The sequence below is a fragment of the Euphorbia lathyris genome, chromosome 6 (assembly GCF_963576675.1).
Source record: "Euphorbia lathyris chromosome 6, ddEupLath1.1, whole genome shotgun sequence".
Lineage (NCBI taxonomy): Eukaryota > Viridiplantae > Streptophyta > Magnoliopsida > Malpighiales > Euphorbiaceae > Euphorbia > Euphorbia lathyris.
In genome coordinates, this window is record NC_088915.1 from 77,301,926 (window position 1) to 77,374,014 (window position 72,089).

General features: G+C 36.4%; 2 protein-coding genes across 2 annotated transcripts; one reads left to right on the forward strand and one right to left on the reverse strand.

Moving 5' to 3' along the window:
• The first annotated feature begins 9,102 nt into the window (after positions 1–9,102).
• On the forward strand, positions 9,103–11,883 carry LOC136232583 (sugar carrier protein C-like). Its single transcript, XM_066021812.1, has 4 exons — positions 9,103–9,362; positions 9,458–9,780; positions 10,488–11,117; positions 11,257–11,883. The coding sequence occupies exons 1-4, from the start codon at positions 9,233–9,235 to the stop codon at positions 11,740–11,742; spliced, it is 1,569 nt and encodes a 522-aa protein (XP_065877884.1). The 5' UTR covers positions 9,103–9,232; the 3' UTR covers positions 11,743–11,883.
• Positions 11,884–41,581: 29,698 nt separating this feature from the next.
• On the reverse strand, positions 41,582–45,138 carry LOC136232511 (vesicle-associated protein 4-2). Its single transcript, XM_066021713.1, has 7 exons — positions 44,664–45,138; positions 43,296–43,366; positions 43,027–43,108; positions 42,800–42,918; positions 42,389–42,466; positions 42,154–42,273; positions 41,582–42,063 (listed from the first exon to the last, which is right to left on the reverse strand). The coding sequence occupies exons 1-7, from the start codon at positions 44,920–44,922 to the stop codon at positions 42,004–42,006; spliced, it is 789 nt and encodes a 262-aa protein (XP_065877785.1). The 5' UTR covers positions 44,923–45,138; the 3' UTR covers positions 41,582–42,003.
• Between the last annotated feature and the right edge of the window lie 26,951 nt (positions 45,139–72,089).

Sequence of the window (72,089 nt, forward strand, 5' to 3'; positions counted from 1 at the left end):
AAGGAGTGGAGATGAAGTTGGAACTATGGAGGCAAACTCTAGAATCTAGAGGCTTTAAGTTGAGTCGAAGTAAGACAGAATATTTGGAGTGTAAGTTTAGCGGCCGTAGGAGTAGGGAGGCAGGGACAATCACCCTAGATGGGAGAGTTGTTCAGGCCTCGGATTGCTTCCGGTATTTAGGATCTATTATCCAAACGGATGGAGAAGTAGATGGAGATGTTGCTCATAGGATTAAAGCTGGTTGGTCGAAGTGGAAGAGTGCTACGGGTTTCCTTTGTGATCCCGGCATGCCTAATAGATTGAAGGGAAAATTCTACCGGACGGCAATTAGACCAGCATTGTTATATAGTAAGGAGTGTTGGGCAGTGAAACACTGCAACATCCATAAGATGTCGGTGGCGGAGATGCGTATGTTGAGATGGATGTATGGTCACACGAGAAAGGACCGGGTGCGTAATGAAATAATTAGGACAAAAGTAGGGGTCACATCTATTGAGAATAAAATGAGAGAAAACCGACTAAGGTGGTTTGGCAATGTGAGACGTAGAACGCTTGATGCGCCGGTTAGGAGAACCGAAGAGTGGCAAAGGGATGTAGTGGTGAGGGGTAGGGGAAGACCTAAGCAAACTTGGAGGAGGGTGATCGAGAGTGATATGAGTTTATTGGGAATTGAGGAAAATATGGTAGTGGATAGGACGGAGTGGACGGAGCGAATCTGTGTCGCTGACACGACTTGATTTTCACGGTTTTATATGATGGTTCATATTAGCCGACCCCGAATCATTTCGGGACTAAGGCTTTGTTGTTGTTGTTGTTGTTGTTTCAGTCACAAACAAGAGTTTTTATATTAAGCACCTGGTATTTCATGTCACTCGGATGACCCCCAATTCACATTTGGACACGTGTATTGTGACCCCACGTAATAATTAAAATAGTGGAACCTCTTATAATATGGTGAGTTCATGTTACACGTGTCAAGATATGTATAAGAGGTCCTCCGAGTGATATGGAAAACCGGGTGTTTTTAATAATTTGCCGATCCGAATATTAATTTCAACAAACTTAATCAAATTATTTTTTCAATAATTTTTTTTTTATTGGGACCTACTCAATTAAGAAAAATGAGAAAAATAAGATTTTTCTTTTTTTAGATTCTAGAAAGGAATCCTGAGTTTTTTGTGCGATAAAAATTGAAATATTTAGTTTATTTTAATGTCACTTTTCAATCAAACTGTATTTTTCTGGTAGTTCAGGAATACCGACAGGAAAACTCTTTTGGAAAACCTTCCCCACAATTGTCATCACTACATTATTTCATCATCTTTCACCCAATATTACCCCTCTTTTCCTTTCTAAATTACCCTATTTGCCACTTTTCTTGCTGCATTTTGTGATTAATTAAGAGTACCTTCATCCAAACTTCATTTTAGATATTAAATTGGGCTAATTACAAATCTAGCCCAACTAAAATGGTCCATTTACATCTAACTCACTTTGCTTCAATATCACCAAATTAGACACTTTCATCCACTTTGGAGAAAAATACCCTTATTTCAATTCATCTTCTTTCTCAGATTCTGAACGTCTTTCTCGTCATCCCAAACGGACGAAAAGACGGTGGTTTATAGAGAGAAGAGATTTTGTTTCGTTCAACCTTTGAATAAGTGTTTGCGGAAGAGGATTAGGAAGGAAATCTTAAAAAATAAGAAAGAAAAAAAAATCTAACAATTGAACTGCTGTGATGTCGCATTGGTGACGAATTCGTCGCAAATGCGACAAGATTTGTCGCATTTGCGACGAAATGCGAAAGCAAGTTGTCGCATTTGCGACGAAATGCGACAGCTTTTGTCGCATTTTCGAAAAAATGCGAAAGCAGTTGTCGCATTTGCGACAAAATGCGACAGCGATTGTTGCATTGTGAAGTGGTGTCGCATTTGTGACGAAATGCGATAAATTCGTCATAAATGCGACAACAATGGAGGAAATTGACGGAAAATGGTGGAAAATAGAGGAAATTGAAACAATACCATTACAGATGAAGAAAGAGACAAGACTAGCAAGAAAAACATGTATATAAGCTAAAAACATACCATTTCTACGGGAAATTGAACATAATACTTCAATAATCACTAACGATTGGTATCAGAAATTGAAGAACATGAACCGAAGAAGAAGAAAAAGAAGAAAAAAAGAAGAAGAACCAATCGAAGAAGAAGAAAGAAGAAGAAGAATCGAACGAAGAAGAAGATTCGATCGAAGAAGAAAGAAGAATAAGAATCGATCGAAGAATAAGAACGGATCGAATAGAAATATGGGTATTCTTGTCCTAAGTGGATGAAAGTGTCTAATTTGGTGATATTGAAGCAACGTGGGTTAGATATGTAAATGGACCCTTTTAATTGGGCTAGATTTGTAATTAGCCCTATTAAATTTCGTCATTTAATTTAGTATTTATAGTTAACAATACGTGTGGGCATTATAGGATCACACTTACCAAAAAGTCATTAACTTTTAATTGATTGTACTATAAATAATAAGTTGAAGAATTAAATTAAGGTTTAATACACAAATAACCTCCTGAATTTGTGCAAATATTGCAACTGCTCCTTTGAATTTTCAATTGTAACAACTTATTCTTTAAACTTGTCCCATTGTAAAACATAACCCCAAATTATTGATATGCACTGCAATTGAAGAAACACGTGAAATACAAAAACTGCAACGCTCGTGGAGTATGATAATCAGAACTTTGGCGCTCGTTTTTACGATTGCTTCAAGTACAGAGTAAAAAGAATCCCAATTTAAGGTTATGTTTTACAATTGGACAAGTTTAAGGGGTAAGTTATTACAATTGAAAGTTGGAAGGGGCAGTTGCAACATTTGGATAAGTTCAGGGGTTATTTGTATATTAGGACTTAAATTAATATCAAAAAAAAATATTTTAAGGTAAATTGACCATTTTTTTTATATACATATATCCTTTAAAATTGTTCACAAGGATAAAAAAATAATTAATTATGCTTAAAAAATAAAATATTAATTAAATTATTAAAATGACCTATTTACCTTTTATATTTCTCTTCTAAAATTTTACTTTTTATACTAAAATTCTGTATATTTTTACCTATTACAGCTTAATTATAATATAAATATAGAATATTTCAAAAAAATATATAAATACAGAAAAATTTAAAAAATAATATAAGGTATATATGAAACATTATGTAAAAAAGAATAAATTAATTAAAAAACTAAAACGATATATTTTTTAAATTAATTATGTCTTTTCACATGAGAAATGATGAAACGGTTGAATTCGAATTCCAGATCTGATACAAGGATATATAGGATAAATTACATCCATAATCAATACTTTTATTATAATCTTTAAACTTCAAAACCAAATATTAAATATTATAGTCCGTGAATTTCACACTTTACTAATATAATGACCTTTTTCAACATTGATCACGTCAAAATGACCAATAACAATCTCAAAATAAAAAAAAAATCATGAATTAAAGTTGTGTAAAAGTCTGATCTTGGCATGCTATCAAAACAGATTCTCGCGTGCTTTAAGGTCCCAGATTGCCTCTCCAATCGGTCCTTTCGGCTTGGAATATATTTTCTATGAAACCATCGATTTTAATATTTCAAATCACAATTTTGGATATTTTTTCTCTAAACAACCATTTTTTTTTCTAAGCCAAACATTTAAATAATCCCAAAATAGAAAAATTTAAGACTTAAAATCACTCAGAATATCATTTCTGCCCGTTCTATAACGTGAGGTTTATTGGAGTGACCAACTTTAAAAAGAATCATTATATTAGTAAAAATATAAATTTGAGAAGCTATAATGTTCAGTTTTGAAGTTCAAAAGTAATAATGAAAATAAATGCAAAGTTTAAGGATCATGAATCTAATTTAACCAGGATATACAATCTTATCTATACAGATATAAATAGACATTCTAATTCCATACCTTTTTAATGTATTATCTGTATATAAATGTTAAATTATGAATTAAAAAGGAAAAAGGAAACACGGGGCACTAAATTTCCAATTTGGGACTTTAAATTTCTTACAATTAATCTGGACAGTTGGATCCAGACATCCAAGTAATAAGGATAAGAACAAAACATAACATTAATTACAACCTAAGAAAATCACAAAACAAACAGATTTGATAAAATTAAAATTAAGAAAGTTATATTGCTTTCACATGGTATTAAAACTTTATGCATAAAGGACTTGAAAGTCACGTTATGTTCGATGATATGTACATACCATTATCCAATTATCCATAACGTTTTTATCAGAAAATAAAAATTAGGTGATGAGGCAACGTATTTGCTTAGTCAGCATGATGAGTATTACTGACGTGTAAAATATCAGTTTCCTAATCTGAAAACGGAGCTTTCACACCGACTCCTAATCGGTTTCCTAATAGGATTATTACAGTGAATTAAAGAGTTGTAATTAAGTGGAGAGAGAGAGTAGTAATTACATATTTGGATAATGTTTGACTATTCATAGTCCGACCCGCAACTTGAGGTTAGTTGGTTGGATTGGATGAACTTTAAATTATTGTCCTAGTTCAATTCGAGATTCTTTTCTTCTTCTTTTAAATTTCGGTAATATGTCAATGTAAAAAGTAGTACTATATATTATAAAAAATATGTTTTTTCTAAAGAAAGAAATATATATATATATATATTCATAATTTAAACCTTAAACTTTTACGTGTTTTACTATTGAGTTTTAACTTTAATTTTATAATATTTCATTCCAAATAATTATCAAACATTATCTTAATGTTTATAATATTAAGTGCACATTTGTTTTTAAAAAGTACTGGATTAGAATTAACAACAACAAACATTAAATAGCTATAATAACAAACAATAGATATAAACTGTAAAATATTAATTTTTATTTGGCTCTTTTGTGGAAAATTACGGACGTACTAGAGAATTATAGTATTCTCGAACTATGGAATAAAATTGAGTGTGCCTAAATAACTTCTAATTATCAAACGATTGAATGGAATAAAGAGACCGTAAAATTCCAAAGATTCGATTATCAAAACGATACCGACCTTACAGAAATGGTTGAACAACAAATAAAATAAAAATTGTACGGGAAATAAATGGACTTTGGATCTGGAAATTGAAACTAAAGCAACAATTGAGAATTCTAAAGATGCTGAAGTCTAAGAATAATTTGCTAGAGTTTTTGCTTGGATTTGTTGAGTTGGTTGATTGGGCTTATTTCATCGTGATTCCTTCCATTTATAAATGTTGGAGGTAACTTTCTGCTTGCTTCCACTAATCCACGTTCTCCACCACATTGAGTAACCTCCACTTTAACTTCCATGATGGATTGATACGTACACTTTCTGATTGTTCCTGCTTTTTAATTGGCTCACGAAAACACGTTAAAATATTAGCTGGCACTTGGTTCCCCTATGTTTACTTTAAGTTCCCTCTGATGTCCATTATAGGAAGTTGATTTCCCATGAGGTACACTACATGATTTCCCATATGTTTACTTTAAGTCCCCCCTGATGTCCGCTATAGGAAGTTGGTTTCCCACGAGGTACACTATGATTTCCCATGAGGTACACTACATGGTTTCCCCTAAGGTACACCGTCTAGGAAGTTGGTACAGTATTTTAGATGTTTCTTTTAAGGAAAACTGAGGTTCACTCTAGGAAATCCTAAGTGAACGATGTACTAGGAAAATATGAAAAGTTTCCTAAACAGGCCTTTTAAGAAAAAGTTTCCTTAAATGTTCTTTTAAGAAAAAGTTTCCTAAAAAGAAAAGTTTATCCCATGAAAAAGAGTAAACCAGAGTATGCAATAAAAAAAAACTTTATTTTTGGTGCAAACAATTGCCCCCCTCAAGCATAAATTTGAGGAACGTAAATTTCATGCTTGATTCTTCAAAAGCCGTGGTGTCAGCTTTTAAAAGTGTTGCATGATAACTCTTTAGGTGACACAAAATATATAGGTCGTGGAGTCAGCCTTTGTATCACCTTCATACTAATATCTCATTTCCTCAATCAGAGGAATTCTCACCAGCCTCAACTTCAACTCGCCGACTTGACATCTCATCGCTGCTTCATTTTTTTCTTGGCTTATGAAACTCAAAGTGGCCAACTTGACGGAGTGCATAAGCATATAGTTTCAATACAACTTCTCGGATGACCTCCATAGTACCTGAGGGAACCTGTTGAGGGATGTCAATTCTTCTGGTGAGCATAAGGCACATGAGGAAATCCAGTGCTTCTTCCATTTCCTCTATAGTTGCCCCCCATCTCTCCAATGATATGGTGGCCTCCTGCCTCCTCGTGATATGAAGCTGTATAGGAGGTAGGATTAGTGTTCTCAAAACATTGAGGAGCATGTGACTTACTAGAATTTTCTTGGCCTGCAAAAGTAGCGGCCTTCTTTGAGACAACATCCTCCCTCAAAGGTGGAATCTGATACTTCTCAACGATGGACACACCACATCCTTCATTGGACTCTAAGGAGCCTTGAGGAATATGGTTTCCTCCACTCTTGATGCCCCCTGGTTGCGATAGCTTCAGGAGTATCTTATCCATCTTCTGATTCATATCGCTCCTTAGAGCTTCCAGATTCTTTTCAATGGAATTGAAATGTCTCTGCAAGAATTGTGAACTTTGGATCTCTGCAGAGATCCATGATTGTCCTCTGGAATTAACAACATTTTTAGCTTCAATTCGTTTCATCATATGTGGATCATTGCCTGTTGCCATAATCTCTTATTCTTTAGAGTTGGCTGCTACAGGATCTTTGTTGCTCTTATCACTTTTCTTCGGCGGCATTATGATTGAGTCCTACTGGGCGTGCCAATTTTTGTTTGGCTCTTTTGTGGAAAATTGCGGGCGTGCCAGAGAATTATAGTATTCTCGAACTATGGAATAAAATTGAGTGCGCCTAAATAACTTCTAATTATCAAACGATTGAATGGAATAAAAAGATCGTAAAATTCCAAAGATTCGATTATCAAAACGATACCGACCTTACAGAAATGGTTGAACAACAAATAAAATAAAAATTGTACGGGAAATAAATGGACTTTGGATCTGGAAATTGAAACTAAAGCAACAATTGAGAATTCTAAAGATGTTGAAGTCTAAGGATAATTTGCTAGAGTTTTTGCTTGGGTTTGTTGAGTTGGTTGATTGGGCTTATTTCATCGTGATTCCTTCCATTTATAAATGTTGGAGGTAACTTCCTGCTTGCTTCCACTAATCCACGTTCTCCACCACATTGAGTAACCTCCACTTTAACTTCCATGATGGATTGATACGTACACTTTCTGATTGTTCCTGCTTTTTAATTGGCTCACGAAAACACGTTAAAATATTAGCTGGCACTTGGTTCCCCTATGTTTACTTTAAGTTCCCCTGATGTCCACTATAGGAAGTTGATTTCCCATGAGGTACACTATGATTTCCCATGAGGTACACTACATGATTTCTCCTATGTTTACTTTAAGTCCCCCCTAATGTCCACTATAGGAAGTTGATTTCCCATGAGGTATACTATGATTTTCCATGAGGTACACTACATGATTTCCCATATGTTTACTTTAAGTCCCCCTCTGATGTCCACTATAGGAAGTTGATTTCCCATGAGGTACACTATGATTTCCCATGAGGTACACTACATGATTTCCCATATGTTTACTTTAAGTCCCCCCTGATGTCCGCTATAGGAAGTTGGTTTCCCACGAGGTACACTATGATTTCCCATGAGGTACACTACATGGTTTCCCCTAAGGTACACCGTCTAGGAAGTTGGTACAGTATTTTAGATGTTTCTTTTGAGGAAAACTGAGGTTCACTCTAGGAAATCCTAAGTGAACGATGTACTAGGAAAATATGAAAAGTTTCATAAACAGGCCTTTTAAGAAAAAGTTTCCTAAAATGTTCTTTTAAGAAAAAGTTTCCTAAAAAGAAAAGTTTATCCCATGAAAAAGAGTAAACCAGAGTATGCAATAAAAAAAACTTTATTTTTGGTGCAAATAATTATATTAAGTTTATAATTAGGTGATATAACTCTTTCCTTCTAATTAATCTATTTCTTAAATGTGACCGTCGTTTCGTTTGGTTTTAATGTCGGATGGCTAAATCCGATTTATAATGTTATAATATTAGTATATATAAAGTACAAAAATGTATTTAATGTTACAATTCTTTAGTAACATATATATATATATATGAAAAAAAAAATTTAATGTTTTAAAGAAAAAAGTATCTCTACATCTATTCTTAAAGTATGAAAAACATATTTTTTTTAAATCAATTTTTATATAATTGATGTGTAATGTTGGATGAAATACTTGTATCTTTAACAATATTTGAAATTGTAACAATTTGTCAATATTAGAATTAAAATTGTATCATTTTAAACGTTAAAAGTAAAATTATCTCTTGATGTCCTACGAGGCTAGCTTTAACGGTAATTAGCTAATGTTTAGAGTTAGACGTTCCAAATTCAAACCTTAGAGAGATAATGAGTAAAAAATTGATTTGGATATTAGTCCAATCTCCTATCTAAAAAAAAAAAAAAAGTAAAACTTCTTCTGAAATTTCAGATGTTGCATGCAATTTTTTTAAAGAAATGCTCTTGTATAAAGCAAAAAATCAAATATTTAAAATTTTAATTACCAAAAATTGAGTAAAAATAATATTTTTCAAGCAAAATTACTAATTATACTCTTATAATCAAGCAAATCATTCTCAATAAAAAAACAAAATTAATCCATTTAATCTTTTTTTATGCATCGAGATCGTATACTGTCGCACTTTCTACATACTCTTAGGGCTGATGCTACTCTTAATTACCAGTTTTTTTTTTTTACATCTTATTCCTTAAAAAAAGTTTAATATGTATGAATTATAAAGTAAAGGGTATTAATTGAATAAAATTGAAATTAAAGGACACAATAATTTTTAACCGATATATACCTTTATATTTTTAAAATAATTTAATCGATTTATACTTATTTTAAATCCTACAAGTAATAGCAGAAGTTCAAAATTCTTCTATAAATACACTAAACCAAGCTTCTCAATTATCTCTATCTCTTCTCTCTCGCTCTCTTCAAAGTCCCACCTTTTCCTTTGTTTCTTTTAATCACCCGTTTCGTTTCCGTTTCTACACAAGAAACTCCGGCGAAGAAACCAACACCAAAAATGCCTGCCGTCGGTATTGCCGTCACTAATGGGAAGGAATATCCGGGGAATCTTACACCTTTTGTTCTCGTAACATGCATCGTCGCAGCCATGGGCGGCCTGATCTTCGGTTACGACATCGGAATTTCAGGTAATAAAAAAAAAATTAAAAGTTTGAATCTTTTTTCTGTATATATATTCAAGATTGTATTTTTAATTTTTTAAATATGGGTTCTTTTTTTATAGGTGGAGTTACATCCATGGATCCCTTCTTACAGAAGTTTTTTCCGTCGGTATTCCGTCAGAAAAACGACGACGCATCGACGAATCAGTACTGTCAATACGACAGTCAGACACTGACGATGTTCACTTCGTCACTTTACTTGGCTGCTTTATTATCTTCGCTTGTCGCTTCGACAGTAACCCGAAAATTCGGGAGGAAACTTTCCATGCTTTTTGGAGGTGTTCTCTTCTTTGCCGGAGCACTTTTAAATGGCCTTGCCCAAAAAGTCTGGATGTTGATTGTCGGAAGAATTTTGCTCGGTTTCGGTATCGGTTTCGCTAATCAGGTACCTAAACTTTTCTGTTCGGTCTGATTTCAGGTCTCTATTGATCTCAGTCTACAGTAGAATTTAGTACTTTTCTGTTTGGTCTGATTTTGAGTTTGTACTGGTCTCAGTCTACAGTAGAATTTAATACTTTTATGTTTGGTCTGATTTTGGGCTTTTCCTGATCTCGGTCTATAGTAGAATTTATCGTATTTTAAGAATTTTTATTTTCTGTTTTGTGGGTTTTTTTTATATTTGATATAAATTCAGGTTTTGCTTCAGATCTCTTGTTTCTGAGACAAGAAATTGCAATGTGTTTGGTTACTGAGAAAATTGGGGAAAAAAACAGAATAAAAATCATAACTTTGGCAGTCAAAGTTGTGATTTTTAATAAAATAAGAAATGACAGCATTTTTTTTAAAAAATAAACAATAAAGTTGTAATCTTTACTCGTTTTCTTGTGTGATATTCAAAATAAAAATTAACCCTTTATTTTGTTTTCCTCTATGTGACGTATAAAATTCACTACTTGATGCAACAGCTTTGCTTAAAAAATTAATTTCCTTAGTTTGATTTCACAATCAATTAATTAAAAACAACACCTGATTTGAATTTTTGAATCGATCCCATCAATATGTGGTCCTTGAGAGAGATTGCTGTTTCATAAATTGTACTATTATATAATCGAGTTTTTGTTTCAGAAATTTACGATTTTCCCTTACTTACAGGCTGTGCCGCTCTACCTATCTGAAATGGCACCGTACAGATACAGAGGGGCTCTAAACATTGGTTTCCAATTATCAATCACAATCGGAATCTTAATCGCGAACATTCTAAACTATTTTTTCGCCAAAATCGACGGCGGATGGGGATGGAGACTGAGTCTAGGAGGAGCAATGGTTCCTGCTATAATAATTACTGTTGGATCATTAGTCCTTCCTGACACAGCAAACTCAATGATCGAACGTGGTGATCATGAAAAGGCTAAAACCCAATTGAGAAGAGTTCGTGGAGTCGAGGATGTTGACGAAGAATTTGATGATCTAGTTATGGCTAGTCAAGAATCTATGAAAGTAGAACATCCGTGGAGGAACTTATTGCAGAGGAAATACAGACCTCATTTAACAATGGCTATTGCTATTCCATTTTTTCAACAACTGACTGGGATTAATGTGATTATGTTTTATGCTCCTGTTTTGTTTGATACAATTGGGTTCGGAAGTAAAGCTGCTCTTATGTCTGCTGTTATTACTGGTGTTGTTAATGTTGGTGCTACTATCGTTTCTATCTACGGTGTTGATAAGTGGGGGAGACGACGTCTTTTCTTGGAGGGTGGTGTTCAGATGTTGATTTGTCAGGTAAAGTTTCTATCTTTTTTCATTTCCCAATTTAGGTACGATCTCTTTTAATTTGGGTTGTAGAGTTAAATTGACCTAGAGACTGTTTGATTTATCTACTGTTTGTTGCTGTATACTAATGAAAATAAATTTTGTGCAGATAATAGTAGCAGCATGTATCGGAGCTAAATTTGGAGTAGATGGGACTCCGGGAGATTTGCCGAGGTGGTACGCAATAGTTGTGGTGCTTTTCATTTGTGCCTACGTAGCTGGATTTGCGTGGTCTTGGGGTCCTCTCGGCTGGCTAGTGCCAAGTGAAATTTTCCCACTCGAAATCCGATCAGCAGCTCAAAGTGTGAATGTCTCGGTCAACATGTTCTTCACTTTCGTGGTGGCTCAGATTTTCCTGACAATGCTTTGTCACTTAAAATTCGGGCTGTTCTTGGTGTTTGCTTTCTTTGTTTGCGTTATGTCGGTGTTCGTGTTCTTTTTCTTGCCCGAGACAAAAGGAATCCCGATTGAAGAAATGGGACAGGTGTGGAGATCTCATTGGTTTTGGTCTAGATATGTTGAAGATGAAGCCGAATATGCTAATCGGAAGATCGAAATGGGCAAAGCCGGACGACAAGTTCCGAAGACTGTTTGAGCTCAAGCTGAACTTTTTTTTTAATTAGCAGTACATATTATTCATTTTATTTCAAGTCTACAAGTAATTAGTTTTATGATTTTTTTAAAACAATGGGATTATCAATCGGTTTATATATATAATTTTCATTTTTAAGTCTTATATCCTTTTTTATTTAAAACATTGATTAATTTTTAATTATTCAATATATAAAATTAAAAATTAAACATTTAAGTCAAAATTGAAAAAATAATGACTATTCTTGTTTGGAAATCTTTTTTTTATTTCAATAACTTTATTTCATTTCATGATTACTTGTATGAAATATGAATCATGTGGTTGAAAATTGGACCAAATAAGTGAAAAGAAGAAGAAAAAACTTATGGTTGATTCATCTTTTATTCAATAATTGCAACTTTGTGGCATCATGTTTTCAGACATTAGGGGAAAAAAATCAACTCTTAATAAATTAATAATCCATTGTTAACCAAAATAAATAAATAAATTAATAATCCATTAAGCAAAAAAAAAATAAAAACAAAATAATAGTCCTTCCAATGGGTGTGTATCGGTATAAAATCGAACCGAACCGAAAAAATTGAATACCGAAATCATTAAAATAACTCACACCGACACATAACCGAATAATAGGTAAAACCGAATTAAAACCGAATCGGAATATGCGGTTTGGTTTGGTTTAAACCGAACAGACCGAATTAAGTTAAAAATAAAAAATATAATGTAAATGTGTAATTTGGTGCAGTTCGGGTTTTTTTTTTTACATTTTTTTCTCAAATCGAACTGAATACCGAAATACACTTAAAATTAAAACCGACACCCCTACCTTCCATAAGTCAATTGGTTGCCTTATTTTTTTCTAAGTGTATATTCTAATTAAAATTTTAGAATAAGGTGCAAGTATTTAATTAGAAAATTTAATACTTTTTATTTATTTTTTTTGGTAAGAAGGGAAGAAAAAAAACAAACAAACAAAAACCTAATCCGGGATCAGTCTAGGAAGACTGACCCCAATCCTATCCTCAAGAAGAGAAGGTAACAGAAAAGAAGGAGGAACGGAAAGGGTAGAAACACCTAACATCCCCCCATGCCCAGCAGCTGCCAAGCGATCCGTCACGCGGTTTTGCTCCCTATAAATATGGGAGAAGGTAAGAGAATCGAAGGCAGGACGAAGTCTCAAGATGGCTTTAATGAGAATCTGACTCTTAAGACAAACAGCCTGTCTATCCGAAATCCTGTTGATAGCCTCCAAAGATTTTTTATTATAATTAGAGTTGAATTTGTTTTTAAAAGATACTCAAATCTTTATATATATATATATATATATATATATATATTAAAATTGTTAAAAAAAATGGACGTCAATTGAAATCGTGAGAGTTCATGATTAATTAATTAGTGGATTAATTGGTTGACTAATATGATTTGATAAAAAAATAATAGAGATACATGCATAATTCAAAATTAAGTCATCCACATATAACGTAATGGGAAGTGAATCATTTTCTAAACAAATAGTATCACCAGCAAAATACTCAAAGGACATGGAGACTACTTTCTATTTAATTCTATTAAAAAAAAAATATTATACAACTTTTTTTTTTGAAACTGAAATAGGAGTTTATTGATCAGAATAAAAAGCAGAACAAATACATGGAGGTGGCACAGACCTTCTTAACAGAATAAAATATTATACAACTTAATTTGAGTAGACCGACACTATGACCGAGAGGAGTCTTGGTTTTTCAGACAACCTAAAAATACCTTTTAGTATGACAAATGAAGAATTTGAGTCCGTTCAAATTCCTAGCTAGCCCTCCAGCCTGATCAACAATGCGTTCGCCCTTAAATTTAATGTCATTTTTTTCAAACAGTATATATATATATATATATATATATATATATATATATATATATATATATATATATATATATATATATATATCCAAAGAATCAAGTACTTGCTTGGTCCGTCTAAATCCGTGTTTAATAAACTGAGCTTGGACAAATAAAGATAACATTGGCTTGGCCTACCACTATGCACATATTTCTATATTGGGTTTAAGGCGAAATTCATATTGAGCTTGAGATTTGACATTTAGAAATTTTGATTCAACCCGACCCGATCCAAGCCGGTTTAAATTAATATAGACATATTCACGAGTTTGAGTATCCACTCGGCTCACCCTCAAGCCCACTCCCAGTGAGTCGAGTTTGGAAAAGTGAAATTAACATCAACTCGGCTGGTTACAATACACTTATTTCCAATTTGGGTTTAGGAATTATATAAATAAGATAGCTTGATCAATCATATTAATATTAATTATCAAATTTATATATTAAATATTTATTTTTAAAATGTTTAATAAAAGCTCGAGATTTGATATTCTTTGGGTTCAATTCTGTTCATGTCTATTTAAATCAATATAGATCTATTTACGAGTTTGAGTATCCGCTCGGCTGTCCTCAGATCCACTATCAATGAGTTGGACTTGGACAAGTATAATTAACATTGACCTAATAAAGCACTTTTTTTTTAAATCGGATTTTAGATTTCTAAAAATAGAATAGTATAATGTTTAATTTTTATTATAAAAAATTATACAGTATATAATATTTTAAGTAAATTTATTCCAATTGAATTTGAGATTTGATTTTTATCTGCTTCGATGGAACCGGAGTCTATTTTAAGAGAAAATTACACAGAAATTCAGGTTTTAAAAACTATTTATAATTATATCACATTTACAATTATATCAAGTTATAATTTTGGATTATTGGACTAGATTCGATTTAGGTTGCTCATCTTTGGGCGAAAAGCCCACTGGGCCTGAATTATAAGTTGGGTGGAAATTGAATGAAAGCATAAACTAACTATCAAAATTATAAGTGGATGAAACATTGCCAACATTCAAAAAACTTTATTTGCAAGTGGAGAATCATATTTCACATGCTTTTTTCTTATTTATTCACTATAATAAGATTGTAAACCCTTTCGGTGACATTCTTAACGGTGAATTTAATGAAAAAGTATTAAAATTGGATAAAATTGACCATATCTTTTAAGCCCAATAAATAAAAATAAAAATCACTATATCAATTTGGTCACGGCTAGAACAAAAAATAAAAGAGAATCGGCATGACAAACATTTAAATTTAATAGCTTTTGGATCTCCTTTTAACCCTATACTTGCACATATCCATATAGTATATAATTATATGGATTTTTTTTTATGTAATTTTAGGTATTTATAATTAAAGGTATATATTAATTTATTGAAAAAAAATGTGGTTTATATTATTAGTAAAATAAATTTTTTAACTAATTGTATATTGAATTATTGATTTTACTATTTTTTTGTGCAAATATTTTAGTAATATTTCAATAAGATTTTTTAATTAACATTATCATGTGATATGTTTATGTGTCTAACATGATACATTAAATTATTGACTTTTAATGATGTAAGATGTTGGTTGACGTATCAATTGTCACATTATTGAAATTAAATAGTGTTAATCAAATCTCTTATTTTACTAATCAGGATCGGTCATTTTATGAGCTATAAACGAAATAAGAAATACGAACCCTCTTAATAATAATAAAAAATACACTTAAAAATGCCTACATAAACATTATAACTTTTAATAATAACTTTATTTATTAATCAATATAAAAAACAAATATATATTTTTAATTGTTTTTTTAACTTTCTCTAAATTTTATAAAATAACAATTATTTCTAAAAGAGAAGCGTTGTGTTGATTTAAAAATAAATGTTTGGGAAGATGTGAGATTGAATCAGATACTGCTACGATAGTTAATTTTAGAAAATGACCTTTTAGATCTACTTATGGTTTTATATTAGAAAAATGTAAATCTCTGTTAAGTTCTTTAAATGACGTTAGTGTCAATTTCGTTAGTCGTTCTGCGAATAGTGTATCCCATGAACTTGCTCAAACTACCTACTCTATGTCTAGAATGATCTTTAAGAACTCTTGATTGTTCTGACTTTTATTAAGGGAATTTTCTTTTTATTTAAAAAAACAACAACTATTTTTTAAAAGGAAAACTTTTCCTTATCCAACTAGGGCTGTAAATGAACAGAGCCGCTCATGAGCGGCTCGGTGATCGGCTCGATAAAAGTTCGGCTCGATTTGTAAACGAGCCGCTCGTGAACACGATTTACTGGCTCGGTTCGTAAACGAGCCAAGCTTGAGCAGACCAAAGCTCGGCTCGAAAGCTCGCGAGCAGACTCGATTAGAACATTTATGAACAAATTTTAGTTTTGTAGAAAACTATATAGTTTTGTGTTAGTTCACAAATATCTAAACTTAATATTATTTTATTTGCTATTAGATGAGTTCGTTCACAAACATAATAAATGAGTAATAGACGAATTATTTGTAAGCATCTTGTTTATTTATTCACGAACTTTGCTTATGAGCTTGTTTATGTACACAATTAAAGAGTTATTTGCGAGCAAACTTCACAAATATAATTAACAATCTACTCACAAACAATTCATGGTTAGATAATTTTCTTAATGAACCAAGTCCAAAAGAGGATCTTGGGCTCGAAACAAGCTCGAAGCTCGGCTCAAGCTCGTTGAGCAAGCCAAAGCTCGGCTCGGGCTCGGCTCGTTAATTTTATAGGAAGCTCGGCTCGGGCTCGAGCTCGTTAATTTTATAGCGAACAGGCCAAAACTCGACTCGGCTCGGCTCGATTACAGCCCTATATCCAACATCCTTCCAAAACCGTAAGGAGTACTTGTAATAATGTGGCAAACTTCAAAGTTTAATGGATATGTATTTAGGATGAAAGAATATTGTAATGGATACTACTAATAAGTGTAAATTTACAATTAAGTTTGATAAAACCGTATCTTTAAAGGTATCAAAGGGTGACTTATCCATTTAAATTCGAGTCTATCCATTTATTAATAGTAGTTCATTGCATTTAAAAAGAGCCATACATTTCTTATCAATAAAGGAATTTATATTATTACATGTTTAATTAAATCACTAATTAATTGGTACTTATTTATTGTAAATTTCAAGAATTTAGAATTTAGTTAGGGTTCTTTAAAAAAAATAGTTAGGGCTTATTTATTTTAATCTCACAAATTTAAAAAAATAGTTAGGGTTCTTTAAGTCCCTAATCTTTTTTTTTTTTTTTTTTTGTTGTTGATTGATCCCTTTAAATTTGAATTTTACACATTGAACCTTCATCAATTATAATGATACACATTAAGCTCATACTTAGCGAATTAATTAGTTATAAACATTTAATTCTACTCATTTTATATTTAAATCACATTTAATATGTATAATTAGAATTGATTAATGAATCGATCCATCAAATTGATGTTAGCGGTTTTAAACTCAACTGCAATGTCGCGTACTCCATTAAAAATTATGATGGTTCGTTTGGTATGATGGTTAGATATTCTAGTGGCTTAGTCTCGTTGTCTGGTGGAGATCCAATTAGTCATATTTTGTCTACGTTACATGCAGAGTTATAGTGAAATTTTGGTTGTTTCCGACTCTGTTTCGGGTGATCAAGGTGATGAGGGCATCTTGTCCCCAAACGTGAAGACAAACTCGGATACTAAACATGAGGCACGAGAGGAACCAACGGAGGAAGACAAGGGCAACGGCGCTAAACCAGACACGTGGGGCGGGCCTAACAGCACGCAGGGTGCGGGCCACAGTTTAGAGCGAGAGTCATCTCAGGAAGTCAAGCACGCGAGGCGTACGCCTTGGACGCCACACGTAGATTCCACTCCACAGGACCATCAAGTTCAGGAGTCTAACTACGCGGAGCGTAACCTCGAAGGCGCCACGCGTATATCTCACCCTACAAAACCTCAAGTCCAGGAGTTCAACTACGCGGAGCGTAGTTTGGAAGACGCCACGCGTAAGGAACATCTACGAGCGTCCACAAGCTCAGGGACTCACACACGCGAGGCATAAGCCCAGGTACGCGGGGCGTACTACGCTGGAGATTGCTTCCCTTCCAAGTGCTCAACATGAGAGGGGGACCATTTCACTTTTCTTAATTACTACTTTGCCATTACCCTTTATTTACTGAACTACCATTATTTCCTAGCTTTCCCATTTTACCCTTATTGTTATGCTTTACTAGGAAACCCTACTCAAGGGCTTTTAGTACTTTTTTATATGTTTGGAGGAAGTATTTAAGCCTCTCTTTTTGTAAGGTTTGCTAACTTTGATAATATTGAAATTGAAAGCCTCCATTGGAGCACCAAGGTTCATCCTTGTGGGTTTACTCAACCTTCTAGTTAAGCTAGAGAAGTTTGTAATCTTTGTGGGTTTATGCCACGTCCATGTCTAAATTTCTAAAATTTATATTTTGATATTAGCATATATTATAATTATTGGGTGTATGATTTTTATTTAGTGCTATGGGAAAAGTTTGGAGTTAATTTGATAGTTTTAGGTGTAAATTAAAAGTTTAGGGTCATTTTTAAAAGATTATAAAAAGATGGAGGATCAAACTCGATCTTTTACAAATTTGGATATAAATCCCAAATCTAGCATCTTCTTTTCCTATCTTTTCTTTTCTGTTTCCTTGTTTTTGTTTTGCCTCTTCAGTTTTCTTGCGACCGTTCCTCCACCGTTTCTTTGATTTACGGAGATTCGACCGTTCGAATCACTCGAAATTGAAAACGTAGCATCCTTATGTATAGATCTAAGTCCTAACCAAGAGTTTTTAAGTTTCGGCAATGTTTGGAGGGAAACGTCTTAGACAGGATTTAGAGGAGAATTGGACGGATGTATTTTAGCCAAGGTAAGTAACTATCAACTATATTTTGAGTTTTATGTATATAGATATATATATATATATATATATAATCAAAGAAGTTTCAGAAATTGATATTTTAATGTTATGCAAGAATTTTGTAAAATTGGGGTTTTTCACGATTTTGCTTTTTATTGTGAAATTATGGTTCAAATGAAGCTTTTGACTATACTTCTATGTGAATTTCAGATTTTACTTGATTATGTTGATTTAAGGCTTAATTTGGTTAATTTACATATATACATATATGTTTTTGGTTTCAATGTATATATATATTGAATAAAATGAATTGGATGATTTCTTACGAATTGGTTTTGGATTGAGAAATCTGTTGCGGTTATTGTTGTTATTATTTTGGATTGAAGTCCAAATATGATTTTTATGAGTTGTGATATTTTGAAAGATAAAATGGTTTTGTCCATCTAGGATTGCCCGGGGTAGGAGTTGTATTTGTAAGACCATATCTAATGGCGGTATGGCCAGAGTGTACGGCTGGTAGTCCTAACTGTTAGGCAAGGAACGAGATATAAATGAGATATCTCGATTATTGATATTATGATAAGCTACACGGGTGAAATTCGAGGATGGATACACATATACAAGTTTTATTTTATGAACTTACGTTTTGAGTATATTTTATAAAGTTTTGATTAAATCCCTTTATAAATGTATATATGTAGCTATGTTAAGTAAAGTTGGTTTTTATAGCTGTAGTTTCTTACTGAGATTTCTGTCTCACGTTTTTAAATGTTTTAATGTTTTTAGGTGAGAAAGTACAAGTATAGAGAAGATTACCGACCGATTAGGCGAGGATTGGAAGTTGTTACTTATTGTTAGAATTATTATTAGAACCTTAGTATTTCAATTGTGATGTAATGGAGTTAGTAAATATGTTGAGGTTCTTGAATGACTAATGTAGTAAGGATATTGATTTATTTAGAATATATATCTAAGAGGAATACTTGAAAAGATTGAAATTTATGATATTTGGATAATTTGGAGGCTTCTAAGTATTGATTGTGATCTTTCTATTTCATGCCCGATGCCGAATGAGGTCGTTTAGGGTCGGATGTGACAGTTTACGATTAAAACCTTCACCCGACTTCAATCTATATCAGTTGGTATCAGAGCCGAGTCGTTTTCCTTCCCGGAGACTTCTTCTCGGAAATGGTTCAACCACGTATCCCAAACGAAGCCACCGGACCCATGGAGCAACGGGTAGATGCACTAGACGTCAAGGTGGAGCATCTAACGGAATCTCTGAGGGCGTTGGATGAGAGATATGCCACAAGTACCCGAGATATCCTTCTCGCCATTGAGGGGCTAAAGCTTGAGGGTCGAAACAATCAAGCTCTCCTCACCGGAGAACCTCACCGGGGACATGAGGAGCAAATCCCCAACTTGAACGACAACCAACACCACCCCATTGAAGAAATCATGCACCACAACCAATGGACCTTCGGGTTCAAGAGGTAAGACGAGCTAATCCCGTGAACATTAGAAATGTGGATAGTGATAGCGACTGAGATTTATTTGATGATTTTGAGATGCCTAGGATTTCTAGGAATACGGGGATTGGAATGGATGATGACGTTTTGAATGATAGGCATAGGGAAAATATGCATATGAATGATGTTGTTGGTCCCGCGCATGTGCGTGCCGGGAATATGGATATTGTGCATGATAATGTTGTAGGTGGTTATGAAAGGGAGAATGTTGGTTTGAATGACCCGTATAGGGGTCGAGGTATTGATAGAGTCGGATATAGAGGAGAGCCGAATTTGAGAATGGCCTATGGAGAAAACTATGAGAGGGATGATGCCTTCAAATTAAAGGTGTATTTACCAATGTTTGGGGGAGAACTCGACATTGAAGGTTTTCTTGATTGGTTGCTAGAGGTGGAGCGGTTCTTTGATTATGCAGGAATACCGGAGGATTGGAAAGTCCGCTTAGTGGCTTATCGGTTGAAGGGAGGAGATTCAGTTTGGTGGGATAACATGAAAGAAGTAGAAGAAGAGGAGGAAGGGAGCCGATTAGATATTGGCTTAGAATGAAGTCGATGTTAAGGGAGAGATTTCTGCCGCCCGATTACGAGCAATACATCTACAGTTCCTATCGGAATTGTTCTCAAGGCGCAAGGAGCGTGCACGAGTACACATCGGAGTTCTTGCGGCTTTCGACAAGGGCTAACTTGTCAGAAATCGAAAGCCAAAAGACTTCAAGGTATCTTGAAGGGTTGAGGTACAACATCCAAGACCGGATCGGGACACAAATGGTGATTCGGGTGCAAGACGCCCGTAATTTAGCATTGAAGGCTGAATCACAGTTGAGTGTGAGAGGACGTGAAGGTTATAGGAGAACCGGTACTGAAGGTACTTATGGAGGGAGAGGGGCTCCCAAGGGGATTGATAAGGGCAAGGGAATTGCAAGTTCAAGCGATTCCAAGGCGCCAAGTGTGGGAAAGGCACCTAGTGGAGATGTGAGGCCTTTTAAGGCGACACAACCCCCTAGGGGAAACAACCGCTATGCGAGACCGGCTCCATTCAAATGTTTCCATTGCAATGAGCTGGGTCACCGTTCTAATGAGTGCCCCAAGAGGAGAAGTGCCAACATGGTTGAGCGGTATGAAGATGATGATTAATATGATGAGGAAGGGGATGTTTGTTGTGACCCCGTTGATGATGAGTATGAGGGAGAATATGAAGGGGGGCAATCCATACATGTTGTGAGAAGACTCCTGATCTCGAGTAGAGTGGAGACGGACCAAAGACATCAATTGTTCCGAACTCGATGCCTTGTGCAAGGGGTGAAATATAATGTGATCATTGACAGTGGTAGCCAAGAGAACATCATTAGCGACACCGCGGCTAAGAGGTTTGGGTTGGTGATTGAGGCACATCCTAGTCCGTATAGTGTGGGGTGGATCAAAGATGTGGGGGAGATGAAGGTCACCCAAAGGTGTAGGGTTCCTCTTGAGATAGGGGAGTACCGGGATGAGGTTTATTGTGACATTATGGAGATGGACGCTTGCCATCTATTATTGGGACGCCCATGGCAATTTGATAGAGATGCTACCCATTCCGGAAGAAAGAACACCTATCGGTTTGTGAAGGACGGGGTTCGTTATGTGCTTACACCGCTTATAGGAGAATCCAAAGGTAAGGAAAAATCTACCTTGATCGTTTGCCCAACTCACAAGGCGTTTATTAACGAGTGTAAGGAAAGTCAAACGGTCTACGTAGTGATGGTGAAATCTAGCACACCGTCAGAAAGAGTAGGGAGCGAACAGGAGGAAGTCCCGGAAGAAGTGAGAAATTTGCTTAATGAGTTCCGTGATGTGTTCCCGGAGGAGTTACCATATGGGCTACCACCCCTACGGGACATCCAACACCATATCGATCTTATGCCGGGAGCTAGTTTGCCTAGCCTTCCTCACTACCGGATGAGTCCCAAAGAGAGTGAAGTTATGAAAGAGAAAGTGGAAGAGTTGCTACGGATGGGCTATGTTAGAGAAAGTATGAGCCCATGTGCGGTACCGGCGCTGTTGACACCAAAGAAAGACGAGTCATGGCGAATGTGTGTAGATAGTCGAGCCATCAACAAGATCACCATTCGGTACAAATTTCCAATTCCCCGACTTGATGACATGCTTGATCAATTGAGTGCGTCCAAGGTCTTTTCCAAGATTGATTTGAGGAGTGGGTACCACCAAATCCGTATCAAGGCGGGAGATGAATGGAAGACGGCGTTTAAAACGTGTGATGGGTTGTATGAGTGGCTAGTGATGCCATTCGGGATGACCAATGCACCGAGCACTTTCATGAGATTGATGAACCAATTATTGCGTCCGGTGATTGGGAAGTTCGTGGTGGTCTACTTTGATGATATTCTCATCCATAGTAACACGTTGGAAGAGCATGTAGGGCATTTGAGGACCGTGCTAGCTTTGCTCCGAGAGAACCAACTCTTTGCCAACACTAAGAAGTGTGACTTTGTGATGGAGAGCTTGGTGTTTCTCGGGTATGTGGTCACTGGTAGTGGTATCCGGGTGGATGAAGAGAAAGTTAGAGCTATTCGGGAGTGGTCGACTCCGAAGACCGTTGGGGATATTATAAGTTTTCATGGGTTGGCTACCTTCTATAGGCGTTTCATCCAGAATTTCAGCGCTATTGTGGCTCCTATGACCGAGTGTTTGAAGAAGGGTCGAGGCTTCAAGTGGGAAGAAGCACAAGAGAGCAGTTTCTCCTTGATAAAAGAAAAGCTAAGCACTGCTCCGGTGTTAGCATTTCCAGATTTTGATAAGCTCTTAGAGGTTGAGTGTGATGCGAGTGGAGTAGGAGTTGGGGGAGTGCTGATGCAAGAGAGGAGGCACATTGCATATTTTAGTGAGAAGTTGTGTGACTCAAGGCAAAAATGGGCCACCTATGACAAGGAGTTCTATGCGGTAGTGCGGGCTCTCAAGACGTGGGAGCACTACCTCATTGGAAAAGAGTTTATGTTGTACACCGACCACCAAGCCCTCAAGTACTTGGAAAGTCAGAAACAAATCCGGAGTGCCATGCATGCTAGATGGTCCGCTTTTGTGGATAAGTTTCCTTATAAGCTTCTCCACAAAGCGGGTCAACAAAACAAGGTGGCAGATGCCTTAAGCCGAAGGGTAGCCCTTTTAAAAACTGTAGCCTTGGAGTTAGGGGATTTTGAGCATGTCAAAGAGGAGTATGTTGAGGATCCGGACTTTAGCAGTGAGTGGAAGAAGTGTAAGAACAGCACCGACGGAGGCGAGTATCAGTTAGTGGACGGGTTTCTCATGAGGGGTAGCCAACTGTGTCTTCCAAGTACGTCCATAAAAGAAAGGGTGATCCGACAGATACACGGAGGTGTGTTAGGAGGACACTTTGGAAGGGACAAGAATTTCGAAGCGGTTAGCTCCCGTTATTTTTGGCCTAGGATGAGGAGAGATGTGGCATACATCGTGGAGCGATGTGAGACGTGCCAAACATCCAAGGGGCATGCCACTAATGTCGGACTACGCATGCATGTCCTGATACCCGAGACCATTTGGGAGGATCTCTCCATGGACTTTGTGTTGGGGCTACTAAGGACACAACGAGGGATGGACTCCATTTTCGTAGTGGTGGACCGTTTCTCAAAAATGGCTCATTTTATTCCGTGTAGAAAAACGAGTGACGCCACTGCCATTGCCAAGCTGTTCTTCCGAGAGGTGGTGAAACTACATGGGGTTCCAAAGAGTATAGTGTCAGATAGGGACACCAAGTTCGTTAGCTACTTTTGGCGGACTTTTTGTGTTACGTCCGTGTCTAAATTTTTAGAATTTATACATTGATAGTAATATATATTATAATTATTTGGTGGGTGATTTTTAGTTGATGCTATAGGAAAAGTTTGGAGTTAATTCGATGGTTTTAGGTGTAAATTAAAAGTTTAGAGTAATTTTACAAGATTATATAAAGATGGAGGATCAAATATGATATTGGTCAAATTTGAGATGTATCTCAAATGCCAAACTGTGAATCTTACTCTATCAATTTTGAAAAGTAGGCCTTTCTAAACTGAAGCCAAGTCTGACTATTCGCCCGAAAAAGCTTAATAGAAATTTTTGTTGTGTATGTGTAGGAAAATGGGCTGAGAAGTGGGTTTCGGGAGGGAGATCATCGGAAGGCATCTAGCCCATAGAATGGGAAATGGAGGTAGAATGGGGGCAAGTGTTCTTCGGAATGACTGGGCGTAAAGGGCACGTAGGCGGTGAATCGGGTTGAAAGTGAAAGTCGCCAAAAACTGGCGGAATGCTCTCGAAACCAATTCACTTGAGCTGTGGGACTTGAACCAGTAGAAATATCTTTTTTAATGTAGTATTCATCGAGGCGGTGATTCTTTTTCTATTTTCTTTTACATTTATCAGTTTTCTCTGAACCGTTTCTCCACCGTTTCTTTGATTTACGGAGATTCGACCGTCCGAATTACTCGAAATTTAAAACATAGCATTCTTATGCATAGATTTAAGTCCTAACCGAAGAGTTTTTGAGTTTCGGCAGTGTTTGGAGAGGAAACATCTTAGGCAGAATTTAGAGGAGAATCGATCGGTTGTATTTTCTTCAATTAGGGACCAAGGTAAGTAACTATCAACTATATTATGAGTTTTATGTATATAGATATATATATATATATATAATCAAAGAATTTTCAGAAATTGATATTTTAAGGTTATGCAGGAATTTTGTAAAATTGAGATTTTTCACGATTATGCTTTTTATTGTGAAATTCTGGTTCAAATGAAGCTATTGACTATGCTTCTATGTGATTTTCAGATTTTACTTGATTATGTTGATTTAAGGCTTAATTTGGTTCTCCTAAAAAAAAGGCTTAATTTGGTTGATTTACATATATACATATATATTTTGAGTTTAATGTATATATATATATATATTGAATAAAATGAATTTGATGATTTCTTACTAATTGTTTGGATTGAGAAATCTGTTGCGGTTATTGTTGTTATTATTTTAGATTGAAGTCCAAATATGATTTTTATGAGTTGTGATATTTTGAAAGATAAAATGGTTTGTCCATCTAGGATTGCCCGGGGTATGAGTTGTATTTGTAAGACCATATTTAATGGCGGTATGACCAGAGTGCACGACTGGTAGTCCTAATTGTTATGCAAGGAACGAGATATAAATGAGATATCTCGATATTGTTATGATTGATGTTATAATCTACATGGGTGGAATTCGTGGATGGATACACAGACACAAATTTTATTTTATGAACTTAGGTTTTGAGAATGTTTTATAAGGTTTTGATGACTATTTTATAAACTTAAGTTTGAGTATATTTTATAAGGTTTTGATTAAATCCCTTTACAAATGTATATATGTAGCTATGTTAAGTAAAGTTGGTTTTTATAGCTGATAGTTTCTTACTAAGATTTTTGTCTCACGTTTTTAAATGTTTTAATGTTTTTAGGTGAGAAAGTACATGATATAGAGAAGGTTACCGACCGATTAGGCGAGGTTTGGAGGTTTGGAAGTACAGGATATCACAAGCTCAGGGACTCACACACGCGAGGCGTAAGCCCAGGTACGCGGGGCGTACTACGCTGGAGATTGCTTCCCTACCATTATTCCCTATCTTTCCCATTTTACCCTTATTGTTATGCTTTACTAGGAAACTCTACTCAAGGGCTTTTAGTACTTTTTTATATGTTTGGAAGAAGTATTTAAGCCTCTCTTTTTGTAAGGTTTGCTAACTTTGATAATATTGAAATTGAAAGCCTCCATTGGAGCACAAAGGTTCATCCTTATGGGTTTACTCAACCTTCTAGTTAAGCTAGAGAAGTTTGTAATCTTTGTGGGTTTACGATTAAAACCTTCACCCGACTTCAATCTATATCACAAGGTCTGTCAAATTGTCCATGTGTTATTGTTGGTGATATTTTTGAATTGACATGTGCTTTTGTGTCAATTGAATTCGTGCAAGAGACGTCAATTGAATTTTATCGCACATAATTTAGTTGTTTGGGACAGTTTTCTTTCTCAAATAGAAATCTTTATTGTATTTCTATTTGTATTCAGAATGATTATGCTTCGTTTGCTCTTTAATACAAGTTTTCGTTTATAAAAAAAATTGATCAATGAATCAATGAGTCAAATTAAAAAGTTATAGATTTATGGATTTTAATAATAAAAAATGAAAAAGATAAATTCCTCATAATACCTTTCTTCTTTTTTTTTTTAATGAAATACGTTTTTCTTCATTTAATTTAATAAACGAATATTGCTTTTATCTTCTTTTTTTTTTGTTATAAAATTGCTTTTATCAATAAAAATAAAAATAACCGATTATTATTGCTGTAAAAGAAAAGCGAGTATACTTCTCCATTATAAGAAAAACGAATTAAAAAATTATTTAATCTCACAAAAGGAGAACGTCAAATTAATTTTATAAAATTGTAAAAAGCTGATATATTTATCATAATTATTCACTTTGATCCAATGGCATGCGTCTCAGGCACAAAAGGAAAAATAGTTTAAATCTCTATTAAATTCATAATTAGAAAAGTTAGATATTAGTAATATTTTAGCAATTTGAGAATAAATTTTTATATGTTATATATATCTATAAAAAGAATAAGTATTCTTCAAAAAAAAAAAGTACCAACTTCATTTTAAATTGTAAAAAAAAAATATATATTAAATCTAATAATAAAAAAAATAAAGTAATGATTATTTGTCTAATAAAATAAAATAATCCTAGAAAGCATCTTATTTTTTAATCAAATTTGATATTCACAATAACTTACTAATTAAAAATTTAATCAATGCAATTATAATTAGTTGATGATTTAATATATTAAAATTAATATATCAGAAATTTAATCAATAAAAATCAAGAGAGTTGGGCAACTTCATAAGCTTGATTCCAACTTAGATTATAAGTTGTTATATTTATCATATTGTGCCTTTTATGGTTACTTTGTTTTTTACAAAGTAGAGTTTACTTTGTTTTTTTCATCATTGGATGATGGTACTTTCACAAAGTAAGTTCATCCAATGGTGGTAAAAACAAAGTAAACATAGTTAACCCCATATTATAATTTGTTTCTATATATATATATATATATATATATATATATATATATATAAAAGATTATATTTGTTAAGTTTTGTCAAATTATTTAAATAAATTTTAGTTTTATATATTTTTATTATTCATAATAATAATTTTAATTTTTAATGTAAATATATTAGCTAGATGGGCGAGATTTGAAAACCACTACATCTAATTTGGTCCAATCCAGCCCAAGCCCAACATATGAATATACAGTAAAACCTTTGTATAAGAATACTCTATATAGGAATAACCTTTATTTTGTTATAAAAAAAGTCGGTCCCAACTTGGTAAATAACCTCTATTATCAAACTCTATTTAATAATAACCTTCCAATTGTTATACAAATAGCCTGGCCCCAAGTGTATTTCTATATAGAGGTTTTACTGTAATGAGGATGAGGATACACTTGGACAATATCCAGCCCAGTCCATAAAAAATTCTAGACTCCCAATCCAATAAATTTGGTGGGGAGAAATAAAAATAGGGTAGTATGATTTATATCTCATGTTTAATAGGTAGGATATGGACGGGGATAACTATATTACTTCTATTAAAATTTAAATAGATTAAAATTAACTTAAAAAATATTTTGAAAATTAAAAAAATTAGTAAAAAGCAATGATAATTCTACTTTTGAGATGTTCGTTTACTCCATTTTCTCCTATGATTTATCTTTTTATATTAAAAAGGAGAGTTTTTATTTGTTCAATATTATGCAAGAGCTTTTATCAAGCCTAGTGGAGCCTAGCTTTTATTTGATATTCAATAATAATTCAAGTATTAATATAATTTTATCTTTAATAATATATTTATTTATTATTGTTATTATTATTAGAACCATTATTATTATTATAAGCTTATTAATTTCTAATATTAACATTAAAATTATTTTAAAATCTAATTTTATCATTATTGTTCAGTTTGACGGCATTCAGTTCAGTTCAGTAAAAAAAACAAAGCCCTTAATAGACAATTTTTACTCATAATTCTCTAAATTTTACTTTATTTAACTTGTTAATATGAGTGGGTGAGAAATTCTCTCGTGTTTTGTTTATTTATGTCCGAAGGTTTTCTGGTTAAAAGTTTGGGATTTAGCTTTTTCATTTACATTATCAATACAAATTTCTTTGTGGCTTTATAATAGGGTTAATTCCAAAAAAAAACTCACGTGATTATATTGATTTACAAATAAAAGACTGTAGTATTTTTGGTGTCAAAAGGAAGACGGTGCTTATTCACATTTGCAAATGGAGGACTTTTGAGTTGATATTGTCAAATCCGGCAGTTAACGATCTCAAAATGAAATTTTTTGAAGAATTAAAGTTGTTTAGTATTAGATTTACTTTGTAACCCGTTTTTTATTTTTCAAAATCATCATTCTTTTAGTTTTCTCTCTCTAAACATTAATTTTCTCTTTTCACCAAACAACACATAAATGTCATCAAAATCAAAAGGTTGAAAAATTGAAGTTGCTCAAAATATAATTAAATTCTTGAAATTTTTTATTTTGAAATCGCTAATAACCAAATTTGGCAATATCAACTCAAAAATATCCGATTTGCAAATGTGCACGGTCTTTATTTTGACAATAAAAAAATCACTCATTTATTTACAAATCAGTGTAACCACGCAGATTTTGTTTCCAATTAACCCTTTATTATAACATGAGAAACACCTTTCTTGCAATTATAAAATGGCTTTGTAAATGTCCGTCCAAAATTTTGAAGGTTTGTAATGGCATTTCATGACTATGGAGGAAGTAATTTTAGGGAAAAATAATGGGCTTTTTACATCAATATCATATTCGACTATAAAATTACAATAAAATCATATCATCAGACTTAATTCTCAATATATCATTTTTTTTTCAATATATACCAAATAAAATATGCTTTTACATCTAATTTAAAAGGTTTAAACCTCAATTCATAAATCACAAACTCTTACAATGTATTATAAACCCGTAATTTATAAACTTTAATTTTTAAAAATAATAATTTTATTAGTTTGATATAATTTAAAATTATGACTTGATATAATTATAAATAGTTTTTCAAAAGTGAATTTCTGTGTAAATTTCCCAAAAATATATTTGGGCTCCTGTTCGGCCCATTACAATGAATAGGTTTAAGATCAAACTAGAGCTTCGGCTCTAGCCTTCTCCCCATCGCGGGCCTTAATCTTATAGTATGGGCTTAGGTTTCCTTTAAGGTTCCATTGAACTTTATTCATTTTTTTCGGTATGACCACTAAATTTCAAAACGTAATATAAAAGTTACTCAATTTTATATTTACTAATATTATAGTTACTAAATTTCAATTAGTGTCTTAAAATAATTATTAATAACCTCAAAGTAGAAAATTCCAAGAATTTATAATATTCTAAGAAACTTTAGTTCAGAATTTTCGCTTTGCAATCATTGAGGTGTTATTTGGTTAAGAGAGAATGTGAATTTTTAGAGAAAGAAATGTTGATTTTAAAAATAAAAATGTGGTTCGATAATAAATGTGGTTTTAAACAAGTTTTATTTTTGAAATTTCTACTTTGAGGATATTAACAGTCACTTTGAGGCGTTAATTAAAATTTAGTGAACATAATATTAGTAAGTGTAAAGTTGAGTGTGTATTGGAAAACTACACAAATTTTAGACATAATTAATAAACTCAATGTTTCTATTGTGGATAAAGATCATATTTAACCCTAACATTTTAAGGGAAATGCAGATTTAGCTTTAATGTATGAAATTGTACAAATTTAACCTTACCATTTCCAAGTAAAATCAATTTTAGTCCCACGTCGTCGAAAATTAGTAAAAACTAGTTTGACTGATATTTAATTTTTACTTCATACCTTCCAAATATCAATTATGTTTAAAATATTTAGTTCATTACTAACAAAATTACAAAAAAAAATTTGTTAAAATGCTAAAATTTAATTCTGCTATATAGTACAAGTTAATCACAAAAGTCTAAAATATTTATTGTGTTGTTGATAAAAAAAACCAACAAAAAATGTATGAAACTACTGCAATTTATCGACAAACTTGTTTGGAATATCCAATTTGACAATTAAATATATTATATAGCTAAATCAGTCTTTTCAAATTTTTGATTGTGTATTATTAAAATTGATCATATTTTGTAACATTAGGGTTAATTTGCATAATTTCATATATTAGGATTAAATCTACATTTCGTTTGAAACGTTATTGTTAAATTTTACTCTTTCAATTTTAAGTGGTTTGTGTTTTTTGTGATTCAGACAGGTTTGAATTTAAACGTCTTTAAAATTGTAGAATATTTGTATTTTCTAATCTTTTTTACCAACACGGTGTGAAATGTTTTTGATATATAAGTTAAAGGTATACTTACTTTGTTTTTCTACCATTGGATGAGTTTACTTTGTTTTGATTCAAATGACGAAATTCATAACTAAGCAGAGAAAATCCAATAATGTTATCTAAAGTCAATAGTGTTTTGACTATTGACAATAAAAGTATTTGTTTTTTTTTTACCTTATCTCAATGTTTTAAACATTGCTTTCACTTTTTAAACCACCTTATGTGTCATGGTTCTGAAAACTAAATTAAATAAACTAATTTTAATTAAATTCTTTCTATTTTTTTAGACAGGGGCTGAGACGATACAGTAGTAATGATCATGGACGATATATATTCTTTCGATAGAATATATGTAAACGTGTTATAAAGAGATATAGAATCCAACAATACTTAGAACTATTAATCAAGTGTATTGTTAATCAACAGCTCCGTCGGTTGATAGATCCAATGGGAGCTAGCCGTGCTTCAATATCTACTAGTTAACGGAAAACATCGAAAAACGCTATAAAAATTAATTACAAAGTTTTCGCTTTTTCTTCAAAAATATCTGTCACCAGAGAGTGTCTGAACCACTCTTTATCAATAAATTCTGGATCATTCACATCGGTAAAGAACTTCAAAACCTAGCCAAAAATTTATAATACAGATTAATTCAGGATGTGTTAGTTTTACCTCTTGTTTGCCTTTTTTATTTTAAAAGACAGAGTTTTAGATGTTTGGTTAGACGTCTCCTGTTTGCTTTTTACAGCTGAAAAATAGCTTTTTACAAAGGCAGACCATCTGCTTTTTAGAAAAGCAGTATTTTCCAAAGGCAAACAACAAATAGGAACGACAACTAGCAAACAGGAACAACAAACAACAAGTAGCCAAACGGATCCTTAATCGTAAACTAATAAAGATGATGTTCTTCTCTAGCTGAACTAGAAGGAGTGAATCACAGATTTTATGGCCTAAATCCGAACACTTCTTGAAGAAGATATACAAATTATATCGATAAAAGTTAAATATTATAATAGAAAGAGATGCATTTATAACCCTAAAACAAATTACATAATACATAACTAATTAAAAATATAAAGATAAGGACAAATTGGGGTAAGATAAAAAGGGTGGTATAGTTGTAAACAGGAAGTGACGTATGTTGTAATTAGAGAATGACATAGTTGTAAATAAAGAAAAAGCTGGAGTAAAGATTAATGCTTTTTAAGTAAATCCACTTGGAGCGTGATTTAATTCCACATGGAGTGTGGAAAATCCTCGGAACGTGGATTGAATGCCGATCTTTTAAGTGACCTTCCTCGTGGATTAATCCAAACAAAGCGTGTATCTGATTTTGATCCCTTTTACACACTTGATTATCTGTGCTTGGTTCCTTCTCCGACTTCCTTCGAATGCTCCGCATCAATTTAAAGCTAGTTTTGTGTCCAGCAATTGAAGTACATGACTCTATAGAAGGAGTCTTCAGTCTCTTTTTTCTTGCTGGCTTCACCTTGACAATCACCACCACTCCCGGTGAACAGACTCCTTCCACCACCACCACCACCGGTATCATCATCATCGGTACGTCGATAGGTGGATTCCGATTTTGAACCATACTCATGAACATTATGATCCTTATTATTACAAGCAACCAGAGTTGGTTCCTTGCTGAATCTACTTAGATAGTAACTCATAATTTCTCTCTGAAACATTTCTCAAAGAATGTGGAGATTTGTTGGCTATTTATAAATAGGTGAGCGACGGGGGAAAAGTTACGGCCAGTGGTTTTGAAAAACCAATGGGAATAACTGTGAAAATTAAGTAAGTAATGAAAGCCATGGTTTTGTGCGGTTTTCCATTGGCGACGGTGTGTCTGCGGTGGTTAATATGAGGTGTAATTACAGATCAATAATTGTTTTGCGGGAAGAAACGTGGCGAACTGTACAGATTGCAGCAATGCAAAGTGCAGAAGATATGGAACTATTTTTGTTTTTATTGCTCATCTACCTTATCCTCTGTTTCTATTAGTGCAGAACAATGGTTTCTATCCTCTGTTTTTATAAATTGGTATCTAGTGTTTTTGTTAGGGTTTGATTGGATGAAGAGTAGGGAAGGGTAAATAAAGAAAGGGTGAGAAGGATAGAAAAGGGTAAGGAAAGATAAAGAATGGAAAGGAATGGTAATTTCTAACCCTTCAAAACCCACCGAATTGCTGTGTTGAAAATTGGACGAAATTTCTTAAAAAAAAACCTTCAAAACTCCTACATACCCTTACCCTTTTAATTTTTTAACAATGGTTTCTATCAACCCTTACTAACTCTTCCCTTATTAATCACTCTAAACCTCTCATCCAATCAAGCCCTTACAGATCGAACTATATGATTTATAAAAAAATTTAAATTTTTATTAAATCTGATCGATAACGATTTTAAAATGAAAATTTTCAAGAATTAAAATTATTTGGTATCATATTTATTATGGAACCACATTTTTTATTTTTCAAAATCATCGTTTTTGGAGTTTTCTTTCTCCAAACATTAACTTTCTCTCTCATACAAAAAAACACCACCTCTAAAAAATTGAATAAATAAAATTGTTTAAAATATTATTTAACTCTTAAAAAATTTCATTTTAAGATCGTATCGATCAAAAATGGCAAAGTAAAAAAAATAAAAATTTTACAAATCATAGGATTCAGTTTGTATTATAAAAAAAAACTATAAATACCAATATATAAAAACCTAAAATCACAAAATATTTATTTAAAATTAACCTTTAAATTTAGGGATTGCTTAGTTTAGGTTTGAGGACTAGCTTTTAGCCCTTCACTTCAATTGCCAAAAATGTAGTATTTATTAAAAACCTGGTAAAAATTATTTGGAGGTCTCTTTTGTTTTCTTGGTGCACTAACCTTTGAATTTTATTTGGATACTTTGAGTACTCATCTTTTATTTTTTGGTGCATTAGAATCTTATTTGTTAAATTGGTTAGTTATTAATACGGTTAAAAATTATTATTAATTTCATCTTTATTTGAAATTATATATTTTTTACAACTCGAAATAAAGTTTTTATAGTTTTCCTATAACCACATTACACATTAAAAAATATTTCGAAGTGATAAAAAAAAAATTCTACCGCATGTGAAATGAATAACAATGTGTTAATCGGGGCAAATTATTAGAAGCACCGGGTTTTCCATATCAAACAGAGGACCTTCCATACATATTTTGACACGTGTAACATGGACCCACGTATATTATAAGAGACCCCATTATTTTAATTATTACGTGGGGTCACAATACACGTGTCCAAATGTGAATTGGGGGTCCTCCGAGTGACGTGGAAGACCCGGTGCTTAATATAAGAACTCGTAAATCGGGATTTATATTCACAAATTAACTCTTATGGTCATGAAGTGCTTAATGTGACAGAAAATAAAAGATCAAGGACTTAATACACAAAAAAATGAAAAATCAAGGATCTCAAAATATTTTATCATTTATTTATTCATTAATTTAAAACACGTCAATATTAGACATTTTACATACTAACAACAATGATTTATTTTAGTCAATTAATAACTAGCACTATCAACTAAATCAAACATGCATTATCAATATTTTTTTCTTTCATTTATTTATTCACTAATTTAAAACACGTCCACATTAAACATTTTACATACTAACAACAATAATTTATATTAATCACTATCAACTAAACTAAACATGCACTTGTAATCCTCGAACTACATAACTTACAAGCTTTATTTTTTTAATATAAAAATCCTTGAAATTTAAATTACTATATAATAAAATCTAAGTCAATAAAAATCCATTAACAACAAATTTAATAAGAAACTGCTGCGCGTTGTCTCTCTCGAGCCCTAACTCACGAAGCCGCCGCCGCCGCCGGAGCTACCCTGGTTGTGGCCGTCGTCGTGCGTCTCCGTCGCCGGTGAGAGGGTCCTTCCGATCTGGTGAAGGTTTGTCTCAAATCCTTTGAGTGTGTTATCGTTTTTGTCTCTGTTTTCCGATGATTTTCTGCCCGGGTCTTAAGCGACTTGTTTAGCGATTCCTAGTCGTTTCTTGCTCCAATTCTTTGCTTGATTTTGCTGTTATTGATGTGGAAAGTATGGATGTCGGATTTCTAGTTGTTTTTTTGGTTTGAGATGATGATTCTTGCGCTGGTTCTGGAAGTTTCAGTGAGGAGTCGTTTTCTATCTCTGTTTGGTTTTCTGCCCAGGTTCTGACCGACTTGCTAACGATCCCTAGCCGTTTTGCTCCGTTTCCTTGTTAGGTTCTGCTGTTATTGATGTTAGAAGTATGGATGTCGGATTTTTAGTTGCATTTTTTAGTTTGTGATGTTGATTCTTGCACCGGTTCTTGACGTTCAGTGAGGAGTCGTCGTCCGGTTTGTTTGGCTTTGGGTTCATTTTTTCCGTTTTGATGTGCTGGGCCGGGGTAAAGAATAAAGTTCTTGCCAATCTTTGATTCAAAGTGTGGCCGACGAAATTCTGTTTTGAATTTCTAGATTACGTTGTTGCTTTTGTGCTGTGTTGAGCTGTTTGGTTTTGATTGTGAAGAGACGATTTATTTGCTAACAATGAGGAGACGTGTCTGGGCTCTGTGTTGTCTTGGTACCCGCCTTTCAGCATTGCTTTGATTGGCCGGGTAAAGCTCAGGTCTGGTCTGTATTGAGTGTAGTAGTTCAGTTGAGGGTGTTGGAATTCTGTTCCTGTGTGCAATGGACAGGGATATGGAAAGGCTTCGAATTGAAGGAGAGGAAGGGGGGCATCTTGATTTGTTGACACCGCCGATAGCAGAGGTGGTGGTGGATGCGGGACTTCGGTTTCTGGGTCGATTCATGGCGGATAGACCGCTCAACTTTTTGAGCATGAAAAACAGAATGGCGGTGCTGTGGAGACCAGTGAGAGGAGTTGAAATTCAAGAGGTAAGCCATAATCTTTATTCCTTTGAATTTTTCCACCCGATTGATAGGGATAGGGTGTTAGCCGGAGGTCCTTGGTCTTTTGATAATTACGTGCTGATTATGAATGTCTGGAAATATGGAGTCCATGTGGATGAGGTGAATTTACTGAATTACTCTATCTAGGTGCAAATATATGGGTTACCTGTGGGAACTATGTCTGAGATAGTAGGAAAACAATTAGGCAACTTTCTTGGGACTTTTGAGGAGTATGATATGAACAATAATACTGGTATTCATAGACAGTTTATGCGTATCAGAGTCAGCCTAGACAGTGAGCGTACGTTGAAAAGATTTAAAAAGCTGAAGAGCACATGAAATGTTTGGTCCTTAGCAACCTTTAAATATGAACGGTTGGGGATCTTTTGCTATGTGTGTGGTTGCCTGGGTCATACGGAACGCTTTTGTGAAAAAGTTTTTAACCTGCAAGGGGGGGAAATTCAGAGAGAGTGGGGGGAATGGCTAAAGGCCCCTATAAGAATAGGAGGGGATCAAAGTGGGGCGAAATGGTTAAGAGAGAGCAATGGGGGTAGTATGGTAGGAGGGAGTCAGAGGGGATTTGGAGGTATGAGAGGAGGAGGTATGGGGGTCATGAGGGATATAACTAACACAGGGAGAGGGAGAGGGGAGAGGGGATCAAACAAATATGTTGGGGAAGGGGAGAGGGAGGTGCTGATCTGCCCAATCTCGGGGCCATTTTTTAAGATCATGTTAGAAGATGAGGGTGGAGGGAAAATGGGAGAGGAAGGGGGAGATAAGGGTGAGGACACTGAGATGGAATTAAACGATGTTAGAAAGAGAAGAAGGGAGGGTCAGGGGGAGGGGAGGGAGAAGGAAGGGGAGAGTGGACAGGGAAAGGAAATCTCTGTTCCTGGAAAGGATAAGGGGATTTCTACAGAGAATGAATCGGCGAGCCCTAAAATGCAGGGCCGCCAGGAAGAATGAGTTGCTTAAGCTGGAACTGTCGTGGCTTGGGAAACCACCGGGCAGTTCGCTCTCTGAAGGAGCTTGTTTCTTCCCAAAGTCCCAGTATTGTATTTTTAATGGAAACATTGGTGGAGGATCAGAGGTTAAGTGTCATTAAACAACAGTTGAAGTTTGAGGGAGCATTCCCTGTGTGTAGAAGAGGTCGTAGTGGTGGGTTAGCTTTGCTGTGGAAAGCAGGGTCACAGGTGGTGGTCAAAAGTTTTTCTGATCATCATATTGAGGCTATTATCTCTGATCCGGTCCAGGGAGATTGGAGATTTGTTGGCTTTTACGGGTTTGCTGACCGTAGTAGGCATGGAGAGTCATGGGATCTATTAAGGAATTTGGCTAGAGATGCTTCTCTTCCATGGGTTGTGATAGGGGATTTCAATTGCATTCTTAACACTTCTGAAAAGGAGGGGGGAGCCAACTACCCCTACCTTTTAATGCAGGATTTTGCCAAAGCAATTGAGGAGTGTGGTTTGTTTGAGCTGGAGCTGAATGGTAACCCATTTACATGGGAAAGAGGTAGGGGCTCTCCGATGTGGGTAAGAGAAAAGTTAGATAGGGGCTTCGCTTCAGCAGAATGGATGAACCGATTTGAAAATTATCACCTCAAATCTTGTATGACAGGGTATTCAGATCATCTTCCACTTTCACTCTGTCTTGAGAGGGCGAGAAGTAGAGGTAGAGGAAACAGATTATTTTTTGAGGAATCTTGGCTTAAAGAGCAGGAATTTCGGAATCTGGTAATAAGGCAGTGGAGAGGGCAGGCGGGTAAACCAGTGAAAGAGAAATTGGAGGATTGTGTGCAGAAAATGGCAGAATGAGGAAAGGGTTTCAATACGAGATTTAAAAGCCAGATTAGAAAATGGAGAACCGAAATGGAAAGATTACATGGTAGCAGTGATAGGGATTCCATTTCCTCCTATTTTCTTGCCAAAAGAAAACTTAATGATATTCTGGAAGCTGAAGAGACTCATTGGAGACAGAGGGCTAAGGTGTTCTGGTTGACTGAAGGGGACAGAAATACACACTTCTTCCATGCTCATGTCAAAGCAAGAAGACAATAGAACCGTATTGCCTCACTAATTGATGAGAATGGGGGTGTGATCGAAAATCAGGCTGATTTATTGGACCATGCGCAGAGGTATTTTCAGGAGGTCTTCTCTGCTTCAAATTTGACAAGAGTGGATACGGTCCAGGTAATTGATACACTTATTGACTCCCCCACAAATGAGTTACTTGTTGCCCCGTTTGAACTAGAGGAATTTAAACAAGCACTTTTCTCAATGAGTCCTAACAAATCACCTGGTCCTGATGGGCTAAATCCGGGTTTTTTCCAAGCTTTTTGGGATACAATGGGGACAGAAGTGGGGGCAGCCTGTGCAAAGTGGCTCCAGGAGGGAGAATTTCCCAAAGGGGTAAATGACACTACAATCGCCCTTATACCTAAGATTGACAACCCTCGAATGCTTAAGGATTTTCGCCTATCTCTCTATGCAATGTCATCTATAAAATTATTGCAAAGGCCCTAGCCAATCGATTGAAAAGGATTCTCCCTCAAATTATTGGCGAAACCCAGTCTGCTTTTGTTCCAAGCAGGTCTATAATTGATAATGTTCAGGTGGCTTTTGAGAGCATACACTTCATGAAGAGATTGAATAGAGGGAGGAATGGCCAGGCTGCTTTAAAAATTGACATAAGTAAGGCCTGTGATAGAGTTGACTGGGATTTTCTGAAAGCAGTTATGGCTAGGATGGGATTTCACGAGATTTGGATTGGATGGATGATGATGTGTATCACAACAGTGAATTACAAGGTGGCAGTGAATGGGGATTGTTCTGGTCAGGTTGTCCCAGGAAGAGGCCTGCGACAAGGAGACCCACTATCACCCTATCTCTTCATACTGTGTGTCGAAGTCTTATCTAAACTAATAAGGAAAGCTGAAGATGAAGGGCTAATCTCTGGATGCAGGATTTGCAATAGGGCGCCAGCCGTAACACATCTCTTTTTCGCTGATGACAGTTTCTTATTCTTTGGGACAACTGCAGAGGAGGCTAGAAAGGTAATGGAGATCTTGACTGATTATGAAGTGGCATCAGGGCAGGCAGTAAATTTGAATAAATCAGGGATCTTCTTCAGTTTAAATACGCCAGAGGAAGTGAGAAGTGAGATCAAATCGATTTTGGGTGTGTCAACTCCTCTAGATACTGGGCGGTACCTGGGGCTACCTTCACTTATCGGTCGGTCGAAGCGTCGGATTTTCACTTTCCTGGTCGACAGACTGCGCAAGAAGTTTGGTGCGTGGGGTCTAAAATTCCTTTCACAGGCAGGGAAAGAGGTGCTACTCAAATCTGTTGCCCAGGCCTTGCCAACCTTCTGTATGAGTACGTTTCTTTTACCCTTATCTATCTGTGATGAGCTGCAAAAATTAATGAATTCCTTTTGGTGGGGTATGAAACCTGAAGGAAGAAAAACATACATTGGTTTGATTGGGGTAAATTGTGTAGGCCTAAAGATTCAGGAGGGATGGGTTTCAAAGATTTACATGTGTTTAACCTGGCAATGTTAGGAAAGCAGGGTTGGAAATTGCTAAAATTCCCAAATACTTTAGTAAGTAGAATGTTCAAAGCTAAATATTTTCCTAGGGATGACTTACTTTTCTCTAAATTAGGCAATAATCCTAGTATGGTTTGGAGAAGTATATGGGAGGGTCTTAGCATATTGAGAAAAGGAACTAGATGGAGAGTGGAAAATGGCAGGTCTATTAGAGTTTGGGAGGATGCATGGGTACCCAGTCTTGAGGGTTTTTGTATAAATTCATTCATGGTCCCTGGAATGGAGAATTTGACCGTGGCTGATCTTTTACTTGAGAATGGGAGAGGGTGGGACATGCAGAGACTAAATGGGTGTTTTAGTGAAACCGAGGCCCAGGCTATTAGCAATATTATTTTGCCATATCATGTAGGAGAAGATATGAGAATCTAGCACTGGTCAAGGGATGGTCATTATAATGTGCATTCGGGCTACTTGACTGGCATGGGTGAGGTTGAAGGTAGTAGAGCTCAGGAAGGTTGGAAAAGGTTATGGAAGTTGATGATTCCCCCTAAACTCAAACAATTTATTTGGCGCCTTTGCTCGAGATGTTTACCCACTAGAGCTCGGCTGGCTCAAAGGAGAGTTCCCATCTCCACCGAATGCCCAGTATGTGTGGAGCAGGAGGAGACAGATAACCATTTATTTATTGATTGCTGTTTTGCAGGTGACATTTGGCGAATAGCAGGGATTCCTACCCCGCTGGTGGGCAATGTGAATTTTGCTGATTGGCTCTTACAAGCTTTATGTGGCTCAAATCAAGATATGATTGTCAGATTATGCTGTGCACTAAAAGCAATTTGGGACCACAGAAACCGAGTCCTTTGGCACATGAGATGGTGGCCGGCAGATACTAGCTGGCGGAGCAGTCTGGAAGCGACTCAGACTGGAGAGCTTATCAAAAGAAGGTGTCACCCTTAGGCAACAGGAGGATGGAAGTGAGCGATCTTCAATCGGCAATGGCAGTAGCCGCGGTCACCAGGGCGACATCAACTGACAGCGCGGAGGGACAGCAGCATCGCAGCACTGCGCGCAACAATCCCGAGATTGCACATATTTTTGGCGTGAGACAGCACGCGACGATTCAGCAATGGAGCACACCTAGCCCAGGCTATGTCAAATGCAACATAGACGGGGCAATCTTTAAAGAATTGAGAAGCAGTGGTATGGGAGCGGTTATCAGAGACGAAAGAGGAGCCTTTTTATTATGCAGCAGCAGCTTTATCCCAGGTATCAAAGAGCCAAGTGTTATAGAAGCTCTTGCTATTCGTACGAGTTTGTTATGGCTATCTAATATGGGATTTACAGCTATTGAATTTGAATCTGATGCTAAACTAGTGGTAGATGCTATTCACTCTGAAAAGCATGACATCTCTGAACTCGGAATGATACTAGAGGACTGTCGAGTAGTTCTAAGATCCAATCCAGCTTTTAAATTAGCTTTTATTCCTCGCTTAGCGAACAGTGCAGCTCATTTGGTAGCTAGGCTTGCCTGTTCCAATGCTAGCGATTTCGTTTCAACTGTGGTGCCGGAATGGCTTGTGAACACTATTGCTATGGATGCAAATCCATCATTTATTTGATCTTTCTCTTTCTGGTTCAAAAAAAAAAAAAAAAAGTCAATAAAAATCCATAAAACATTTATTGAACTGATACGGTAAAATAAATAGTTAACCATAATTTATCCCAATCATCATTTTTGTTGGTTTGAATATAAATATTACAGTGGTAAAATTCAAGATTTTTTATATTAAAAAATAAAATTGAAAGATAGTAGCATTACAATTCAAAAACCGTAGATATATCATTATACACAATCAAACTGTCTTATTTATCATAGATACATTTTTACACCATCAAACTGTCTTATTTATCTTAATTTGTTCGAATAAAGGTTTTTATGTACAAATTACAGTAAAATTGATAAAAACTTCTTGCTTTCGTAATTTCTAGTAAATGCTAGAATTCAAGTCTTGATAATAAATACACACTTAGTATGATTTGATACTCTATCATGCATTATATGGATAGAAGTAGTACAAAGAATATTGAATAAAAATTCATTATTTTTTTTATTAAAAAAAAGTATATTGAATAAAAGTACAAAGCCAACCCACACATCACCTTAAGTAGCAATTAAACAAAATTAACCCAAAAATTAAAAATAAAACTATTTTTAATTTTCAAAATTTCAACTCACCAGAGTTAAAGATATGTTTTTAATATTTTCCTATCAATCCATCCATTCACAGTGTCACATCATTCCAACTGCTGATGTGGCATTATCCGAATGGATAGTCCGGTCCCAGTCCATTGTAGAATTTCTCGAAATGGAACCCCAACTAGAATTTTGGGTTTGGTTTAACTTTTCCATATTTACAACTTCGGCATTTCAGATATCAAACCGGACACGTATGATATAAATACAACAAAAATGAAAATCGTATCAAACAAATTGTCACGGTAACTAGTACTATCATGTCAAATTTTGACCTCCTTAACTACAATTTCACTAGAAACACAATGGAATCTGAGGCTACTCAAGGAATCCTGGTAGCATAATTGATGAAAACCATACATAAATTCTTCTAAAAACAAGAAATGGGTACAGTTCCACAATGGAAAACAAAACTCAAAATGCAACCTCTGTTTCTCCCTAGAAAATCACTTCTTAAATGACTATTATTTGGGAAATAAAAACTAAACAAAACAAACTTACAATTACAATTTATCTACAGACAGGAAAAGTTTTAGCACCTCAAATCACCTCACATATTCTTTTTCTTTTTTTACAGGAGAGCATCGTTTTTTGGGGTTTTCGGGTTCTTCCTAGACGATACTCATTGAACGGATTGGAATAGTATACGGAATGGTGAAATTATATAAATTTTCTTCCTACAAAGGCACCATAAAGTTGAAGATGATATACCACATTCTATAAAGAGTCTACTCCTTCGACTTGCTGGCGGGCGAGGTATCTTTCTCTTCGCTCTTTCTGTTAAAGAGGATGGAGATGGATTATTAAACACAACATGAAAGTGATAAGTGAAAAGTATACAACATTCAAATGATGATGATGACTCACCCATTCATCTATAACAAGTCCTTCCCCGGTAATTCTTGGACCTGCATCTTCTGGAGGTTTCTTGCGTGCCTCTACCGCAGCATCAGCATCGGCCAATTGGCGCTTCAGCTTATCGAGAGCCTATAATATAGATACACATCCACATTAATGGCTATTCTCGTAGAGCCTAATGCACATCAACAAAATAGAAACCCAAAACTGAAGGGAAAGGATGCAGTAGTTCCTTGGTACTTACAGGACTAGGACGTTCTGGATCTAGAAAGACAACTCGGAGTATTTGCTCTATTGCAACTTGATCCTTCTGCTCTTCAAACTACAAAGAGAAATAGCATACATGTACCTCAGCGATGAACTCTTGTACGAAAGAAGAAAGTCCGGAGAGAAATAAACAGCAAAGCAACTAAATAATGGAAAATTGACTTTCACACATAACTTCAAGGTTACTTTAAATGGAAAAAGCCATACATCACTGTAGGGATAAGTTTTCAACATAGATCAAGAGGGAGAATGTTAGGTTTGATTCAAAGTTTAATAATTAGTTAATTTGATTCAGCGGTTATGAAAAAAATATTTAATATGTTTTAATTAGCAGACTTAGTAAAGTTAATAGCTAAAAAGTATAAATTAATGATACCAGTTGACTTACCAGCTCAGGTACATAGTCCATCATCCCCTTAACCTTCAGACTCATGATTTTAAATTTAACTCGGCTTTTCTGTTCAACTGGTTTTTCATTGTTTTCGGGGTGCTCAACAAACTTGAACACTGGCATCCAAAATAAATTGAAGCTTTATAAGAAATGGATAATATAATACACAAATGTTGCTCCAACTCCAAATACAATAAAATTAAAAGAATAATCAGCTTAATTACCAGTTGCGATGATGCTTTCTCCAGGGGCAAGAATAGCCCCCGGAGGACGCATGAAACAGCTTTTTGGTGCAGTCGTTTGAAACTAAAGCAAGGAAAACAAGCAACTAATAAGAAATTTCAGTTATTCATTTATCAATAGAGATAAATTATAATACAATATATCATATCAAACTGCCCCAACAGGTTCAGTCTAAGGTTCCAAGTTAGTAGCATATATGCGAAATCTTGATGAATAATAGAACACTGAAGCAGAAACAAGAAGCCTGTACCTTAAATGCCACGTGGGACTTGCTCGTATTTTTTATTTTGATGGCACTCCTGACCTGCTTGCCGGGTTCATCTGTAAACAACCAAATAAAGCACATAAGAAAACAAAAATAATTCATCAAGAAACATTAGTAATTCCAGCGAATAACCGGAAGTTAAGGAAAGAAACAGAATAGTTGCCAAAAGAAAGAAAAACGACGGATGTCTGCTGTCATGATTGTTGACTATTGAAAATACACGTTGACCATGTGAAATGCTGTTAAGGAAACATTAGTAATTCCAGCAAGTAACCGGAAGTTAAGGAAAGAAACAGAATAGTTGCCAAAAGAAAGAAAAACGACGAATGATGCTTGTATAGTATGCTGTCATGATTGTTGACTACTGTAAATGCCCATTGACCTCGTGAAATGCAGTTAAATAAAAAATAATTCATCAAGAAACATTAGCAATTCCAGCAAGTAATCAGAAATTACGAAAAGAAACAGAATAGTTACCAAAAGAAAGAAAAACGACGAATGTCGCTCGTATAATCTACTGCAATGATTGTTGACTACTGTAAATACCTGTTGACCACGTGAAATGCCGTTACATCACACGCCTTGTTAAGGGCATTTCGTGTGTTCAATCCGCATTTACATTAGCCAACGGTCATTGGACACCTTCAAGGTTGTAGAAGGGTGAAGACCATATCTAAATAGCATCATAGGAACTAGAAAATAAAATACCCCAAATCATAGCATTTTCCATGATTCCATCTCATGTAATGTTCATACGTCAAATATCTAGGAGTGTGCATATATTGAGCAACATTTTTATAGAACCTGCAGCTCTCACAATCAGATAATTTGGAAACCGTTTGAGTTTTATATTCAATCCTTGAGTAACTGACCAATTTTACTCTATGCTGCACGAAATCGGAAACCTGGAAATGTTATTTCTAAGATTTATTAGCTAGGAAACGGTAATGGAAACAGAAAGAAACGGAACCGATGCGAAAGGCGGGTTAAGAAGAGTTTCCGTGCAACATAGATTTTACTTGCCTCGTATCAGGAATTACGTTTCTGAAACCTACCAATTTTTATTGTAAGTTTCAACGGTCTATCATAAATTAGACAAGCAACTCAAAATTCTCCAACTATAAACTTCTAATTGTAGCTCAAAAAATCCTCTTACGGATTTTCCAAGAGAATGACGAACTTTTCTACTAAATCAATTTGAGTAATAATTCTGGGCTAATTAACATCAATTTCAAGCATTAATAATCAATTTCCCCCAAAATATATTCGAGCAAAGTTGAGTTCAACAAGAACAAAAAAGAAGAGATCGAAACCAAAACGAAATAGATCAGCCTCCAAAGAAGAAAATCTTACAAGGAAAGTAGAGCTTATTTGCAGGATCAAGCTTAAGACGACGTCGCGTTGGCAAAAGCGATCTAGCAACTGAAGAAACGGAATTCGAAGCTTGAAGATTCGATCCTTCAACTTGTCCATGACCATGGTGCTGCGGATGAGTTGAAGAAGAAGATGGCGTCTGCTGCGGGGTGTTTGCGGTATTAGATCTAAAAGGAAGCTTGAAGAATCCCCAAACTTTGTTATTATCCGACGGTGACTTCTGGTCAGCTATAGCCATGATTAGTTGTTTCAATTTTCGGCACCGAGTCAGGCTCAGAGCATGCAGTACGACACCGTTTCTTTCCTACCTTCTGCGTCTGTCTTCTCTTTGCAGGAAATGAACAGAAAGAGAAAAAGAGCTGCAACTTTTTTTGGTTGTTGATGAAAGTTGGAGCTGTTGCCTGGTAGAGAGAGAGAGAGAAAAATGAAGCTTGAGACAGAGAGAAAGGTCGGATTTCAGAAATTGTATTTAAGTGGATTTGATTGGTCGTATTCGATTCCGCGCACGACAAAATGTTTACCATTCAGAATAATACTACGTCGTCTTTGTGACATTTTCTTTTCTTTTTTTACTGTATTTGTTTTTTTTTACCAGCAGGACACGGGAACAACGTTGCATTAGTTACTGTTTGATGTCTGAATGGGGTCCAAGAATTAAATGGTAATACAACCTATTTTACTTCCTATAAAGAAAGTTCAGATTAGTTAAAATCATTTGTTACATAATTTGTAGGCTTAGGCTATGTTTATTTGTTTTTAACAAAGTAAATTACTTTAATTTTTCTATCTCCGACCATATATAATAAGGGTCTGTTTGGATGAAGGTTTCACAAGATTCATTAAAGGGAGGGGAAGGGAGGGGAGGGGAGATTATTTATAGAACCTCCATATCTCACCAATTTTGTGGGACTGAAATTGAGGTTATTTCAAGGTTTTTGAACCTCCATTTAACCCTCATTTAATCTTCATTTAAACTTAAACTCCTAGCCAAGTAAGGTTAGAAAAATAACCTCCATTTAAACTCATTCCCAAGCAGGGTTAGGAAAATAACCTCCCTTTAATGAACCTCCTCTAACCTCCATTTTTTGAGAGTAAATGGAGGTTAATTGGGTTAAATGTTTACTTCCTCTAACCTCCAAACTCTAACCTCCAAATTGGGGGTTAATGGAAGTAACGTAAACTTTTTAAAAATTTCTTGTCTCTGCAGAGTAAATTTAACATTTCTTTCCCTTCATATTTAAACTCCCAAACAAGGTTAAACATTTAACCTCATTTACATCCTATAAACTCCCAAACAAAGTTAATTGTTAACTTTCCTTTCCATCACTTCTCTTCCCTTTCCATTACCTCCTTTAACTCTCACCTCCATTAACCTCCAATCCAAACTCCCAAACAAAGGCTAAAATAATTTAATTTCATGATTTGTAGGAACTTTTAACCGGATTAAATTTAGGTTATGGGATTCAGATATTTATCTAATTTAGAAAGGATGTTGCTATTTACCGTTTCACTTTTCCTACTTACCGTCCATTTCTTACCATATTTGCCCCCCTTTTGTTTTACCAAAAAAATTGAAATCTCTTCCCTCTCTCCCGAGCAAAACAAAAAGTAGACGGAGAATAGATCCGAGAACTTCGGAATATGAAGACTTCTTCCCAAATGAGGTAAAAATCAAACCTAAAACTCTAAATATTCAAATTTAAAAAAAAAATCGAAAAAATTTCAATTTTTTAAAAATCCCGGACATTTTGAAAAATTTCCGGAATTTTTGTTGATGGCAGGTTCGGATCCCGCCATCAACATAGTAATGGCGGGTCCAAGACCCGCCATTTCATAGGGACTGGCGGGTCCATGTCTTATAGACAGATGGGTCATTTGACCCGCCTGTCAATAACTAGGGGCGGGTCCTGGATCCGCCCAGGCCAAATACAGCGGCTTTCGGAGCCGCTGTTTTAGCCGTATTTGGCCTATTTTTTCTGTTTGGTTCAAATATTCATGAATTTTTGTTTAATTTCAGAAACCGGACGACGTTTGGATTGGTGACGGGATTGATTATAGTCCATGTTTCATTACAAGCGCATTTTTCCACACAAGTATAGAAGCAATTCAGTGGGCTAAAGTCGTGGCAATTAAAAATGGTTTCGAGATTGTTATTTCTTCGCACAAACACGACGGAACACAAAAGCTTCTAAAATGTTCACGTGGCGAACGATATAGAGGAAATACGAATCCTTTAGAAGATGATTCACGTAGGAAATCTAAAACTAACGCGTGTGGGTGTAATTTCCGGATTAAAGTCGAACAGTTGATAGATTTTTCGAATTGGGAGATCATTGTTTATGTCGGGAAGAAGGGTAAGCATAATCATGAATTGTGTGTTTATCCACAAGGACACCGACAGATGAGCGGACTCAGTCCCACATCGAAACAAATTATGCGTGAAATGAGTTCATATCAAGCAAAGCCATGTGCTATTATGACGACACTTCGTACACAACATCCCGGAGACAATCCAACAATAAAGCATGTATATAATTACAGAGACCGATTGAGAAAGGATGAGTTTGAGGGTAGAGATATGATTAGTCAGTTTTTCCATCTTGTCGTGGAGAATAATTATGCTCATTCTACTGTTGCTGATCCGGAAACAGGTGTGTTAACTCATGTATTTATGGCACATCCATCTTCTGTTAAGTTATTTTGAACATATTACTGGTATGTTGGAATGGATTCAACATACAAAACCAACAAGTACAGAATGCCATTCTTTGAAATTGTTGGGATGACTACATGTAACGAAAACTTCAAGATAGCTTATGCTATTATGAAGGATGAGACCGAGTCGAGCTATCGTTGGGTCATGAAGAGGTTGAGAAATTTGATCGGGTTTGATGTTAACCCCGAATGTTATTTTGACTGATATAGAGTTGGGATTGATGGCGCCTGTTAGTGAGGTTTTTCCAGATTTTGCACACATGTTATGTACCTGGCATATCAACAAGGATGTAGAAAATAGGGTCTACAAACTTATGGGTGAAGACATGAAATTTGCATCTGGTTTCAAGAATGGAAGATGGAAGAAAATAATTAATTCTCTAACGGGGTGTTTGTTAGGAAGGATATAGGAGATGGGATAGGGATAAAAAATACAAGGTAAGTTATCTCGTGTTTGTTTAGGAGATAGAAGAGTGAGATAGATGAGGGATAAGCTTCTTATCCCTCAAATCCTATACCCAAGAGGGGGGTGGTATAAGGAGGTGGGATAAGCTCCTGTGATTTTAATAGGATGGAAAAGTCCATCTTATCCCTCAAATTAATGTTATGTAGTTTAAATAGGGTTAAAATAGTAAAATATACTATTTTATCCATATTCTTATCCCACGTACCAAACATTGAATAATAATTCTTAACTATCATATTTTTATCCTTATCCCAACCATTTATTCTTATCTTTATCTCAACCTTTATCTTTGTCTATATCCCAATAGAATACCAAACACTTCGTAACAGTAGATGAATTTGACTTTAATGTGGCGAAGATAAAAAGATCAAATGAGAATGTATGGTCATGTGATATCTTATGTTGAGAATACGTGGTTATGCCACAAGGAGAAGTTCGTTGTTGCGTGGACGAAAAATTTCCTTCATTTTAGAAACACAACTACATGCAGAGTGGAGAGTGAACATTCTTCTTTAAAGAAATGGTTGAATTCCTCCACTGGAGCCCTCGATACAGTTTGGGTGAAGGTTCACAACGAGATTGAATTGCAAGTAATCAAGATCATGTATACATTTATTCCATTTTGCTATTGTTATCATTATATTTGCATTTATTAGGATATATTTTGATTGTTAATACAATTTTATTCTTATCAGTGGTAGTCTTGAGTCTTCAAGACAATGTAAACATGTATTGTACTCTGGATTTCCATTCAGCTACCTGTCATATAAAGTGTCGCACCACTGTTTGGAGTTGCTCGGGGGTGAATTTTTGCGTATGAAAAAGTTAAGTCATGAAGTGGATGAATGTTGTGGCTGCATTTTGAGAACCTCTCAGCAGATCCCGTGTGCATGCGAGCTTAGCAGATTGAAGCTCGGACGTAAACCGGTTAGTATTTCGATGATACACAGATTCTGGAACACACTTGTCTTTGGTAATTCTGACAATGTCGAGTATGTTGATGGGACTGAGGATCGAACATACTTTCACTCTCTTGTTGATGAGGTCGATAAAAGCGATCCAACTTTTGTGTGCAATATTTCTCAATTCATGATCAACTTCATCCGCCACCCCTAAATGAGTGGCGGGCCAAAATGGCCCGCCTAAGCAAATTGGCCTGGACGGGCCGTTTTGGCCCGCTATTATGCCTTAAGTGATGGGCCTTTTGGCCCGCCAAGGCAAAGATTTTGCCGGGCAAAATCCTAATGGCTGGCCGAAAGGCCCGCTACTAATACTGAGGATGGCGGGTCCCAAACCCGCCATCCTCATTATCACTGGCAGGCCTTTCGGCTCGCCACTGCCAAAATCCCCGGCGGGCCTTTTGGCCCGCCCGTTCTGCTATAATGGTGGGTCACGGACCCACCAAGGTAAAAAATATAAAAAGAAATTCAGAAACTTACCGGGAGACGAATCACGCCTTTTCCTTTGCCTCAACAACCCACCATGAAGTGTTCGGGTTCTAATGTTCAAATGAGGAGAGAACGGGGGAAGAGTTTGAAAAGTGGGGGAGTGGGTATTCAAACTTTGGGTAAATTACACCCATGGCCACTGAATTATACCCATTTTCACATTGTGGCCACTGAACTTCAATTCTTCTCGGTATGGCCATTGAACTTTACACTTTGTTACACCGGTAGCCACTATGACCGTTGACCATCTTTTTTCAACCGTTGACTCCTATTTTAACTGGCTTTCTCTCTCCTTTCACCCTTCTAAACTCTAAAATTCTCATTTTACCCTTCATCTTCGTACCTTCATCTTCAACCCCTCCAGCATAATTATCCCACTTTACCCATTTTTATATGAAAGTTTTTTCACACAATTTTCCCCAAATTTCACTACTTTCCTCAGTTCATCAACCAAGCTTCCCAGTTCTATCTTACTCTCTGTAGCCTAAGACGCGAAGTGCCCAGCGAGATTCCGGATAGTTTTTCCTAGTAGATGAGGTACTGTTCTTCTCCGGATAGTCACCAATTGAAAATTAATAGTCGCGAACTTGTACCAAGCTACCGATTCTAGCCCCCGACGATTCAATTTCAACAGGAATGGAGTTTCTAAAACTCGTTTGGTTTTTCTCGTTTTTTATTTTCTAGTTTTACGGTTTTTGATCGTCTGTTTTTTCTGGGTTTTGAGCTTTTGGTTTTTCTGATTTTTTTTTGGTTTTTTATCGTTTGGTTTCTTATTATCGCGAACTCGTCTGGTTTCTGAAACTAAAACTGATTTCTGAGGACCGATGTTGGAGTAGAAGAAGAGTAGAAGAAGTGATGTTGGAGATTTCTGAAACTAATTTCTTAAACTTGCATATAAAAATGGGTAAAATGGGATAATTGATATGGTAGAGGGATTGAAGAGGAAGGTTTGAAGATGAAGGGTAAAATGAGAATTTTAGAGTTTAGAAGGGTGAAATGAGAGAGAAAGCTGGTTAAAACAGGAGTCAACGGTTGAAAAATGTTGGTCAACGGTCACTGTGGCCATAGGTGTAACAAAGTGTAAAGTTCAATGGTCATACCGGGAAGAATTGAAGTTTAGTGACCACAATGTGAAAATGGGTATAGTTCAGTGGCCATGGGAGTAATTTACCCTTCAAACTTTTTATTTTGAAAATAAGGAGGTGGGGGCAAATAGGTCTTTCTAGGGGTGGTAAGTAGGTAAAAGGGGGCTGTAAATAACAACTCACTTTAGAAATTAGATAATTAAAAATTTTAGTTGAATTAATTCTAGTTAGCTAATTAATTAATTAATTAGGAATCAATCTATAATTAGCCTATCAATAAGAATTAGTTATTGTCTAATCATGGAATGAGAAAGAAGTTTAACCTATACAAATAGACGGCTAGGTTGATATAATAAAAACATCAATTAGAAAAGAGAAAGTATCTCTCTCTCCCTCCTAGTATTCGGCTCTATCCTCCTCTCTCGTTTTAGTTAGTGAGACTTCGTTATTAGATTGTGGATCAACAACTGGATTAAGGGTCAATGAATTTAACCAGTTGATTTAGATTGGTGGAACCCGATTATATTATAATATATAAATATATAAATTAATTAATACACAAATATATAGCATTACTAAATCTAGTTTCAAAATTAATACTCAGATATATAATTTTTTTTGGAAGACTGATATATGTAAAATCAATTTATATGTATAAAAATCAATTAATATATATCAAAATTTATATTTTTTTTGGTGAATATATCAAAATTTGTATAAACAATACCCATTACTAAAATTTCAATTAATACCCATACTAAAACATAAAATATTGTACCACAAAATTGATAAAATGAATTACTAATAGGCCATTATCTGATTAAACCATTATTCTTTTTAAAAAACTTTTCAGAGTTCCAAGGTTTTCATTTTTGAAAATTGTAAAGGTATTTTTAATTAAGTCTCTTTTAAAAAAAAAAAAATCTCTTCACTTTCCTTCTTCTTTCTAGACAGACAGTCAAACCTAAAAATTGAAAAGAAAAATGAAGAGACAAAAAGAGAAAGACCATGTATTACTCCCGCGGCTCAACAAAAATAGCACATATGATATTCATAGAGCGGTAATCGATGATAACAAAGAAGCTCTTAACATCGGCCAATTCTCAAGGGGTTGCAATTTTCATTCATTATATTTTTTTTACAAATAAGCTGGATTAGACCGGTTCACCGGTTAATATCGGTTCTTCATGGTTCAGTATATTTAACTCTAAATATGTATAACCGAACTAAAAGCCTAGTCGATTCCCAATTGAACCGGTCCAACCGATCGGTCCAATTTTAAAAACCATGATTGAAATCACCAAGCACAAGTCAGGGTCGAGACAAACCCATTTTAAGAGAAAGCAAATAATCCATAAACTGACTTTAAAATGCAGCTAGGGCCTGACATAAATGAAAGACACATCAAAGCTCTTACCATGTACTAGAGACCCTCCCACCACAAACTTGAGCCTAGAGGAATTATCTCTCATTAATGCTAATAGAAAGATTGAGTCTAATAGGTGCCAAAAGACCCAAGTACCTCCGCTAAAGCCTTCCACTTCCATAATCTCAACATCTGAGAAACTCAACGAAACTCGACAATACGAACACTAGATAGACACGTCTCTACTAAGACAAGAATGTCAGGATCATGTATGGACAACATATGCCTAAGGAAACGATAAAATACAGTGCTTCCCACACTAAAATAGTTCCAATGGATCAACTTCATTGAACAAAAGGTCAATCAAAGAACCATACCAACAACAGGTAAACCATGCAGATGGGACAATCCCTTATTGCTTCACGAATCTCATTGAGCTATCACCCTTCTCTATAGTCTTAGATGGATCAATAGGGGAGACATCCATATGCTTAAAACTGTCTATAATTCCTTTCAGCCCTAGATGGGTAGTAGCCTTCCTCAAATTCATATTGGATGGAGACCGACCACCCGTAAAACCAGGAGGGATATTCTCCTTGTTAACATATTCCCTTCTCCATTTTCCTATTCTTAATTGGTTAGAAATGTCTTTTAGATCAATAATAGGGCCTGTAGCTTCATCTCGGAGGTCCCTGAAGATGTTGTGATTGGTTAGGTCACGAAAAGGTAGGGAAGGACGAGCATTTGACATGTTACCACATGTAGTTCCCTTCCCTTTTTTGGAACTGATCGAGCTAGATAACTTTGATCCATTTTTTACACTTTTGGCACCCTCCCCAATCGCCCCCAATTGTTTTTGCCTTGGTTATCACCATTAATTCCCATAGTAGCCCCATGCAAATAGGTTTTTAACCCTTTTCTCTTACTCCAATTTCTCTAGCTTCCTAATCTTGTTAGTATATTTTCTTTTAGGGACCATCATCCACGGATCATATTCGCTTTCTTTTTTTCACCTCATTACCATTAGAAGCATGGCCCATAGTTTGCTCAGTATTGTCCATAAGGTTTTTAGTAGATGTATCCTTAACAGAATCGCGAGTAGCCTCACATAAAGCATGGGGTATAATACTCGAATAAATGCGAGAGGACTTAGTATGGCCATATCTACCACACTTAGTGAAAGCGATATGAAGACCTTCATACTCAATCTAGTAGGTGTAATCATTAACCTCAAATAAGAGATTTTATTAAATCAATTTCAATGCAAACCCTCACAAACCTACCTCTAATAGCTTTAATGGTATTATGATCAACCTTCACTGCTTTCCCAATAGAATTGGCAACTGTCATAATAAAATCTTCATCGCAAAATTGCATAGGCAAATCAGGAAATCTCACCCAGACTAAGGAGGATGTAATGGTAGCTTGGGATGCAAGAAAATCAACGGACCATATTCACACAATAAGGTAAATGATCCAAGGCCTATCTTGAACAACTCTCTCAATGTCCTCCATGTTTGTAAAATCAACTAGGTAAAAAATGTATCCAATGTCCATGATATTAGCGTCTTTCTCAGTTTCTATGCATATTTTTGTAAAACGATGTAATCTAAATATTACACCCTAAAATTTTAGCAATTAAGCCATCTTTCCATGTCTAAGCTCAAACATCTAGCAGTTGAGGAACAACAATGAACTTTAGCTTCAATAGGTTCGAAGAGAAATAGTTACCAAACCCTTAGCTTGCAAACACTTGTGTCCACGAGTTTCTTCAATTCTTTCCTTACCAGCGACAATATCATGATATAATAGAGGTTCAAATGTGTCCAGATTTTGATCAGAATTACCGCTGTCGGACATCGTTCATTCAGGGATGACTACGATAAAACGTTGTTTTTACTTCTTTGGAATTATAAAATATTATTTAGAATGTATTAAATCCATTTTTTAGAATGAATGAAATTTAAATTTATAGACTATATAATTTTGAATTTTTCTAAAATAAGTCTAATTTAATTTTAGCCCACTAAATTTTATCTTAAATTTAAATTTAAGGTTAATAAAGGATAGAGTTTTTTTTGCTAATTTTGAAACTTGATGACTGGACAATGTCCATAGACTTAAAAACTAATTGGCGCGTACGGGCCAGAAAGTCAAGAAGGAAAGACTCTGACTGGCCACTTGCAAGCCAAAATGTTTTTAAATAACAAAACGGAGCGTTTGATCGTTGACAATGGGTGTTGACTTTGGAGGCTGGTAATTGCATTATGTTTTCAGCATATGGATTTGGAGCAATAATAATTATAATATTCTTTTATATAATCAATATAATAGTATTATTAAGTGGTGATTAGTTGATTAAATCAAGCTTTTGAATTCAATTCATAGCCAATCTAGATAAAAATATAGACGTGAAAGAAAAGAAAAGGAAAAAATAAATAAAACCTGTCATTATTTGTGCTAGTGACGTTATGTATTTTATATAGTATAAATTAAATTTGCTCGAATAATAAAACATGACATTCTCTTGAAAAATAATGTTATAAAAATTCTCATAACGTTTAAAGTGATGAGTAATTTAACCATAAAGAGAATTTAGAATTTCCTCTTTGTTGAAGAGGTAGCGTGAACCGTAAGGACTCTGATCAAACACCGTAACCTAGACAAAATTCCTTCCACCGCAGTTCTCTTTCTCCGAGCCTCCCCTCTCGGTGACCGATTAATCGTCGCCCTACACACCTCATCTGTAACATCCGTAATTTTATAGAGAGCCTTTTATGAAATAAAAGTTTTAGTATGCTATAATTATAATCTTAGAAAATAAAACTATATTTAAAGATTATATTATTATTATTATTATTATTATTATTATTATTATTTTCTTTTATTAATATTAATATTATTATTATTATATTATTATTGGTTTTACAGAGGTGGGTTAGGGATCTGGTTCTTTTGGCACACGTTTTCCTCTTCTGCGCAAACCTTATCTTTTCTATTTTCTTCTATTCTATTTTAATTCACAACTCCACAACTCCATATTCCGACCACCTCTTGAACCAAAAATTATATCATTAAATTCCTTATTTCGTGAGGAACATTTTAAGATCACTATTGATATTTTTCTGACAAAAAATATAGTGATTGAAGCGGGTACTTTTACTGGTAAAGTGTTAGATCTTGTCCTTTTAGGCGGTTTTAATTGTGAAAGGGGTGTGCTTTTGGACTCCCCTGATCATTGGCTATCTCATGATAGTCTCGTTTCGCGATTCCAACATCTCCGGTGAACTTCCGGCGGCCGTCCACCGTGCTCCGACGAAACTCCGGGGAGCCAGTAATGGGTCAGTTAGAACCTGAACAAATTAATTAGCGTTTTGGGACGAGAGGTAAACTTAATTGCTTACGTTTATATATATGTCTATATATATATATGTATATATATTCATTTATTTATTTATATGAGTGCCTATTGAGATGTTGATAATTAAATGTATGTTGAATGAATGTTGAGTATTTGATTATCATTTAATTGATACTTGATTTATATATATGGTGATTTGAGATTGGAGTTTCAAATGTTCTCTGTATGGTTGAATTTATTGAAATAAAGCTTTGTTCCTTTTAAAATCATGTTGCTCATGTATTTACCTATTGAGGTATTAGCTGTGAAATTATACCATGATGGAATTGGAATGTATATGAGTTCAGAAGTTTATAAATTACGAAATTATATTGGATTATGTTTGAGTTAGAACAAAACATAAATAGCTAGCTTCGGTGAATATATTCAATGGTCTGGAGGTTTGATGATATTGTGATCACAGGCACCTGGGTAGGGTGTTATTTTACTCTAATTGAGTTTATACTATGTCCTGAAACTGGGGGCGATAGCAGTACCGTATTATTGAAAAAAAAAGGAAAGAAAAAGAAATCATTACAAGGTTAAAAAAGTACTATTGTTAACCATGAGACCATTGAGTATATTTCACTTAGGTCTAGCTGGGCCCTTAAAAATAAAGATAATAAATTATAATTTTATTGTTTGAAGTAAATTGAGTCATATACGAGATTATATATTTATATTTTATTCTTGATGGATTGATTGTTTAATTGTTTGATTAATTAAATGCAACATACATGAAATTAATTGTACATATATGTATATATATATATTTATATATATAAATATAGGTAATTATGTTTATTGAGTAGGCAGCTCACCCATTGCCACGTTGAAATTTTCAGGCTAGGTACAAAGTTTCTCCTGTTTGCTAGATTTTCACGTTTACCCTACATTCAGGCTGGCCAGCACAAGCGTCTTATCCCCATTAGCAATTTCATACACATTCATTGTGATTTATTATATTATTGGATTTGTAAGTGAATATTATTGACAGATTAAAATATTTGATTGGTTATTTAGCCATTCGGTTATGAGATTTTGATAGACGAAAATAAATGAGGAGCCTTTATGTATTTATGTTGGTGTTTATGCTTAATTATGACAATTGATTGGTTTCCTGTGTGTTTTCAATGTGACCCGGGACGGGGGTTACACCATCACTTCCGAATCTCCTCCAGCTCCCCTTCAACCAAATGGACCACCTAACCGAGCAAAGTGCCCGCATTACTTTAGCAGAAGAGGATGGAGCAGGGCTGGAGATTCGCCCTGAGGAGATACCAGAGCTACAGCGCCCGCCGTCCTGGAGCTTGGCCGGCTCCTTCCTCACAAATAGAACTATCAAAACCATGTATATGAAGAACACTATGGTAGAGCTATGGAGACCGTCGAAAGGAATGCGCATTGAAGAGCTGGGACCAAACTTATTCAGGTTCGAATTCTATCACCCCTTGGAGAGAGAAAGAGTAGTCCAAGGAGGGCCATGGTCCTTTGAACAACACCTCTTGTTAACACAGCGGGTGGAGACACAGCAGGACATATAGGCCGTCGAACTCAATGCTGCAGAATTTTGGATTCAAGTCTATGAACTACCACCAGGGCTGATGTCTGAAAAGGTTGGTATGCACATTGGTAATTTTATGGGACAGTATGTTGAGTCCGATATAAATAACTTCTCTGGGCAGAACAGAACATATATGCATATTAGGTATCAATTAATGTGAAGCAACCCCTAAAAAGGAAAATGAAGATTAGCAGAGCTAGGGAGATAGCCACCTGGGTGCATTTTAAATATGAACGATTACCTACTTTCTGCATTTATTGTGGCCGAATAGGACATGCAGACAAATTCTGTACCTTACTTTTGGAAATTGAGGACCCCGAGAAGGCGGAAAGAGCTTACGGTACCTGGCTAAGAGCTCCGAACCGAAGGAACATGGTTCAACCAGTATCACGGTTCCTTTTGCCCCTCTCCCCTAGTGTGCCTACTGCTGCGCCGGTTCAGAATAAAGGGGTACCAGGAACTATAGCTGGTCATCCTAAGACGGTTCATGAAGATAATGAGGAGGAGGGTATCCTATACACAGACCCGAAACGAAGAAGACAAGAGTCACACTCGGGTAAGGATGATCAGGTTACGACAGGTTGTCTGAATGTGCATGATTCTAATTCTACAATTTCAGGAAGCATGGAGAGCAATAAATGGGAAGCGGGAACTGGAGACCAGTCCCGCAAGGGGGTATGAGTGTTCTTAGCTGGAACTGTAGGGGGCTAGGGAACGCCCGTACAGTTCGTCAACTTCTAGAAATTATTTCTAGATTGAAGCCTGACATTATATTTCTGATGGAAGTGAAATGTGGTCGTAACAAAGTAGAAGCGGTACGCAAGAAATTAGGCTTTGGAGGTCTCTTCACTGTCAGCCCTGTTAATATGGGAGGGGGTCTTACACTGCTTTGGAAGGAGCCTGGTTCTGTTAGACTTCTCAGCTTTTCATCAAATTATATTAATGTCAATATTTCCCGTTCAGGTTTGCCGGAGTATCGATTAACCGGTTTCTATGGGTTTCCGGAGCGAAGCCGTCGTCAGGATTTTGGCGTCTTCTCCGCGATTTGTTTGATCCTGTGGGAGGGCCTTGGGTTTTGATTGGAGATTTCAATGATTTGCTTTGCCAGTCTGAAAAAAGAGGAGGAAATAGCCATCCTATGCAGCTTATTACTGGATTTCGTGATGCAATTGACTTCTGTGAAGTTTCTGAGGTCAGGCTACAGGGGTACCAATTCACCTGGGAAAGAGGGAGGGGTTCGGACAGATTCATCGAGGAAAAATTGGATAGGGCAATGGGGAATAATGCTTGGAGAGATCTCTATCCTGAAGCCACAGTTTATAATGAGGAAGCAGCATCTTCTGACCACTCTGTATTGTTTCTTTCTCTTCGACAGTAGGTGATAGGTCAGTCCCATCGGTTCCGTTTCGAGAATTCATGGATGGGAGAGGCGGACTGCAGGGCTACAATCCAGAACGCCTGGCTAGTTGGGGCGAATTCTGATCTATTGCAGCGCTAGAAGAGGTGTGGCGATGTGCTGGAAGTCTGGGGTAGCAAACTGAGGCGGAAGTTTGGGCTGCAACTGAATAAATGCAGACACAAAGTGGAAAAACTGAAGGTAAGGGGTGACAGTAGGGCGCATGAACTAATTTTGACAGCCCGTCAGGAGCTTGAAGCGCTTCTTTTACAACAGGAAACCTATTGGAAGCAACGGGCGAAGAAATCATGGCTGGTTGGGGGTGATTATAACTCAAAATTCTTCCATGCTGCGGCTAATGGAAGAAGAAAGAAGAATTTAATACATAGACTGAGGGATTGCACTGGAGAATGGAAAGATTGGAGCTCAGGCTTGGGTGACACTATTGGAAACTATTTCTCTGACATCTTCACGTCCTCAGGCTGTGATCCTGATTATATTCTGGATGCTATTAATCCTGTTATCCTGCCTGAAATGAATGATGAACTATTATTGCCGTTTACAGCCGATGAGATAAAAGCTGCAGTTTTTTCCATGCACCCGGATAAGAGCCCTGGTCCCGATGGGTTCAATCCCGGGTTTTATCAGCAGAACTGGGATATATTGGGTCCGGATGTGATTAATGTTGAAACACCTTTTCCACAAGATTTTGATTTGACAAAATCATCCATGATTAAGAGGCAATTAAATTTAGATGCTTTGATTTAATTGTACTAATATGTTTGTTAAATATTGAGTGCAAAAATATATAAAAGACATGATAAAAGTCAGCACAAACAAAGCTGAGTAGAACGGAACTCAGTATGACAGAATGAAAGCTGAGTGGAGTAGGACTCAGAAGCAAAACGAGGCTAACTAAAGTTGAAGACTTCTTCAGGAGAAGTTAAACAGAACGGAGCTGACCTAGAAGGAACTCAGCATGAACGTTGAATATTTGAAGAGAATAAACGAAGCTGAGTGACAGTCAGGACAGCATGAAGAATCTGTTCACTAAAGGACAAAGTCTGCCAATCTTCTGCACCAATAATTGGAACCTCGAAGACACCTAAAAGACTAATTCCAAGAGTCATGGGACGTTGGATTATTGGAAACAGACAACTGGCACAAAAAGACAAGCCAGACGCAAGAAGACAAAACTGTCGCCTGAAGAAAACAGTGAAAGGGAATTGGCGGAGCAGTCTGAAGACTAACCAGAAATTGTTCCCCTAAAGAGCCGTTTTGGTGTTAACGGTAACAACAATTCAAAGGATCCAAATCTGCAATTTCCTTCTATAAAAGGACAATGAAGAACCTTGGATCTGCACCAAAGCATCAAGAGAAAAATACAAAGAGAGAAAATCTTAAAAGCACTCAAATACAAAAGGATCTTACACCCACTTTTCTATTCTCTGTGTAAATGCTAGATTGATTGTTGTGTAATCATTTAAAGTGTTCTTTAGCATAAAAAGAACAAGTGTGTGATCAATAGGAATATTGAGAGTGTTAAGCTGAGTGCTTGGTTGTAAGCATTCAGTGGTAGAGAAATCTAGGTTCTGGGTTGTAGCACTTAGTAGGAGTTGAGTAGACAAACAGAGGAAGGTACTCTTGCATATTCAACTGCCTTGTAATTGGTTTGTGCTCTACCGTTAAAGAGCTCAGTATTGGATTCAAAAAGCCCGGAGGACTCTGGGGACTGGACGTAGGCAGAGAGGCCGAACTAGGATAAGTGATACTGAGTAATCTCTGAACTCTCTCTTATATTGTATGTGTTGTTTGCTAAATTTACTCAGCATATAAATTGGCTAAGCTGACCTTGAGTAAATAAGTGGTGCTGAGTTAGAAGCTGACCTCCAAGAGTGTCAATTCTCAATTCACGAGAAAACAACTTTAGTTAACATCTGACTAAAGCTGTCTTCAAACATATCTCACCAAGCTGACCAAAAGCAGAGTTAATAAACTCTCCAAGTTACTTCCAGTCAGCTTAATTAAAACGCGAAAAAGTTATATTAGTTCCTAACCCCCCCCCCTTTGGAACTAATTATCAAGGACCAACAAGTGGTATCAGAGCCTAAGCTCACTACTCAAAGATTTAACAATCTTGAGCTGATCCCTAAAAATGGGTGAGAATAGCACTCGGTTCCTTCCAGGAAACCAAACAACACAGATACTCCCTGAGGGACTATCAATCACTAGACCTCCCCTATTCTTTGGATCTAATTATACATTTTGGAAGAATAGGATGAAGAACTTTATTCAATCCACAAACATGAGTGCATGGCTTGCAATAGTTCAAGGTCCACATATACCTTATAAAACTGTTGATAATGAGAAAGTTATCAAAAGTGAAACTGAGTGGACAGAGGATGACCTCAGAAAATTACAAAATAATGCTTCGGCTATCAATATGCTTCACTGTGCGTTAGATGCTGCAGAATACAATAAGATTTCAGGTTGTGAGTCAGCACAGGAGATCTGGAAGAAGTTGGAAGTGACCTATGAAGGCACTAGCAAGGTCAAGGAATCCAAAGTGAACCAACACATACGATTGTATGAGCTGTTTGAGATGAATGAGAATGAAGACATCTCAGAAATGAACGTAAGGTTCACAAATATTATAAATGAGCTAAAAAAGGCTTGGAAAGAACTTCACTGAAGAGGAACAGGTGAAGAAAATTTTGAGAAGTCTGCCTAAGAGTTGGCAAGCAAAGAAAACAGTCGTAGAAGAAGCTCAAGACTTGACTACCTATAAATATGATGAGCTGATCGGATCCCTGCTGACCCATGAAATCTCTATAAAAAACTTTGAAGCCAAAGAGAAAGAAAAATCAGAAGATAAGAAACAAAAGTCACTTGTCATGAAAGCTGACTCGACTGAAGCTGAGTCAACTGATGATGAGGAAATAGCCATGTTCACCAGAAAAATGAAGAAGCTGTTCGGAAGGAATGATAGAAATGGCAAAAGGTCATTTAGAAGAAATGACAAGTATAAAGCTGAGTCAAGTGACAAGTACAAGAAGGACAGCTCGAAGTCTGTCACATGTTTTGAGTGTCATCAAACCGGGCACATCAAGTCAAGCTGTCCCAACCTCAAGAAAGAGAAGAAGGGAAGAAAAAAGGCTATGGTAGCCACATGGAGTGACAGTGATGAGTCAACATCATCTGAAGCTGAGCAAAATGAAACAGCCAACATATGTTTTATGGCAGATGATGGAGCTGACCAATCCCAATCTGAGCAAGCTGACCTTTCTGATGAAACTGACCAAGAGAATCACAACAATGAGGTAACATCCTTACTTTTGCTTAGAAACGAAATGGTAAATGCCCTGAGTGACTTATATACACTAACTAAGAAGTGTAACAAAAAGATTAAGGCACTCAGCAGGCGCTGTGATGAGATTGAAGAGGTCAAGCTAAGTGACCTCCGATATCTTCTCCAGGACAACTCTGACTTGCATACCAACATGCAAATCTTACATAAGTTTGTCACGGAGGTTCAATCTGAGTCAAAGAAACTTAGAAAGGATATCACAACATTACAAAGTCAATGGAAGGGCTCAAAAAGAAATAAACCCCATGCTGGGTACGCAAATACCATTCAGCATAAGTAATTTACTCAATGTGAGTGTTGTGGAAAAATGGGACACACAAAGGATATGTGCTGGCATAACAAGCGGATTGTCTAATGTGACTTCTGTGGAAGAAAAGGGCATACCACAAAAGTATGTTGGCATGCTCAACACAATAATGCTGACCATACTCAGTTCAACCCACAAAGGGTACCTTTTTGTGATTTCTGTGGTAAGCCAGGCCACACCACAAAAGTATGTCGTCAAAAGTTAAAATATGATTTTGCACCTGTTTATACTAACAAGAAAGGACCCAAAAGGAATTGGGTACCTAAAAATGAATAGTTTAAACTGCAGGTCAGCTTGACATGCATGGAGAAGTCAAAACTATGGTATATAGACAGCGCATGCTCAAGGCACATGACAGGTGATGAAACTCAGTTCATCACACTAGAGCTTAAACGAGGTGGAAGTGTAAGCTTCGGAGACAACAAGAAGGGTAAGATAGTCGGCTCAGGTACTATCGGAGGTAACCCAACCATTGAGTCTGTCTCCTTAGTTAAAGGTCTCAAATACAATCTGCTGAGTGTAGCTCAGCTTTGCAAGAGCGGTAGAAAGGTTGTATTTGATGATACTAAGTGTCAAATACTCGAGGGAAATACAAATGAATTGATTTTAACTGCCCCTCGTGTAGAAAATGTATATATGTTAAACTTAGAAAAACAGTTTTCTAAAAACATATGCTTAGTGTCTAAAGAGGACAACTCCTGGCTATGGCATAGAAGACTTGGGCATGTCAGCATGGACCTTCTTGCTAAATTAGCTAGAAAGCAATTAGTTGAGGGATTACACAAATTAAAATTTGAAAAAGATCAACTGTGTAAAGCCTGTCAGCAAGGCAAACAAACTAAAAAGTCATTTCATAGCAAAAATATTGTCTCAACCAAAAGACCATTGGAATTACTACACTTGGATCTTTTTGGACCTATCCAGCCACTCAGCTTGGGAGGTAAGAAATTTTCCTTGGTTATTGTAGATGATTTCTCTCGGTACACTTGGATCATCTTGCTGAGTAGCAAGGATGAAACCTTTGAGATGTTTACCACATTGATCAAAAAGCTTGAAAATGACAAAGACCTAAGAGTAGCTCACATTAGAAGCGACAATGGTGGAGAATTCAAAAACCAACAGTTTGATGAATTCTGTGAAACCAGCGGTATTGACCACAACTTCTCTGCTCCTAGAACACCTCAACAAAATGGGGTCGTTGAAAGGAAAAATAGAACCATTGTCGAAATAGCTAGGACAATGCTGAGTGAAAATAGGCTTCCAAAGTACTTATGGGGTGAAGCTGTTCACACGATATGTTACATACTAAATAGGGCTCTAGTTAGACCTATACTTAAGAAAACCCCATATGAGCTTTGGAAAGGACGAAAGCCCAACATTGGATACTTTCGTGCCTTTGGGTGTAAATGCTTTATACTCAATACAAAAGACAACCTTGCTAAATTTGATGCTAAAGCTGACGAGGCGATCTTTTTAGGGTACTCAACAAACAGTAAAGCATATAGAGTATTTAATAAAAGAACTCAGGTTGTAGAAGAGTCTGTACATGTTGAGTTCGATGAAACTGACCCTACAGGTAAGTCAGCTCAGCCTGAAGAAGATGAACCAGGCTCAGCTTCCGCTGATCAACCAGAAGCCTCTGTGTCATCTATACAGGAGCTGACCCAAGGTAAGCAAGAAATTGAAATATAATTTGCTGACCAATCTACTCCTGTAGAGATTGTAGAAACCCCTCTTCCAAACGACTCAACATTGCCCAAGGAAATAAAGATCCCAAGAGGACATACAGAACAAGCCATTCTTGATGCCACCAACAACAAATTAATGACCAGAGATCAGCTTAGAAAATACCTCAGCAATGTTGCATTCGTCTCAATACATGAGCCAAAGAACTTTGCCGATGCTGAGCAAGATGAATATTGGATCAATGCTATGCAAGAAGAGCTTGATCAATTCACCAAAAATGAGGTATGGGATTTAGTACCTAAACCTAGGAATCAAAAGCCCATAGGAACCAAGTGGGTCTTTAGAAATAAGCTAGATGAGCATGGAAATGTGATTAGAAACAAAACTCGACTTGTAGCCCAAGGCTATAGTCAGCAAGAGGGTATAGACTATGGAGAAACATTCGCTCCTGTTGCTAGATTAGAAGCTATACGTATATTGTGTGCCTATGCCAGTTACATGAACTTCAAACTATACCAAATGGATGTAAAAAGTGCGTTTCTTAATGGCTTTATAAACGAAGAGGTATATGTTAATCAACCTCCTGGGTTTGAAGATCCAAAATTTCCAAACCACGTTTATAAACTCAAAAAGGCCCTGTACGGCCTAAAGCAAGCTCCAAGAGCTTGGTATGAAAGGTTGACCAACTTCCTGCTGACCAGGAACTATGTCAGGGGAAAAGCTGACACTACCTTGTTCATTAAGAAAAAGGGTAAACATACCCTACTTGCACAAATATATGTAGATGATATAATATTTGGTACTACTGACGATTCTTTGTGCAAAGAATTTAGCCAACAGATGCAAACTGAGTTTGAGATGTCAATGATGGGTGAACTCAACTTCTTCCTTGGACTTCAAATCAAGCAAGGTAAGAATGGCATCTTTATAAGTCAGTCTAAGTACACCAAGGAAATGTTAAAGAAATTCAGCATGGTAGATTGCAAACCAATATCAACCCCCATGGGTACTGATACTGTCCTATGCAAGGATGAGAAGAGTAAGTCAGTTGATAGTAAGCTCTATCGAGGTATGATAGGTTCTTTACTCTATCTCACTGCTAGTAGACCAGATATTCAATACTCAGTATGCTATTGTGCTAAATATCAAGCTGACCCCAGGGAATCTCATCTAACTGCTGTAAAAAGAATTTTTAGATACTTGCAAGGCTCAGTTGATGCAGGTCTATGGTATCCAACCTCAAATGACTTCACACTTATTGGATATACTGATGCTGACTATGGACGAGATAAGCTAGAACGGAAGAGTACTTCGGGAGGATGCCATTTTCTCGGAAGCTGCCTAGTATCTTGGTTCAGCAAGAAGCAATCATCCGTAGCCCTATCTACAACTGAAGCTGAGTACGTGGCTACTGGAAGCTGTGTTGCTCAAGTCCTATGGATAAAGCAACAGCTTGAGGATTATGGAGTCAAAACAAAAACAATAGAGATCAAATGTGACAACAAAAGTGCCATTCATCTATCAAAGAACCCAGTCCAACACAGCAGGATGAAGCATGTTAGCATAAGGCATCACTTCATCAGAGATCATGTACTAAAAGATGAGATCAAGCTGACCTATGTGCCAACAAATGATCAGCTGGCAGATATCTTCACAAAGCCCTTGGCACGAGAACAATTCAACATACTAAGGGCAGCAATTGGTATGTCAAATCCACTCTAACTAAATCTGTATCGAATAATTGCCATATGAGTGGAACTTTGAATGATTGTGCAAATGCCATGTTGAGTAAAATATCTACTCCTTACTAAGTTTGAAAATGAAAAAGCCACCCTATGCTGAATTGACATATATATTGAGTGATGATACTGAGTAGGCATAAAAGCTGAGTAAACATCCTATGCTGAGTAGATAAACATATTAAGTAATCACTCTATGCTGAGTAAATACACATACTGAGTGAGCAACGTATGTTGAGTTAATTAGAGATAGAGAAATTATCCTCACAAAAGTTAGGCACTCAATATCGTGTATGCTTCGAATTCTAGCAAAACCTAGTAAAAACCCACTCGCGTAAAAAGAACCTACACGTGTAACCTCTGGCACCTTGGGAAGACGCACATTAAATCCCATGCGCCGAAGATGTCATAAATGACAGAATTTTTGTCGGTTGAACGTCCCTAGGTAAAAACAGCTAGTTAATGATTAAGGGCCGCCGTAAATTTATATAAAAAGTGGAAGAATCCCCACTCTTCATTCCTTACCCCTGTAATCTCCTGAAATCGAACCTCTTTCTCTCTCTAAGAACCTCAAAACCTTCAAAAATGGCTCCCAGCAAAAACAAAACCCCTAAAACTCAAACTACAGACAAACCCACTGACCACGCGGGTCCGTCGATGGAAATAGAAAGGAAAATGATCAAGGTACACTCAAAGGTCAACAATCTGGAGGTTTTAAAATGCCGATGGTTTTCTCCAAGTTTTGTCTCGTCTGAGAAACCATTCTGTGAATGGATCGAGAAGAACAAGTGGAAAGGTCTCTTCTCTCTTTCAGGAACAACCTATCCCAGGTTAGTACGGGAATTCTACTCGAATCTACGTGTTGATGCAGATGACTCTAACTATTTGGAGACCACTGTTACAGGTCAGAAAATCATCGTAACCCCTGCCTATCTAGCCATATTACTAGATTTACCAGACGAAGGAATTCAATTTAGAACGACAAAGGAGAAACTGCCAAAAGACACAACTGAGAAACTTAAGGGTTCTGTAAACCCAAAGATCATAAGGGTGAAATACCCAGCACCTGTATGGGTAAAGAACAAAAGATGGTCCACTTCATGCTGACCAACTTTATCTTCCCCAAACTCAGCTCAGCTTCATCCGCATCAAACTTCGAACAGTGCTTCATCTGGCACATGTTGACCTACACTCCGTTCAATCTTCCCGTCTTTCTGGTTGGAGCGTTTCAACGAAGTGGTAAGAAACTCTGCTTGGGCTCTCTCATTACAAAAATTATACAGGACAAGCAAATAGAGACGGTGAATGAAACAAGTACATTGGGAAGTGAAATCACTGCAGTTCTACTAGATGGACTATTATACAATCAACCCTTGAAGGGATATGAAGGAGCTGGAGATGCTGAAGAAGATGAAGAAGCTGAGCAACCAGAAACTGAGCTTGAAGCTGAGCCTGCAAAAGATGTTGAGGCTCATACTGAGTCACCTGAGACAGCTCAGCCTGAGAGAAGGAAGAAGAGAAAGGCTGTAGAAACCTGCTCAAAAGACATTCATGCTGTCCCAAAGAAAGTAAGGCTTTCATCAAAAGAAAAAGCTAAAACTGACAAGGCTAAGGAGCAAGCTGAGTTAGCTGAGAAAAGAAAAAGGCAAGAACAGCCTGAGGATGAGGAAGAAGAAACTTCAGAATCCCCTTTCAAGAAAAGGAAAAAGGGGAACTCCTTAAAAATAGTGGAAGCTGTCCCACTAGCCTGTGCTCAACCTGAAGGTCATGGAACTGACCGAGAAAAGGAAGCTGTAGAAGAAACTGAGCAACATGTTGAGCACCAAGAAGCTAATACTGAGCAGGAAGAATCTCCAAATGTTGAGAAATCTCAGGATGATGCTGAGCAGAGAAAAAGAGAAAGTAATGCTGTTGAGGGTCCTGTTAAGCAACTTGTCGAAGAGGAAACAGTCGCTACTGAGTCTAGTGAAGGTATTCGAACTGACCATTCACCGCCAAGAGCTGAGACACGGCGAAGACTCAAAAAGAAAGCGCAAAAGCAAATTGATCTCATGGACGACTTTCCCATTGATGAGCTTGAAACTGGCCTCTCTAAAATCCAGTTCCAGTACTTCTCTAATAAGACTGAGTCACCAGCAGAAAATCCAGTGGAAAAACAAGCCTCTGTTACTCAGGATGAGAAACAAGCCAAAAACCCTACATATTCAATTCAAGCTGCTCAAGGTGACACACTTCCTGTCTCCACTTCGACTCTTCAAGCTGAGCAGATTAACTTATCTAATCAAACTCCACCTCCAACACAACATGTTGATGACTCAGCTCATCCGATCAATCAAAGTCCAGGTACCAATCAAGGTACTCAATCTGGCAGAGAACCAACTCCTCCACCACCATCAAACTCAGTCCCAGCCTCTGAGTCTAATGCTGCTAAATTTGCATACTTGAATGCTACTGAGTCTGGCCGACGTGTCATTGCTTCTGCTCAGTCCCTGCTTCAAGATTTACACACTACTCAAGCTGATGGTCACCAATCTACTCAAGCTGAGTCCTCCCACCTGTCAGGTATTACTCAGCTTCTGAATGAACTTCGAGGACTAAAGGATCTGGTCAGCGTTATCACTGCGGTTCAAACTCAGCAACCGAATCAAGGGCAAATAGCAAAACTGACTAAACTGGTGCTTACCATGGCCACCCATATGAACTCGCTTGAAGGCAAAATTCACCAACTGTCAGAAGTCAATCCAGGATATGTCACTTCCACTGAGCTTCAAAGCTATTTTGCTAAGCTAACAGCGGAACTGACCACCTCTAGTGCAACTGCCAATCCTGAGTCTGCTACGTCTGCTGAATTGCAAGACTGCTTTACCAAGCTGAATGCTGAGCTGACCAAATCAAGTCCACCCGGCAATGCTGAGTTTGCCACCTCTGCTGAACTTCAACAATGCTTCACCAAGCTTCATACTGAGCTGACCAGTACACGTGACTTAGTATCCTCCTCTTCTCAGTGTACTATTGACCAATTAAGTGAAGCAGTCAGACTACTCAACATCGACAGAGCCCAGATGGATATTGATCCCATCTCCAACACTGAACTCATGAGCTTTTCACAAGCTATCATGAAGGCAATGTGCATCAACAATGGCCAGTGCATGTTTTATGATTCTGCTCTGCTGAAACTGTTCCATCAAGCTTTTGGACAGATCACAGACTCTCACTCACCTGCCTGAGCAAATCTCATGAATGCCTCCTCAGCATGATTAGTAGCTCTCTTCGGGTTCCTAGGCATATCCAGGACGATAGTGTCCCAGTTATTGATGGCTTGGGTGAAAGCACCAAAAGGCTTCAGCGCTACTCCCATTATCTCTCCTCTGCAGCACGAAATGAAACTTTCCTCTACAAACCCGATGATGGCAAAACGGGGGAGACAAGTCAAGGAGGAACTCAGCGTCAAGGAGGAACTCAGCCTCAGCCTGCAGGTAATGCTTCTGGAAGCAAAGAGAAAGAGAAAGGAAAAGGAATTGCTCACGCTGATCACTCAGCTCAGAAAAAGAAGAAGTAGAACTTGCTTAGTCAATGTCTAAAAACTTATCCCATTATCATGTCTTTGAATGTTGTTTAGGTCAATGTGCTTTTTTGTTGTTTCAGTCAATATGCCTTCTTATTGTTTAGATCAATATAACAAGTATTAGTTTCCTTCCTGACCTGACTAATAAAATTTGAACAAACAAATCAAGAAGTTAAAAACACTCAGTATACATTAACACTAAAACAACTTATGCAATAAACTGAGAAACAACATACTTCTAATATTTTTGAAAAACTGACTTCAATCCAGACTAGCTCAAAACTAAAACTGAGTCAGTATATACAAATGTCTTAAGTCTAATTAGATCTTGGAAGGTTTAGAATTAAGTTAAGACAATATGTGTGCAACCCTTACGGGGGAGTCATTTCAAAAATATCAATCATGGGGTAACTTATAACTGAGTTCCATAATTATGTATTTTGCCAACATCAAAATGGGGGAGTTTGTTGAAACACCTTTTCCACAAGATTTTGATTTGACAAAATCATCCATGATTAAGAGGCAATTAAATTTAGATGCTTTGATTTAATTGTACTAATATGTTTGTTAAATATTGAGTGCAAAAATATATAAAAGACAGGACAAAAGTCAGCACAAACAAAGCTGAGTAGAACAGAACTCAGTATGACAGAATGAAAGCTGAGTGGAGTAGGACTCAGAAGCAAAACGAGGCTGACTAAAGTTGAAGACTTCTTCAGGAGAAGTTAAACAGAACGGAGCTGACCTAGAAGGAACTCAGCATGAACGTTGAATATTCGAAGAGAACAAACAAAGCTGAGTGACAGTCAGGACAGCATGAAGAATCCGTTCACTAAAGGACAAAGTCTGCCAATCTTCTGCACCAATAATTGGAACCTCGAAGACACCTAAAAGACTAATTCCAAGAGTCATGGGACGTTGGATTATTGGAAACAGACAACTGGCACAAAAAGACAAGCCAGACGCAAGAAGACAAAACTGTCGCCTGAAGAAAACAGTGAAAAGGAATGGCGGAGCAGTCTGAAGACTAACCAGAAATTGTTCCCCTAAAGAGCTGTTTTGGTGTTAACGGTAACAACAATTCAAAGGATCCAAATCTGCTATAAAAGGACAATGAAGAACCTTGGATCTGCACCGAAGCATCAAGAGAAAAATACAAAGAGAGAAAATCTTGAAAGCACTCAAATACAAAAGGATCTTACACCCACTTTTCTATTCTCTGTGTAAATGCTAGATTGATTGTTGTGTAATCATCTAAAGTGTTCTTTAGCATAAAAAGAACAAGTGTGTGATCAATAGGAATATTGAGAGTGTTAAGCTGAGTGCTTGGTTGTAAGCATTCAGTGGTAGAGAAATCTAGGTGCTGGGTTGTAGCACTTCGTAGGAGTTGAGTAGACGAATAGAGGAAGGTACTCTTGCATATTCAACTGCCTTATAATTGGTTTGTGCTCTATCGTTAAAGAGCTCAGTATTGGATTCAAAAATCCCGGAGGACTTTGGGGACTGGACGTAGGCAGAGAGGCCGAACCAGGATAAGTGATACTGAGTAATCTCTGAACTCTCCCTTATATTGTATGTGTTGTTTGCTAAATTTACTCAGCATATAAATTGGCTAAGCTGACCTTGAGTAAATAAGTGGTGCCGAGTTAGAAGCTGACCTCCAAGAGTGTCAATTTTCAACTCACGAGAAAACAACTTTAGTTAACATCTGACTAAAGCTGTCTTCAAACATATCTCACCAAGCTGACCAAAAGCAGAGTTAATAAACTCTCCAAGTTACTTCCAGTCAGCTTAATTAAAACGCGAAAAAGTTATATTAGTTCCTAACCCCCCCCTTTGGAACTAATTATCAGGGACCAACAATTAATTCCTGTTTATTGTGGCTCAGTAACGGTTCCTTTCCTGAGGAGATACACTCTACTACAATCGTCCTCATCCCTAAGGTCAAGTCCCCTGAGAGGGTGTCGGATATGAGGCCCATAGCCTTATGCAATATAATATATAAGATTTTATCCAAGGCTATTGCTAATAGACTGAAACAGTACTTACCTCTTATCATATCCCCTAATCAGAGCGCGTTTATACCGGGCAGACTCATAACCGATAATGTCATGCTAGCCTATGAAGTGAACCACTATCTTCACCGAAAAACACAAGGAAGAATTGGTTATACGTCTTTGAAACTGGATATGTCGAAAGCATATGATCGTGTGGAATGGGAGTTTCTGAGGAGGGTAATGGAGAAAATGGGCTTTGCGGATCACTGGATTCGCCTGTGTATGGAGTGCGTGACTAAGGCTTCATATCATGTTGTGAATAGGGCCCACATGGTGGGGCCAATTTTACCGAGTAGGGGTCTGAGACAGGGAGACCCGATTTCACCATATCTGTTCTTAATTTGTGCTGAGGGGCTATCCGCGTCTCTAACGAAACTTGAGAGGCAGGGGCTGCTCCATGGGTGTTGTGTTGCGCGCACGGCTCCCTCAATATCACACCTCTTCTTTGCTGACGACTGCTATCTCTTCTTTCGGGCTACTGAACTAGAAGCTAACACGGTAAAGCACTGCCTTCTACAATATGAGAAGGCTTCTGGTCAGCAAATTAATTTTGAAAAGTCCTCAATCTCATTCAGCAAGAATTGTTCAGCTCAGGTTTGCCAAACATTGAGTTCAGACTTTGGTGTTTCGTTGGAGGTCAAAAATAGTAGATACTTGGGTCTGCCAGCCTTAATTGGGAGGAGAAAACTGGAGGTTTTCCAATATATTGAAGAAAGGGTCTCGTGTCGACTCCGGAGCTGGAAGGCTAAGTTCTTATCTCGTGCAGGTAAAGAAATTCTAATTAAGTCGGTACTTCAGGCTCTGCCCAGTTATGCTATGAGTTTGTTCTTGATGCCTCTAACTCTTTGCTCTAACTTGGAGAAAATGATGAACTCCTTCTGGTGGGGTTCGAATGGTGGGGGAGGATCAGGACTCCGATGGAAGAATTGGGAGAAACTGTGTCAGCCTAAGGAATCTGGAGGGATGGGTTTTCGGAATCTCCATAACTTTAATATTGCCCTGTTGTCAAAACAAGCATGGCGGTTACTTACAGCTCCGGAATCTCTTGTGGCTAGAACTTACAAGGCTCGTTATTATCCTAATTCTTCATTTTTGCAGGCTGAACTTAAAGACAATCCTAGCTTTATTTGGCGTAGCATCCTTGAGGCTCAGCCTCTTATCCTCTCCTGTGCTAGACGTGTTGTAGGGTCTGGTACTGAAATTAATATATGGGAGGAGCCGTGGCTACCGGACCCGGTTAACCC

What these genes read in the sequence shown, in the direction of transcription:
- LOC136232583 (XM_066021812.1), top strand. Translation starts at nt 9,233, where the DNA reads ATGCCTGCCGTCGGTATTGCCGTCACTAATGGGAAGGAATATCCGGGG. An exon ending in GTATCGGTTTCGCTAATCAG is followed by an intron (nt 9,781 to 10,487) that starts GTACCTAAACTT and finishes CCTTACTTACAG; the next exon opens with GCTGTGCCGCTCTACCTATC. An exon ending in TTCAGATGTTGATTTGTCAG is followed by an intron (nt 11,118 to 11,256) that starts GTAAAGTTTCTA and finishes AATTTTGTGCAG; the next exon opens with ATAATAGTAGCAGCATGTAT.
- LOC136232511 (XM_066021713.1), bottom strand. Translation starts at nt 44,922, where the DNA reads ATGGCTATAGCTGACCAGAAGTCACCGTCGGATAATAACAAAGTTTGG. An exon ending in TGGACTATGTACCTGAGCTG is followed by an intron (nt 42,467 to 42,799) that starts GTAAGTCAACTG and finishes TTCTCTTTGTAG; the next exon opens with TTTGAAGAGCAGAAGGATCA. An exon ending in ATCCAGAACGTCCTAGTCCT is followed by an intron (nt 42,274 to 42,388) that starts GTAAGTACCAAG and finishes TCTATATTATAG; the next exon opens with GCTCTCGATAAGCTGAAGCG.